At 42.5% G+C, this 72,089-nt stretch overlaps 1 protein-coding gene and 1 long non-coding RNA gene across 3 annotated transcripts in view; one reads left to right on the top strand and one right to left on the bottom strand.

Annotated features, from left to right (window-relative positions):
- Positions 1-25,534: 25,534 nt before the first annotated feature.
- Positions 25,535-30,008, bottom strand: LOC137151066 (uncharacterized). Its single transcript, XR_010919155.1, has 3 exons — positions 29,940-30,008; positions 26,887-27,017; positions 25,535-26,166 (listed from the first exon to the last, which is right to left on the bottom strand). It is a non-coding gene; the product is annotated as an uncharacterized lncRNA (long non-coding RNA).
- A 39,858-nt stretch (positions 30,009-69,866) lies between these two features.
- The window catches only part of ARX (aristaless related homeobox), a 12,493-nt gene continuing 10,270 nt past the window's right edge, over positions 69,867-72,089 (top strand). For both annotated transcript variants that reach the window (XM_067545065.1, XM_067545064.1), the window contains exons 1-2: positions 69,867-70,192; positions 71,808-72,089. The exon at positions 71,808-72,089 is cut by the window's right edge and continues 406 nt beyond it. In XM_067545065.1, the coding sequence (XP_067401166.1) occupies positions 70,000-70,192; positions 71,808-72,089 (475 nt within the window). In that variant the 5' untranslated portion in view covers positions 69,867-69,999. The remainder of the gene's footprint in view (positions 70,193-71,807) is intronic.

The following is a 72,089-nucleotide window of genomic DNA, read 5'->3' as shown; positions in this document are numbered from 1 at the left end:
ATATTCTGTCCATTCAACTTTTTATCATCTTTCTTATAGAATGACTTGTCAAACTTGTAATTGCTTTTATTCTGATCATCATCAGGCTTCTTCACATTGTTCTGCTTACTCAGTTCTCGTATAGTCAAGTTCTTTTTCTTTTGCCATCCCCTGGGAATGCTTCCCACTGGATTTCATGAACCTCTCTCACTTTTTCTTCAATTTCCTTTAAGGTGGAATTTCTGGCATTCAGTGGCCCCATTGCCACTTCAATGGGGCAAAAGTCCTTGTGTTAACACCTCTCGAAATTCTGGTATTTCATACAAGCTGGCACCAGCCATCCAATGCAATATCTTTTTCCTTTGAATGTACTTCTCCAGCCTTTCATTTGCTCATTGCCTTTCAGAATAGAACTTTCCTATTAAGTTGGTGCTAGCAAAGTAAAACTTGAATACACCTTCATATAGCTCCATATTTTCTCCCACATTAGTTACCTGTAGATTACCCGGGAAGGAACTGTAAACATCATTGGACATGCATTTGCAGATGAGTGCAATCAAGTCCTCCTTGCTTATTGCCAGCAGATTGCTCATCCTTGATATCCAGTCCAACACATTTTCTCAATTGAGGGGGCCCAGACTTTTCCTCATCACTCTAGCTTTATCCAGCGTGTAGGATTTTATCTCAAAGTGGGTTTCCGTTGGTCTGGAAGACCTGTAGTTAACCAACAGTCATTGTGATTGGCGCCATCAGTAATCCTGAGCTTCTCGCCTCCTGGATATCTCGAGAGCTTTCTGCTTCTACTTTCAAGGGAGCTGACGGTTGGACTCACTCTGTTTCCTCTTTCCATCAATCAGAGCTGCAATCTGACTCTTCTTCAGAGTCAGGGCTTGATTGATGAGTCAGGGGATCTTTCCTCATGGCAGCAGCCACCCCCTGTGCTTGTCTCAGCTTCTCTTTGAGACTGTTAACTTTGCTAACATAGGCAGCATGATTGATATGTCCCTCCTGAGACTCTCTAATCTCAGTTACTAGTTTACGAATGGCTGCCTGAGCCTCTTCATGCTTAGTAGTAAGCACATGGATCTCCTTGTCCCTTTTACTCAATACGATGGTCATTTCTTGCATTTACAAGTCTAAACCATTAATCTGCTGGTCTGACTCAATGCTTGAAGTGACAACCACTCGTTCTGTTTTTTTAATCTTTCAATTTCTTCATCCTTTTGTAAACCTAGTTCTTTTAACTGAACAACTACCCTTTCTTGTTCCCATCCATATTTATCTAATTCTTTGGCATTTATTGCCAGCCCACATAGCAATGCCCATTTTTCCAGTTTTCTACTGGGTCATGGCTTAACCATTACAAATTTCTCCTATCTACTGCATAGACCCCTATATGCAGTTTCACCTATAAACAACCCACTTGCCCATGGGTTTTTGTTTTTCCCGAAATCATCCACATAGTAGTCCAGACTATCTTTACTGAACTCCTTGGTCCATCTGGATGCTCCAAATGTCTTGGCTTCACTCATTCTTACTAGTGGATTGACTTATTACTAGTCTCTGCTTTTTCAAGCAACCAAACACCCGGCCTGTCGGCTGGCATGCGTTAAGAGCACTATGCTTTTTATTCGGCTTGCCGCTCATTCAAGATGGTGCTGATTGGCCTCCAGACACTCTGGTCCTTTCCCAATTGAGGCCATAGCAGGCCTCAGATACTTTGTTCTTCAGAAGATCTATTCCCGCTTGCCAGAACAATATCTGGTACTCTGGTTACTACCAGACTTCAGCGGTCAGTCTTTCTGGTAACCCAGTGCCCCCATGCTTTCAGGGCCTTCTCACCTTCTTTGGGAGATTCCAACCTTGGACCCACTGACAATACAGTGCCTTGGTTGCTTTTCTGAGCTCCCAGCAGCCAGCTCACCGATGTATCGGCGCTGTTGCTCCTGGATCCAATAATCCACTGTAGGAGACCTGTGTCCTTCAAGAAACCCTAGCCACATTCACTGGATTGCCCAGTATTTTTGGCTTTACTGGGTTTCAGTGGCCAGCTAAATGGTACTCCAGTGCTGCCACCCACCTTCGGTCCCGTGATCATGGCTTCCCATTACCTGTGGGTTAAACTCATTAGAGCAGCGTATCTTACCCCCTGCATGGCTTCCTTGCCTTGTCCTCAATCTCGCCAGACCTCTGACTCAGTGTGCCAGCCCCTGCTGCACCTCCACAACAGCACACATGGTTGTTCTGTTCAGCAAACAATGCTGCTTTAACTTTAGTAAAGTCACTGACCCTTTACCAGCACTTCCCATCCACACAGTCAATTGACCATACTTTAATCTTCACCAAGCAGATAATAACATAATTAATCATAAAACATAAAAGGGGAATTTTCCCGTAAGGGATCTTGCCACAGTCGACAAATCTGTTGCACTAAGACAGTTGTGAATGGGTGCTTGGGGAAGGTAATGTTTATAACGGATCCTTCCCTCCCTCAAGTCCACCCATTAATCACGTTTCTATCACTGAGGGGAATTATCCTTAATCCACACAGCAGACAATATGTATAATTGTAAATAATTAAATGATTTATTAACAAAACACCTCAGGGGTTATGTCAAAAAAATTAAAGCCAAGGCTCCAATATAAAGAATAAAACAAACCCATGGGTGAATATTAAACAATAACTGTAAGCAAATACATCACCAAACCTCTAAGTGACAATCGCAGGAACAGATCAGATAGGGATGATGACCACGGATCAGGATACAGGCTACCAACGAGAAAACAAAGGAGCAGGTATGATGGAGCAAGGAACAGGAAACAAACAGAATCCAAAAGGAACAGGTAAGTCATCTTCTATTATGTTTCTCCAGTCTTGATCTAACTATCTTGATAAAATGAACATGTCTGTCTCTCAAATGAACAGCCCCAAGTGCTGTCTATTCAGTCCTTATATAGTCACTAGTCTCTGGGAAGATTACAAGTCACATGATTTTTCCCAGCCTCTATTTGAAAAAGAGCGCCAATTGTCCATGAAGAAGATAAACAACAAAACGGAGCCCCATAAAACAAAATGGCTCATAACAAAATGTCCAGTTAACAATTCTGCCTTACACTACAGAGTCAACATTTGCCTTTTCTGGCCTTAGCTACCCACCCAGAAAAATAAATCCATGAAGCAATGCTGCTGGGCAAACACCAGCCCCTCCCTACATGGAAAGAGGGATCACCTAAGGTGCCGGTCCCTGCAAGGGCACAGAGAGGGTGCAAGTACACCCCTCATACCACTCGGGTGCAGATGAGGTAGAGTCAAGCCCATTCATTACAAAACTATGACTGTGTCCATAAGAACTGCTAATTCCTTTTTGTTTCTGGGTCATTTCTATCAGCATGGAAAACAAGATTGTGTGTCTAAGATTTAAGTACGGATGAGTATTTTTCTACTGAGCCCAGCCTCTTGTGTAGGTGCAAATTTTCGGAGGGCGACTTGGCCCTGCAGAGTTTTGTGTGAGCAAAATTAATAATAGGCACAAATCAGATTGAGCTATCTGGAGCAGAGACTGTCTTCTTTGTTACTTGTCTGTATAGTGCCTAGTATAATGGGTTATGGATTCATGGATTAGGTAGGGTTCCCAGGCACAGACATCATATAAATGATAGTAGAATCAGCTACTCAGATTTTCATCCACAATAGATATCCAGGATCAAACTTGGGGACACAAATTTTACCCATAAAAGGAAAGGCCACCTTTCTGGAAATTTAACCCTAAATAGGATTCCCTTCCCAGCCACCCACCCCATGTGATGCATCTCATCAGAGTCTCACAGCAAGTACAGTAACTTTAAATACAGCATCTTTTTTAGTGGAAGAGAAATCTGTAGGCACATTTTCATTTTACCACCAGAGGGCAGAGCATACACATGGAAATACAGCAGAGACCTCTTAAATGAACAATCTAGTGCTTCAACAGTCATGTCTAGCAAAGAAAAGAAAATTGGAGAAAGAACATCGTGTGGTTCAAGAGAGGTGGAGAAATTTGTAATTTACTTTGCATTTTAACAGGTTTCTCAGTTTAACATTTCAGTGTAAAAGGTCTGCTGTTACACGTTTCCTCCTTACCCTCACCCCGATATTAAACTATTAAATGCCACTTCCAAATCCAATGAAGGGTGTCTGAAATTTTCTCCATCCCCCCACCCCTTAACCCTTCTCAGTGTTCTATGAAAAACACTCATCTCCCAAGGTACCCAGTTTATTTATTTAAGAATATTTCACCTATGAGCATTGATCAAAGCTAATACAGAATAAATGTCTTCATTTAGTAGTCTGATTCTTCTAAATCCTTGACACTGGGAATTGGGATTTCCCAATGCTATTAGCACTTAGCAGTAGGAGCTCCAGCCCAGCCAAGAACAAGGGATTAAGAGGTATTTGTCTAAACTAATTTCACTCTGTATACTGGGTCTATAGAGACTGATGTTAATCTGCAGGAATTGTGCAACACTGCTAATTGGCTACAAATTTAACAGTGGCAGGGTTCCCACAGGGGTATGCTACGTATTCATTATACATATTCTTTCCACAACAGTATTCTTGCATTAGGCATTTGTGGCTTGGGATTCCCTGTGCAGTGTTTGAAAGGCAGTCTGGCTACCCACCATTGTATTTCCTTTCGTCTTTCTCTGAAAGATTCTGAGATGCTTTTCATTAAGAACATCAATTTAAAAAACTTCACTTCTAACAGATCAATTCAGAAGCAATATTAGAACTTCACACACTGCTGAGAAGGGTCCTTTGTGAACTTCTTGAAATAGTCAATACATTATTAATAATAATAATAGTAATAATAATAATAAATGTAATTTACATTTATAAAGCAGAGATGGTTCTCAAACTTTTTAATATTGTGAATGAATTCTTAAGATGGAAATCCTCTTGTTACTGAGGCCCCTTCCCAGTATTATGGAGAAAAGATTAAAAACTTGTGTCAACTGATGTGGATTCTGGGTTACATTGCAATTTTGCAGCTGTCCTGTGTATTGTTCTTTCTAGATATAGTGCTTTTACACTCATTAACAAAAAAACACCACTCATAGTTTGAACCCTCACTGTTCTAATCCTTCCAGATCAGTTTGCAGGATGGTTTTGTTGGGTGTTTGCTACTGCACAATTTTAGCTTTATCTACAAATATGCTCACAGTGGAATTTACACCATACAAACACCTGACAAAGAAGAGACATTAAGCAGTCATTCAGAGAGCACACATGTACATGGGTTCCTTTTTTTCTTGTGTGTGCACATGTGTGTTTTAGTTTAGTTTAGTTTAGTCAAAAAAGGCTCTGGAATCCCTGAAATAGTTCTGGACCAGGCTAAAACTGTCAAAAAACATCACTTCTTGAAGACATTATTGTTACGGAAGTGGCTCTGTTGTGTACCACCTGTGAATACTCCACAGATTACTTGTGATCCCCAGACACAGATGAGAGCAACAGATATAACATTTTTCATCTTGAAAGACTATAAAGTACTTTACCAAAGACTGATAGCAGCACCACTGAATTGCTGCCACTTCTGGGATAGAAGATAATAACTAACCAGCACACTGTACAACAGGAAGAAGGAAGTTTTTGGCCAAGGATACTGGGACAAGCTCATGCAATTAGGAAGTGATACATGAAAATTTGAATATCCAGACAGATGAGACAGAACTTCAGAGTCTAAGAAATTCCAAACAGAGCTCTCAAGTCAAAATATTGCAACCAGGATTGTGTTAGCTAGAAAGGTCACCATAGAGAAATGAAGTTAACTATGCTGCCTCCATAGCACTTGAAGTTCTTGCAAGCTAGTGTATTAAGTAATAAGTATAATTAAACCATAGTTCTCGCAGAGCCGTTCAGAGCATTAGTCACCAGGCCATTGGTCCAGTCAAAGTGAACATATTTTCATTTGTAGGCCAGTTTAATAAGATTCATACTGACTTCAATAAAGTAAAAATAATAGGAAAACAATAGTAACCATTGAAGAAACAACTAACAGAATTCTGAATGTGTTCAGGCAATATTGCTTTTGCTAGCATTTTAAGATGTTTTGATAAAGTTACTTTTTAGAAATCTGGATGGGTTTGTTTGTTCTTCACCTACCGCTGCTTTTCAGTTTCTCAAACTTCAGCACAAATCTAATAGTCTGGGATCTTTTTATTGGAAAGATGCCTCTCTCAGCATCCTCTACTGCCATGACTCCAGTCAGAGGTACCCATCTATAAAATTAGGATAAAAAATACATCCCTACTTTGCAGGGGTGCTATGAAGATAAATACCTTATGTACTGTGAGGAGCTCAGATACTCTGGTGATAGGGCCATAAAAGTAACTTAGCTAGATAGAATATCAAGCTTCAGGGCAGGCCACAAGACACATTTGTTTTCCTGAGCTGACGGGACACTGAGATGACCCTAAGGGGTGAAATCTTACTTTCAGTGGATTCAATAGCAAAATTTCCACTGACTTCAATGGGGTCAGGATTTCACTGAAGGAGATAATAAAGGCTGGATATCTGTTTACCTACAGGGTTATGATTTATGTTAACTATCCGGAGAAAGGAGAATAATCTGTTTGAATAACTGTTTTTCAAACGTGCCGTGGAGAATCTGGAGCAAAGGATATGTGCTCTTTATTATGGAATAGGTTTATACACTGAAAAAAAAAATAAGGTCATATTTTGGGGTCTTGTTGTCCCCTTCATCTCTATTGGAAGAATGGATGAATCTCAACAACCTTTTTTTTAAATGAAATGATGGCTAAATGGCTAAAGAACAAGGCCTTTATTGGTATTCACTGGTGATTTTTTTTAAATTAAATATAAATGTTCTGGCCACACAGTTACTAGCTGCCTTAACTTATGTTGCTAAATTAAGGTAAGTTATTGGAGTCTGTGGACTTGGCACATATTAGCCTATTGCTACAATCCAAAGACTTTCTAGGTAATGTCAATTAGAGGCTGGTAGCACTCCTACAATATAACTGTAACTGTAAGTCAAGAGCCTTACAAATAAGCTACAAAAGACATGTAGACACTAAAATAAAAAGGATTTTTTTTAATAACAAAGTTTTGAAGCCAATATTAGAACCTTTATTGACCCAGCTCTTTAGGAAAGAAACTAACTGGACACATACTCCTCTTTTGATGTTGGCAGAGCATTTGACAGCGTTGAATGGAGGTATAATTTTACCTTTTTCTATACAAGGGGAAAAAAAGGGTGAATTTAGTTAAATATATCCTAACTCTATATACCAGGGGAAAATCAATTGTAGCCAGAACCTACTGGAACTGAGGTTTACCAGCCAAGAAGAAAGACACCTGTACCAATAAACTATCCTACTAAACACCTTAAACATGTGCCTACCTCTGAACACAGAAATAATTCAGTTGACTTCAAAGGGACTACAGGATTTTGATGGATTAGGGCCAAAGGGAATTTAGTGACATTATTTCATTAAAGTCTAGCATGTGACACTTAACAAGCACACATAGAAAGGCAGGACATCAAACAAACTACTTAATAAGCAAACTTGGGCTAAGACCAGGTTAAGAGTGTAAAGAAGCTAAAATGACAAAGGGCCATGACAGAAGAGGAAGAAATTAAGCATGGACAACACTTACAAAAGAATGTAAGAACAATCGTTTGTAGGCCTAGCAGAAGTCATGAAGCTCATGAAGCAAATGAAATTTGTGAGACTTAATGGGAAAGAGGATTTGGGGAGTTTTGTGTTTTGGGGAGTTGCTTTGTTTTTGTAAGATGTATGTGTAGAGACGCAAACCTGACAAGTTTGGGTCAAAAAGGGTTCCAAATTTGTTTGATTTTTCCCTTACAAACTATCGCAGTGAACTAGGCTCATCCCAAACTAAACCACTGCAACTTCATAATGTTTGCAGATATCTCAATAGAACAACATTTTATGGAAAGCTTCTATGGATAGTTTGCAAACAAAACAAAAAAAATTAAGTAAACCACTGACAGATTGCAGATGCAATTCAAATGTGAACCCAGGTTAATTTAGAAGATTTTTGCACTTCATCCAGCAATATCTCTGTTGTCCCATGTGTCCTACTACAGGGATGCTCAAATACTGTGCTCAAATGCTCAAATCTTTATAAATGAATTAGACAGACAGGAGCTTGATGATACATTGGTGAGACCATCATATGGCAGTGGACAAAATAAGAGTCAGACTGATGATAACCACAAACAGAACAAGAAAAAATAAAAGAAATAGGAAGTTATTTAACAATAATTGAGAAAGTGAGACAAACAAACCACAGCACTTCACGCTCTATGGTCAAATGTAGATCCTTTTAGACTCACAGACCGTATCCTCTGCTATGTAAACTGGCATAGTGCCACTGAAATCAACAGAGCTATTCCAATTTATACCAAAAGAGGATCTGGCCCATAAACTCATCCAGCATATGTCAGCTATGGAGTAGCCCCTTATCACCTTTCCCTGTACTACAAAATCTTTATGGATCTGCACTGCTCAGAATCATTCAACTTTGTAAAAGTATAGTAAGTGGCAGGTACCTTCTCTACTGGTTGATTAAGAACTACATGGTAATCTCAGCTCTCCTGATATGTCAGGCTGTGATGAATGGTTGATGCAACTGTCAGCTTTGTAGCCGGTGACCAGTCTATTTTCTATATTTTTTTTCCTATGTTTCTGTAAGAAAATTATGGGCAAGCCAATGAAAGAGGTGTTTTAAACCATAATAAATTCCCTGTCCTCAAAGTTGCATGGAACCAACCTGACCAATGTTAGCCTTTCATTATGTATTTGTATGTATGCATTTTGCAAGGTTCTGTTCCATATTAAATTGCAACCAAAAACTGTGTAACTGAAGCACACATGTACACGTGGCTTCTCAACAGGGAAAGCTTATTATGTTCTACACAAAATTGTTGTCTAGAGTTATTAGCAAAGCAAAAGAAAAACTAATGGAAACATGCAAAAATGTGTGTGTTCAGAAGACCAGTTATGGAATAGTCTTAAAAAAGAAGATTTATTTGTTTAGCTGGGTAAAACAACCCATTCTGAAAAAGATGTGTAATCTCATAAAGGAGGAAATTATAACTTTGTACAATGACCAGGACTTCAAAATAATAGGAATCAATCCAAACACTAGGGAAATAAACATCTTTCCTAAATAATGACATCTTCGTATCAAATACCTTGATTCTAGTAAACACATACATTTAGAGTAGTCCCATTAAAGCTCACAGGACTATTTATGTGCGGAAGTGTTTGGAGGATCAGGGCCTAAGATGGGATGTTTAGGTGCACAGACACTCTCTCTCCGGTGATGTCCCATCCCTAGATATATTACAGCTCTGATAAACTCTTTGAAATCCAACAGTTTTCTGCCATGTGAAGAACAAGGAATTATTCTGTAATTTAAAGGTTAGGCTTGGTCAAAGGTTTTTTTTCATTGCATCTGTATCAGTTATGTGTTATCTAATTGACAAACAATAACTCCATTTAGTGACTGTGGAGATCGTAACAAGACACATTCCATCCCCTAAAACCCTTAAAAGCAACTTCATGTTGCCTACAATACAGTCAATAATGCACTCTAATGCTCCATAAGACTCTTACTTCCATCTCCAAAAGATACCAAAATATGCACCCCAACTTCATCAAAAGTGCACACTAATGTGCAACCTTAACGGAGACATCATATCTTTGATATTGTATTAACAGATCATTTGGGAAGTTATTTTACCTCTAGCACTGCTGAAGTCATTGGCGAGGTTTTGTATTAGAGAGCAGGGTGGTGAAATTAGATGTCTGTCTGTGACACAGTGAGGCCATTATTAGAGATTGACAGTCTTCTCTAATAAAGGTTCCACTTTGCCTCCACTCGATTTTACCAGTCAGGCGAGAAACAGATCCAGTTTGCAGCCCCAAGCTCCCCCCAGCAAGTCCACAGTGAACAAAACTGGCTGAAATTCATGCAGAGAAGACCCAGTATATGACCCTCCCAGAGCAGAGCTCTGACCCCATGGAAACAAAAAGCTTTGTCTGAAACCAAGCCATTTTAGGTACAAAGTACAACTAAAACTCACAGAAAGAAATACTTGATAGTGCTTCTGAAAGGAGTTCAGTGAAGATTTACTGTCTAGAACAGATCCACTGATCGGGATTTTGCTGATGCTGCGATGGAGGCAAGAAGTCCCTTACTTGCATCACGTACACCTATGGCATAAGGTTTTTAAACCTTTGCAGCATAACCAGCCAAACTCAGATCTGAATTTCTACTACTGTTCTTAAGCCATCTTGCCTCCTGTTTCTTTCTCAACCATCCTGTATTCCAAGCCAAGAGCAGAAAGCTGAGCGAGCGGGTATTTGGGAGCCACTATAATTATGCACATGGACAAAAACTTGTTAAGGTCTTACCACGCCATTCATGGAGGGATATGTTGGATGCACGGAAACCAATCTGGTTCTGAAGGATGACCATTAAAATTTGTCTTTCGCCTGATGTGAGAGGCATGCCCCCAACAGTAAAATGACAAAAGCTATGGTGAATGCCTGACAAAGGAATGTCCTGCACACTTCTAGTGCCAGCAAAAAAGCCCAAAAAAATAAAATCCAGAGTATCAACAGCTACGTGTATGCAGTCAGCAACCAGTTGGCAGCATCCCATGATTTTCACAGAGACCATGACATACTGAGCTAATGGTGAATAATTGTTATCTGATTGGAAAATGAATTCACTAGAACAACCAAAGTGACTCCAAGGTTAGTGCAGTGAGTCAACACTACTAGGGGCTCAGCGGTACCACAAGGTGATCTACAGACCATCCTCATTCTAACTCCTGAAACTCACACACCAGGAAAACACTATGAGCTCAAGTTTGTGCATACCTCCTGTATTCAGTATCTCTTTCATGTGTACACCATCTGTTCAGAGAGCTGATAAATGAACAACCAAGTACCTGACCAAGTGCAACTGGAATAATAGAGGTCACACACTGTCATCCAGCCGGTCTCAATTAAACATGCAAAATTAGGTGCTATTTCATGATCAGGTCCTGATGAATGATGATTATATTAGCCCCTCACTTTGCATTAAACAGCATGGATTAGGCCCATGTATTTCAGAATTAGGTGACCTTTATTCTCTGATTCACCCATTAAGCCACTTAAAAATATAATATTAAATGTTTTCTCTTTCATTTCAGGTTCTCTCACATGTCTGAAGTGAAAACATGAATACAGCTGAGGTTTGGGATATCTGACTGCCCAGCAAAGCTCTGTACTTGTGTCCTCAGTCCACCTGCCTCGCACTAATACACACACAGCCTTTTCAACAGGAACGGCACTTAGGTCCACACAAAATGCAAACACAGTAGCCTTTGTTATCACAAATCCATGTGTAAAGCCTCAGTAATAATAGCATAGGAAAGTTTCCATGCGCTATCCCTTTTGTTGATGCTCTGTCAGTCATTTTCTTGTCACGTTGCACCAGAGGTCCAGCAAAAATGAACACATCAAACACATCTGACTTGCTCATATTCACATTAGACAGGGGCTAGGCTACAGTCAATTATGTTCTTCTTGATGTAATCAAAAAACACCTAGCGCCTTGGATAGATGGTTTTTAAAATAAATCTGAAAAAACAAATAAGAAAGAAGGGTTAAGTCCCATTTTTCTCACACACTGAAAGGCATACAAACAAAATGTGGGTAGAAGATTAAAATTATTTGAAACAGGGACTACTTGCCTCCACATTCATTAGAACTGAATAATTTTCAATTATTCTGTGTTAAAAACTCACTAAAGTATGGAGAGTTCTCAGATTTGTACATTCTCAATTCCCTAATCCCAGATCCCTAAATTACAGGCATTCCCCTTTGTAAGGCATAAACTAGGATTCCACTCTCTCTTTTCTCTCCTACCTAGCAGATTCTTCCCCCAGGTCTCTGCAGTTAACATGCTTCAATAAATGTATAACTAACAGCCATTTACCACTCCTGAAAACCAATCCAAGAACCATATCCTGTAACTGTGTAGCACATTTCTAGAGTGATGCTGACAATGGCGGGGGTTGCATAACTAACTCTCTTTGCCCTTCTGTTGGTCAACATAACAAAAACAGAGCATGTGTATTTACAGTGGGAACCTGTGCGGTAAGTGACCTTTGAGCCTTCCACCTGTCACTGAACATTCCAGCCATACACCAAGTTTTCTTTGTGATTTGGTAGCGAAGACTGCACAATCTCAATGGGGCCAGCCAGCTGTCCTAATATTTCTTGACAGTTGGGAGAAAATATTTGAATATGGCATGTCCTTCCAAAAAAATATCACTGAGTCCTGAGAGCTACATATCAGAAGTCACATTTGTCATTTCAAATTGGTTTACAATTACATTTCTAAACCTGCTAGAACTGTCAGTGAAATTATTCTACCTTAGGAGCTTTTCATCCTCTTTCTACCTTGTCCCCACTCTCAAGAGAGTTTTAAAGCCAGGAGTTTTTCTTTTTAAAAAGACAGCATCAGTGGAAATTGTTGTCTGTGTCACAAGATGTATTTCTAGAGTGGGTGGCAAGCTTCTTCACTACCACATAAAAAGGAAGCTACTCGCTTTTTCGTGTGTGTGTGTATTTAACATTTTCTACCCCCTTACAAAATTATGCTAATACATACACCTGCAGTAAAGATGGTAAAAGTTTCCAGCATATAAGAAGAACAAGGAAATCTGCAAATCCTTCTATTTTCACATACATCAGAACCTAACGTGGCAATTACTGTAACCAGAAAGATGCTCAGATGTTTATTTCTCCATTAGGACTTTGCAGTAAATCCCAATAGAACCAGCTTTATGGTGATAGTGTTATTTTTACAGCAAATTCACATAAGCTATTGATTTTTAGTGGAGAGAGAAAGCCACTAAGACATGACTAGAAGGGAAAAGCTTTCTTTAAACCCTTTATTTGTGCAAGGAGATGTGCCTGTTATCAAATACCTACTCACAAAGCTATTACTGGATATGGAAGAGAAGGTGAGGAGAGAGAAATCAGCCCTAGTTAATTATTTCTAGAACAACATGTAAAAACAAATCACTACTTATAACAGTAGCTTTGACTGGATTCATAATGAAAGGATTCCAGACTGCCTCCCTCACAATCAGATTTCAGTCCTTCCTCTTGACCTCACTGTGGGGGAAATTCTGATGTTCTCAGCCAGGTTTGTATCTTTGCTTTATTATGTGCTCTAGGAGTCCAGACAGGGGGCCAGGAGACAGTTTTATCTGCAGCTCTGCTAATGACTACCTTTGGGGACTGTGGGCAAATCATTTGACCTCTCTCTGCCTTCATTTATCCCTTCATGAAATGGGTATAAATAACACCACCTCACAAGCAGAGTTTATTTAGTTAATGTTGGTGAAGAACTTTGATGGAAGATATTACTCAGTTATTGCTCCAATATTTACAGAGCTTTTGTGGGCTGTCAGCTCTGGCCATCATTTCAGTGTGTTATTACAGAAACAGAGCTGTACACATTGATAAAAAACACTTAACGGTATGTCCTGTGGGCAGGATAATGAACACCATTTGGGAAGTCATCACTGTACAATAAAAGCAGTAGAACCAAGACAAACTTGGAGGCTTAGAAAAGCCCTGAGAACTACTTAGACAAGCAAACTACCCCCCCCCCCCCCACACACACACACAATGTCCAGCTATTTCTGTAATTGAAAGAAACTACAGGGCTATCAAACCACTGCAGAGCAACACCACCTCAAACATGTTTATGCTGCAATCTTAGGTACACCGGTATACGACCACCCGACTTCAGGTAAGAAACTTATATCATAATGTGAAGTTAAGGAAGCTCTACAGCTAAGCTGTGTGTATGACAGGTTGTTGCGCCCACTGCTATTCTGTAGAGCTGAGCTGAGCTGGGAGCAGAGCCCCAGATTTAAAGGGACAAAGATGGAACTATAGACCTCTAGCATTTTCATTAAAAATAATAGGCTATCTTCATATTGAAAGAATATTACAGCACCACTCGAGTGCTACAAGAGCAGCCTTTCTTATAAGAGTTGGTCACCTGTGCTTCCAATCTTGGTGAAGCTAAGAAATGAGGCATGCAAAGTGAATGGTAGTTTGTGAAGGGCCAAAGTTACAAAATCATTTTGGAACATCAAGACACATTTAGACCGAGGGACAGATGAAGATATGGGTCTGTTCTTATTTTTTCAAACTGAACTGTCTGCCTTCAGTTTACACCAATTCCCCCTTGTCACCTCCCACTGACAGGGAACAAGAGTGAAATTCTGATCCCATTGAAATGAGGTGGGTTGACTTCAGTGGAGCGGGGGGGGAGACAGGCTTTTCACCCAAGCTGTAGCAATACTGCAATTATTGGAGAAGCTTTGGCAGACAGGAACTGGGTCTTGTAATCCCTTTTTCAATAAAGTACTTGAAAGTATTACTTTCAAATAAAATATTTCCAGGTTATAGCCAGTATTTTTTCATTATGGATCACAAAACATCAAAACAGAGTATAGTCTTAAAACTAACTGGGAATTTGGACTTCAATAACACAGCAGAAGGTTTGGTAGTTACTGTCTCGGTCTCTCTCTGATTTCCCATTAAGCACTGCAGATTGAATCCTTTAAATAATCTGAATAGTGTTAAAAATGGAGCTACTTCTGGATAAAAGGTTGTTGGGTTTGGGGGTTTTTTTGGCTTTTTTTTTTGGGAGGGGGGAAGAGGTGCTGCACATCTCAACTATGTCTGGAGACTTCCAAGTGTAACTGCAAACTTGTAATTCCAGAATGAGATGATCAGTGCTGCCATCTGCTAAATTTAAATTGATCATTTGCTGTCAGCATATCCTATGTGTAATTTTTCAGAAGTTTAGTGGAATCCCTTTGATTTTTTGGTTTCTGACTTGCCGTTCAAGCCACTTAAAATAGTTTTAAATGTTTTCTCTTTTATTTCAAGTTTTATTTCAATACCCAAGAAAGAATAGTAAATTCCTGTTACTGTAAATGGTCTAGGGTTCCTTATGTAACAATCAGCAAACAAACTTCAGGGCAAACTTAAGCAAGTTCCTCCTTTTGTTTGTTTTACTTTATTACCTGTTGTATAACTTTAAAATGATGAACTTTAAGTAATTTAATCTCAAGGACTGTGTCTAACAATATTTTGTTTCACCTCTTTCTTTTATGCTGCATTTCATCCACAGCATAATTATATAGCCCTTCTTCATCTCCAGTATATATATATTATATAGTAAAAAAAATATATATATATATATATAAATATATAAAACACACACATGCACACACACACAATTATACATTAGAGTTTGCCATCATACATTTACTACCTCGTGTCTAGTCAAGCAAATCACTCAAGTGGCTAAATAATCTTTGCCCTTTGAGTGTGACTATAGGGACTCTCGGGGAATGGAATGGTGTTCTCTATGGTAAGTCATTCTGTTTTTATCTAAGGGATATGGGAACCATTTAAGGGATTTAAGACTATTTAAGGGGTATGAAGAATATGGGGACCAATAGATTGGGTTGGTTTTTACTAATTATATTATTCACTTTTATTGCAATAAAATCAAAGAGAGAGAAAAATAACATAGTACTGGTACATAATGGGAACAAAAAAAAGCAGTCATTACTGGAATTTTCTCATTGTTATTTATACATTATGGACATATGAGAAATCCATAAGATTTTCAGATAGCAAGTGTCAAGGTACTGTATATCCACCCAATTGGTAAAATAAATCAGTTAATTTGGCAGGTAAGGATTAAGTAATCATATTGTCAAAATAAGGTGAGTGGCTAAGAGAGGAAGACCAAGGAGAAAAGAAAAATTCTAAAGGAGAGGAAAGGAAATAGGTAGGAGGAAGACTGTGATGGCCAGGGAAAATAAAGGAAAGGGTGAATAGTATGTTATGGAACCTTAGGATCTGTTCTGTTTCAGACCACATAGGAGTCATTCCTACGGCTAGTTTAACATCGCCAGGGAAAGTTTGATTTTCATTGCAACTGCTTCTTAACATATTGGACTTGTTGGACAAAACTAGAGCTGCTTGAATATTTTTCATCCAAAAAAGATTTCAACGAAAAAATAACTTTTAAAAGGAAATTAAAATGTTCATGAAACATTTGTTCCTCTTGATATTTTTTCAATTTTTGATTAAGCAAATCTAAATACACATTTCTGATTCAATTCACATTTTTTAAAAAAAATGTTTCATCTTGTTTGGAGTTCTCTCACTTCCTGACACCAAAATGAAATAGAAATTGTCTTGCAGCAAAATCTCAAAAAATTACATGAAAAGTTTCAATGTAATGAAATTTTTTTTTCCATAGAACCATTTCACAAAAAATCTCTGTTATTTTTCAACTAGTCCTCGGCAAAGCATACCTCCAATGTTACACCATAGACTTATTTATGTTCCAGTATTATACTGATATTTAAAAGACCACAGAAGGTAACCAACACAGGGAAATTAATAAAAATAAAATAATTAAAAAAAAAAAAAGGTGCTCAAAGGCTGCAGTTATTCAGAATGGTACAACATATACATCCCTGTGCTACACAGTCATCCTAAGGAAGTAGATAAATTGATAGGAAGTATGGTAATCATTTATGACATGGACTTTATAGCTACTCTGGCATTTTGTACATACATTTCTCAACTGAAGACAGTTAGGCAAGGAAAACAGCTTGGCTAAGAATGGGTTTAACAGAGGTGAAGAAGATTAACTATAATCCACTTCACCATCATTAAACCAATCCATATCTAGGTTTTCTTTGTGCTTAAAAGTCAGACAAGTAAAATGGTATCTAGTTTGACCTAGATGTACAGAAGTCCCAGACAACACTATCATCAGCTAAACCGCACCCAATCTGGATATGTTTTTAAAAATATTTCTTTGCCTCTCCCCACTCTGCCAGGCCGCACATTGGGCCTTCTTATTGGGACCCCACAACTGTTTGGCCACTGGGACGTTTTCCTAAAATTTGCCTTGTTGCAGCAGTCAAGTCCTCTGTAAACTCTGTGAAGTGAGTCCACATAGATATTAAGTAGGTCCTTCTCAGCTTCATCTTCCTCTCTTATCCTCCCTCCCCAGCTGGCCTCCTGCTATCTCTCCCTCTCTCTCTCTAGATTGCACTCATTACTGAGATTGCTGCATTTCAGCACCTCCTATCCTTCTTCACTAACCTCACAAATGAAACGCTAAAATGGCCACCACACTGCTTCTGCCCAAAATCGATCCGTTTCATCACTTCCTAAATTTTGCCTGCAAAGCCAACATTCGTTTTCCTTGAACAATAATATGAATAAAACCTTTGCTTCTATTCACATAATGTTAACACAAGTCTCAAGTCCATTTAGATCACTGGTGCAAAGACCATCTACCTGGCTTGTTATTCGGACCATGCCACTGGCTCACCCTTTTTTCACTTCACTTCATCAGACACAAGCTTTTAGTCGTCACCTTTAAGGCTCTTCAGGATTTAACCCAGCTCTATCTATCACATCTAGTATCTTATCATGCTATTAATCCTCGCCTTCATTCTGCCGACAATGCCAGTTTTGATCACCCTTGTCTGTTTCCTCCAGAAGCACCTTCGTGCTTTCTTTCATGCTGCCTCCCTTGCATGGGAAGACCGTCTCCTCAATATCTGTAAAGCCACCACCTTATCCTCCTTAAGAGCCACCTCTGCAGTGATGCTTCCCAAACACTGCCACCTGACAATGGCTCAGCAGGCACCAAGCTCAGACTGGGCCTCGTGAGGCTAAATGTGATGCTTATTTTATTGCTACATCATCTTCCCCCTGCCCCATTCTCATTGGTTTCAACACCTTTTGGATCTTAAGATACATCTTGGATTGTGACCTTTCTGGTACAGGAACTGTCTTAACTCTTTGTGTGTACAATGTGCTATATACACTACACTCTTCATGCAGTCTTTGGTTTCCCTGTGACATTTTCCTGCCGGGAGTAGAAACAAAGAATCCCAAGGCAGGGCAGTTGCCGGCTGCAGTTGCATAGAAGAGTAGAAGGTTCCGTTACCTCATTTCTATACATAGTTCATAATCAAAGGTTTATCTGGACACTGGTCTGCTCATCAGTAAGATATTACATGGCACCAAGAGTGGAAGGGACTGTGTGTGGAAGACACAGTCAGAGAGGTAACATTGCAATGGCTGCTACGAGCCTGTGAAGCTGCAAGTAACTCCCACACCCACCCTGAGGATGTGAAATGGGAAAGGTTCAAACAGCAATTTAGGCTGCATATGAAAGCCACAGTGGTAAATAAACCACATGATGAGCAAAAGTTAGCTCTGCTCTTAACAGTGGCAGGTGCGGAAGTCCCAGATGTGTACAATGCGTTCCATGAGGATGGTGGTTGGGAGAGGGAGGAAAGCTTTGCAGAAATAATGAAAGTGTTTGAGAACCAGTCTGTCCCTAGGGGAAAAAAACGTTACTTATCTCAGGATGAGACCACAGAACGATGGGGAAACAATAGAGGAGTTTGTCACAGACTTAAAACTAAAAAGTCAGTCCTGTGATTATGGAATTTTAAAAGACTCTTTCATTAAAGATCAGATTGTCTTCAGGAGTAACAGTAAAAGTCCATGAATGGTGGCTAAGGGAGATGGATCTGACATTAGAAATGGCAATGGGTATATGGCAAGCAGCAAAACAAACAGAAGCACCAATAAAACGCCTAGAATAAGTCACAGAGCACAAGACTGAGTACTATAGTTAAACCAACAAGGGAAAAGTTCACAGAAATTAAATTGGCCAAGGATTAAAACATAGAACGCAGGAAACAATGCCAGTGATGTGGCAACCATCATGTGTATAGGAAATGCCCAGCATTTAGACACTTATACAGAAAGTGTGAAAAGCCCAACCACTATATTAAAAAGTACAGATAAAACAAGAAAGAGCATGTATTAAGTGCAGAAAGGGATTCCTCATAAGAAGAGAAAGAGCTGTTCTTAAGCACAATAAATGAAAGGTTGAAAACCCAAAAGATGGACTAATTAAAATGTGGACACATGGCACTTTTGTGACATACAAGCTGGACGCTGGGCCACAATTAAATCTAGTAACAAAAACTGAAAGAGAGTTGTAAGTGTATACGTAAAAAAGTGGACAAAGACTATAATGGAGCAACAATACCAGTGCTGGGAAAGTGCACACTGACATTTAAATACAAAGAAAAAACAATAAACAAGAGTTTGTGGTGGTACGCAAAGCCAAGCAGCCAGTCTTGAGCCAATGCATGTGCGAGGTGCTCGGTCTTGTTTAGAGGATGCATGCCACAAAGAGATAGAATGACAACATAAAACCAGATACAGAAGTATTAATAGCACCGTATGAAGATGCATTCACAGGAAATGGGTGACTCACACTAACATACAAAGTCTGGTTTAGAGAAGATGCACAACTTATGGTACATGCTACACTAAGGATACATCTACACTGCAAAAACAAATGGCAGCAAGTATCAGAACCTGGGTCAACTCACGCAGGCTTGTGGTAGGGGATTAAAAATACCAGAGGAGGCATTCCTACTCATGCTAGAACCTGGGCTCTGAAACCCGGCAAGGGAGGATCTCAGAGGCAGGGCTCCAGCTGGAGCAGGGACATCTACCCTGCTATTTTTAGCCCTGTAGTATGAGCCCAAGTCAGTTGAAATTTGAGACTTGCTGCCACGGCTTTGGAATTGTTTTTACAGTGAAGACGTACCCCAGGAGTTCCACCAACCCTTAAGAAAGAAGCCATATGAGCAGCTGCAAAACACAACTGCTAATGGTTTTATTCAGCAAACAGAAGAACCAACCACTTGGGTTCACTCCTTAGCAATGGCGGGAGGACTATGTCTGTGTAAGGAGGCTAAGGAGCTGCACAAAACCATAAAAAAGAACACTTTCGTTTTCCTGCGAGACATGAACTATTATCTGAGATGGCCGGAGCCAAATTCTTCTACAAATTAGATGCATTGGCAAGATTTTGTCTCAACACACCATTTGACAGATACTTCTAAAGCTTCCTAAGATTGCCTTTTGGAATATGTTCCGCTCCAGAAGCATTCACCAACCAGTTGCTAGTGGGTCTAGCAGGCATGAAAGTGTATATTGATGACATCATAACTTGGGACTGCACTTCCATTCAACATTAGGAATGACTGGGGAGAGTACTAGATATTGCAAGAGCTAATGAATAACCTTAACCTGAATAAGGCCAAAAGTCAATGCCAAACGACGGAAATAAACATACATGACGGAGAGCCTGATCTCAAAGAGAATCTTTTCCGATGAATCAAAGATTCAGGCAATACTGAATATGCTGAGACCTGAAGAGTAAAAGGACATTCAAAGGCTGCTAGGTATGTTGAATTATGTCAGCAAGATCATAGCTAACTATACAGCTTGCATAACTCACCTGAGACGTCTCCTCTGTAAGGTCACCAAATGGGCACAGACATTGATTTTAAGCACATTCAGGCACCGGCTCCAGTGCTGCAATTTCGGACCAGATGAAAGAGATTAAAGTATCCATAGCTTCCTCAAAAGGAGGGATGGGAGCAGTACTATTACAGTCTCATGGAACTTGATTCCAGGGGTACCTGCCTCAATGTACCTAGGGCTATGACAGCCACAGAGAAGATGTAGACACAAATTGAAAAAGAGACTTTAAGATCTGGCATACGAATGTACAAGATTTCACAACTTTCTCTATGGCCATAGCTTCAAAGCAGAAACTGGTCACAAATCACTGATTGCATTGGAGAAGCACTACCCAGGACACAGTAACTACTTATGAAAATAGAGAAGAGTGATGTGACCGTGGAGTTCCAACCTGGATAACACTTCCTGATGGCAAACACACTCTCAAAAGCATAGAATCATAGGACTGGAAGGGACCTCAAGGGGTCATCCAGTCCAATTCCCTGCACTTATGGCAGGACTCAATATTATCCAGACCATCTCTGACAGGTGTGACATATGCTCCTTCTGTCAGTATACAGCCTGGTGATCTGCAATAAGGAGTCTACATACATGTAAATATGATACAAGTGTCACGTGCTGTATCCCCAGGCCTATGGGATGAATTGGAGACAGAAATAGCTAAAGATGAAACTCTGCCAGCAGTAATGGAAGAAATAAGTAAAGGAGGAAAAAAATCAACACTTCCCACCTGCCTATTCCCATTATAAAAATGAGCTTTCAGTGATCTCTGGAGTGCTCTTGAAGGGGACATAGATCATGATTCCCACAGTGATGAGAAGGGAAACACTGAAATGAATACATGAAAGACACTTGGGAATAACCAAATAAAAAAGGAGAGCTACAGAACCTGTATTCTGGCCACAGATGAATAGTGACATCAAAGATATGGTGAGCAGGTGTGGAATGTGTCAGAAGTTTGTGTTGAGATTCTCAATGGAAAGAACCAGAGATACTGCACAAACAATTTGCAATTGGCATGGGACAAAATCGGAATTGACATGATCACCTGATTATAATGGACTTCTTTACCAATTTCACAGAAGTAGTCACACTTGAATATAGCATAGCAGCAACAGCTGTTAGGCACATTAAATTTATATTTGCATGTCATGGAATTCCAAGAACAGTAATAACTGACCGCAATTCATGAATAGGAAATTCCTAGACTTTGCTAAAATGTATGACTTTCATCATGAGACATCTAGTCTCAGATATCCTCAAGCCAATACATTAGCTGAAGGTGGAGTACATACAGTGAGGAACTAACTTGCTCTAAAAAGCAATTACTCAAATATAGAGCTACCCCACTGCAAATCTCCTGGACAACAAACATATAAATGCTCCATTACCAGATATGGGACAAAAACAAAAGATGACTAAGGAGTGTGTGATAGTGAGGACAAGACTGGGAAAGTACAATCAGACAAAATATTATCATAAAGGAGCAAAAACCACTTTCACGGTTAAAAAAACAAAGACTCGGTGAGAATTCGTAAAGATGGGCACTGGTCAATTAAACTTACAATGATCAAAAAGAGTCACCTCACTCCTACTCAGTGATCACAGTGAAGGCAAACTCTTATGAAGGAATTGTAAGCTTCTGCACAAGATACCTGACAACTTGACCGAGACAAGTGAAGTCAGTGCAGCCATACAAGGTGAAAACAATTCACAAACTGAACTTGTTATGGATCATGAGACTGAACATCTGTTACAGCAAAAGATTTGCCTAAAGAGGGTTTGTAAAACAGCAGATTGGGAAGATTGCTGAAACTTGCAGTGTAAGGCCAGGCTCAGACTCAAGCCCAAACCCCACTTCCATCTACACACAATTCTGGCAGTGTTGGGGATTCAACGGATCAGTGATCAGTCCAGGGAACAAATTAAGAGGCTCAAGACCAACTACTGGAAAGCCAAGGATGAGAACCACATCTGGGAACTCACAGTCATCTTGCCCATTTTACAAAAGGTTTGACTGGGTTCTGAGTACTGCCCGAGCACTGAGTCACGAGCACTTCGTGACAGCCTGGCCCACTGGAACGGTGACCTTCTGACCCAGAATCCAGTAAAGGACTGAGGGGAGCTAGCAAGCACCAGATCAGGCAGTTGAAGTGATTCTTGTACTCAAATTGATCCCCAAGGCGGCTTTGCCACTGGAGCATTGCGAGCACATTCTGGGGCCCTACTTAGAGTAGCTTTTAGATGTCCCCCCAGAGGAGCTGTCCACTGCTGAATTGGCATCAGAAACACAAGAGGCAAAAACAGCCCCTGAGCCTGATAAGTTTCTGGCTCCATGGTTGTAATTAATATAGGGATGGGAGGCATTTCCAGCTTATGACCCCATGCAACATTTTCTGCAAGCTGTGGGCAGCAGCATCTATCCATTAATTGCATGCCCGAGCCTTGGCGTTGCCCCCACCTCCACCACCACCACCACCAAGTGCAATTCAAAATTAAGTCTGGGAAGTGCACACAACAGTGAAACAAGCATTTGAAGTTAAATTTTTACTAGAAATGTGCACCTTCTTACAGAGATGTGCCAGGGTGTTAAAAGTAAGAACTGTCCCTTTTAGTACTGCATGCCATACAAATTGGGCCAACCACAACATAATAAGCCTCCCATGAACAAAAAACTGTCCAGGGCAAGGGGGAGGGTGGATTAAATGTAGTCCATGGATGACAAAATCAATGTCTGAAGTATGGGCAGGTAGTTGTATGCAGTGCACAAATGCAGGGGGAATGGCTGTATAGTTCTTTGATAGTCTGTATTATAGTGTGAGTAGATGTGTTCAGAGCAACCTCCATCAGAAGCATTAAGGAGGCAATCATCCATGTTGACACTAACACAGCATCCTGTTGATTCCCCCATGAATTTTGACCCAATCCCAGGCACCGATAGCTGATATTGTTCCCACAGGAGGAACTCCAGATAGTCAAATTTCAGGGAAGGACATATTTTCCAGGCCTACCTCTGTAAGTCACCAGCCCACTCCACTTGTGTTGCTCTGTCACCATAACTTTGAAAACCTCCATGGCATATACAGCTGCCTTGCCACTAGCAGCTTGGAATAAAATCTCACTTTGAAATTCTGGTACCTCTAGGATTATTATGTGCTCAAGAATGTGGGATGCCTGAAAGTACAGAGAAGGCTTATGTAGGCAGCCGCGGCTCTCCGCTCCCAAAAGAGCCAAGCAGCAATGCAATTTAAAAAAAAAAAAAAAAAAAAAAAAAAAAAGACTATAAATTTTAACTTACCCTTGTCTGTGCACTCTTTTCACTGTGATTAACTGAGTTTTGGCCAAGGAATTTGTGGGAACTGAGGCATTCCTCTCAGAACATATTGAAGCTCTGATTTAGAAAGGTGCAGTACCAAAGAAAGAAGAGTTAACGGCACATGTAAAGGCACAGATAGGCTGCACAGTGGGAGGATAGCATTTCAATATGCGCGGAGAGACTTGTAGTGTAGTTTCTAGAGCAGGAACATTGGCTGAGGGAGAAAGATAGAGCCAAGTAGAAAGGCCTGTTTGAGAGTCTGCTTACGCTTATAGCCACCAGAGAACAGCTTCCTGCCGCACCCGCACCATGTCTGCTGCAGACTAGAAACAGTTTGGACAAGTCCATAGTTTTCTGGCCTAGGCAATTGGGATGTGACAACAGCTGGAGAGGTCAAATCTATCCCTATGCAATCCTAACGCCTCTGCAGACCCCCCACCCCTGTGAGCAGTTCTGCCTCTCTGCACGCTAAACACAGAAAGAAAAGAAAGGAGAACAGGAAGCCAGGGACACACAACAGTAGGGGAGATGTTGTTTGGAACAGTTTGCACTGTTCATGCGCTTTGCTTTTGTTAGACATTTTGGTGTTGGTTTACTACAGGTGTGGTAGTGTGTTAAAGGCAGGTGGGCGGCCCGGCAATGATTCAATAATGTGCCTTTCTACGATATGTTCAAACACACATTTATTTTACTAGGTCACTTTATTGCTGTCACTGCATCAAATCATATAACGTGTATTTCAGACAAAGGTAAACACATGACAGGGGACAACTGGGAAGTTGTAGACAGACACTAATTCTCAATTCGTTTCTGTACATCAAGTCATACTGAAAACCCACAATTCTACCCACTTGGCTCCCAACTCCATTTCATAAACGATCATGTCATTCATGACTACAACGCATGCCAATCCACCCCCCACACAAACATTTCATAGTGTGGTGTGATAATACCTCATTTCTTGTAAAACCATCCAAGCACATTCATAAGGGTACTATTCTCCTTCGTCCATTGGCCCATGTAAGTCCAGAAGGTGGGAGCACACAGCAGCCCTGATTCATGTTGCCCAGGTGCATCCTGTCCGAACTATGACAGGTGCACTTTCTGATTCACTGTACTGGTTCAATAACCCATTATGTTATATTCCCTTCAGGGGCAAATAGGTCACCCTTGGTTTCACAAAGATTATGAGGAGCACAGCAAGCCCCAATAATACACTCAGCATTAATAACACTGGTATCCAAATGTGTCTGTAAAGGAGCCAACAGGATTTCAGGCTGCCAAATGCGCGTTCAGTCACCATTTCTGCACTTGCTGAGCGTGTAAGTAAAGCTTCTTTCACCAGGCCCTCTGAGTCAGATCAGGATATGGTTTCAAACAGCAAGGCAAAAAGATGTACATAGGGTCCCTCAGGATAATAGTGGGACCAGTAACTCCTTTTATGATAACGTTACTTGATGATTATCTGTTCTGTTCATTCTCGCTGAAGCACCCGGCATTGGCCACTGTCAGAAGTCAGGATACTGGGCTAGATGGACCATTGGTCTGACCCAGTATGGCCGTTCTTATAGTCTTATGTCATCTGGTGGAAATAGTGTCCCAGCCTGTCCATGAATGTAGACTCCTGATCATCAGAAAACTCTGGCATCATGAACTTTTCAAGTGCAGCCCTCACTGGCATCCATAAATTAGTCTCTGTGGTCCACAAGGGCCTGCATAATAAATGGGTAGTACCTTTTGCAAGTTATGTACTCATGTGGCCCTTGAGGAGGGCAATATATGGGCACATGAGTCCTATCAATGGCACTAGTACAGTTTGGAAATGGGAATGGGAAACCCCATTCACTCAAAACCACTTACTTTAGGGATATTGTTTATTCCCATCACCTTCAGGTAAATCACACACCTGATTGCTGATACCTACTGTTCTCTTTCCAATGCTGTACCAGCTAGCAGTGTACCTCTAGCAGTCTGGGGTAGCCCAGCTTCATACCCACTTCTGGATAGGTACAGCCACCCTCATGCATGTGTCATGATGCTGGAAGGTTAGACCAAGCTACTCACAAAGCTCCAGAAATGCAGCTCTTTTCATGCAAAAGTTCTGACATGCTGCTGGTCACCCCACGTCCGCATGATGTGATCCCAGCAGTCTGTTCATGTGACCCTGATCCAAAGTGCCAGTCTACGTGGAGGTCATCAACAGCTGTACCAAGTGTCATGAGCAGCATCACCTAATTTGATTCTTCCATGTGTGTATCGTCCTCCTTCTCCTACATCAGGCATCTTCAGGAGGTCAGAAACTATCACCACTATGTCCATCAGTGTGTCAAGTATGCTCGGCCCCTTTGCTGAAACAGGAGTGAAAGGATAAGCCCGATAAGAGGTTTAAATGGTGACTCCTTCACATTGTGGCTCCAGTTACCAGGAGCGTGCAGACCCAAAAGACAGTTCAGCAGGAACTGCTGACAACTTGGTAGGTTGTGATGCTTTCCTAGAACATTCAGGGTGGACAGTCAAGTTTTCCCACACTGCACCATGAACCAGGGACTAGAGTGTACACTGGTAGGGAGGGTGCAAGGAAGCCTGGGATACGGTTGTTTGACTCAGGTCTGTGTACTGGAGTGTGGACACTGGAGCCCCAGGTTTAGGGCCCAGGTTCAGAAATTCTAAACCAAGGATCAATATGCAGCATGGATGCTCAAGCTCTGGCTCTGCAAACCAGGTGGATCCCTGTACTCCTAATCCTGGGTTTACATTGCTGTGTAGACCTATGCTAAGAGACTGATTGAGATATTAAGGTTGTGTTAAAGCAACCTGAAGGGCTGCTAAGTCGCTTATTGTGTTTGTTATAAGTTCTTAGTTTAGTTTAGTCAGGAAATATAGAAAAGGATCTAAAAATGGTAAAATATGCTATAGAGTAAGTCATCCATGAAGTGTAGTGAGGCCACACATCTTTGCAGTCTTTGGTTTCCCTGAATGAAGAACTTCCTAATGGGGCAGAAACAAAGTAGTCCAGGACAGAGTAGTCACAACCTGAGGCTACACAAAGGAGTAGGAATTTTTCCTACCTCATTTTTTTACATAGCTTATGTTCATAGTAAAATGTTTATCCTGACACCAGTCTGCTCATCGATAAGATATTACATACAGCACCTAATGCAATGCGGTCTTAATCCTTCATAGGGTCCTCAAAGTGCTACTGTAATACAAAAAACAAACAACAACAAGAGTATAAACATCATGAGGCTAAAGCCCATTTCCCTAAAATGTCCACTGATCATTCTCCCCATTACTTGTGCACCTCAGCTGATGACCTTGGTGCCTATGTATGCACAGTTGATGGGTTCATAGACGCACTGTTCTTGAAAGAAACAACAGTAGAAAAAGAAAGGAATACATACTATGCAGGTTAAAGGCCCTGCACAGAATTTATGGGAGATTTTGTTTTCTTAAATTGAGAAGAATAGCAGGTCTGTGAGTATTTGATTGAAAAGCAGTTCTGTAAAAAAGAAAAAAATTGTGTCTCTTACTTGGCATTTGGCTATGGGCTACATTCATGCTGAACACTAAATCTCAATTTGGCCAGTATTTATTTCCTGAAAAAAAAATTTTGGGAGCATTCCTAGTCAAATCCATATCCAAACTACAGCCTGAATTTACATATTCGAGAAGTGACCATGACTCTACCAGTTTATTTGGAAAGATCCATTCTTGCTGGTCAAGTGGTTCATCAAAGAAGTAGAAGAGGAAAAGCAGTTCTGGCTGTAATTTTAGAACTGTTATTCTGAATGTAGCCAAAGATTTGCTTCTTCAAGCCTATACAAAACGGGAAACTGACAACATTTTTATTTTGTGATGCTTCGTTGACAGAATCTCTTGTGTGAAGCAATTGAGAAGCCCAGCCGCTGAAGCATATCACTTTTTTATTTGCCGCCTTCCATACAGGGGAGATATTTATAACTGCTGCAGTCTGTCTTGAAATAAGTATAAAGTGCAAGGCTATTGTATGTTACCAGCTGAGCAAAGGAAGAACAAAGACAATAAAAAGCCATTAGTCAGGATGGGCAGGGATGCAAAACCATGCTAAAAGTGTCCCTAGCTTCTGTTTGCCAGAAGCTGGCAATGGGTGACAGGGGCTGGATCACTTGATAATTACCTGTTCTGTTCATTCCCTCTGAAGCACTTGGCATTGGCCATTATTGGAAGACCGAATCCTGGGCTAGATGGACCATTGGTCTGACCCAATATGACCGTTCTTATATTCTTATGTACAATAAAAGACATGGCATACTGAAGATACTGACAAGACTATCGAGCTGCTGGTTTTAAGATACTGAGAACTGAGCTTAGAATGATAGTAAACATTAGCACTGGTTCTGTTCAGACACATCTTCAGTACATTAAAATATTAACCTGTTATTTCTTTCTTTTTCTTTTTTTCCTTGTCTGGATTTTTTTTTTGTTTGTTTCTTTATATCTTTTCTATGGAATTGAATAGTGCTGAGCTGCTTTCACCCAGAGAAATCACATATCACTGGATTTTTGTTTAGTTCTAGGCATAATTTGAGACAATTTAACTTGAATAGCAATTTTGTATTCACATCTTTTATTTATTAAGATTCTTCAAAATAGAGGGAAGAGAGGGGGCAAAAACCAGTTCTGCATAACACAGAGAATGTCACAGTGGGGAAAAATAAGGACAAAGAAACTTTTTCTTTACCAAAAAAAAAAAAAAGTACTGGGCCCAATTGTCTCCAGCACAGAGATGTGCATGAAGCTGAAGAGGAGAAAGTTGACAGCAGGGACCCAGTCATGGATCCCTCATTCACTGCCCTGTGCATCTCTAGTTCTAGCCCTAGCAGAAGTTAGAGCAGCCTTGGGGTTGCTGTAGCCTACATCAATGGTTGCCAAGGGAAGGTCCACCAGCTGAGAATTGCTGGAGGGCATAGATGCCACCTACCTGCCAGGAGGGGAGAGTAGCATAGAAGACAGCTGCAGCAGCTTTATACCTACTGGAAGATTTCCCCCCACCCTTCCAGGGAATTCTCAACTATCCAGATACTATGAATAATTGTCCCCTTTGCCCCACCTGAGTGACCAAGCACCCTGGGGAGAGAATCTGGCCCTCTGGCTTAGTTTGTTTTTAACATTGGGCTCAAACATGGCTGTGTGTAAGTATCCCACTGAACACATGGCTCAGGGACATACCACCATGCGCCAAGCAGCCATTTACACCTGCCCTGAACGTTTGTTTCAATATTTTCAGCAATTTAAATTGCTGCCGCAAATTGAAATCTGCTGAATGAATAATCACATTCCCAAAAGCTCCTGCAGAATGGCAGGTATGTTTTCAAAAGATATAACACACAGTACAGCCAGAATCACTGGGAAAGTCTTGGTTATTTCATAACCATTGTATGTTCTTTGCTATCACTGAACATTTCAGGCACACAAAACAGAAGGCATATTGTTCACTTAGTCATGGTGTCTCCTTCATGCTTTCCTTGGGAAAACAATGTTAAATTAAGAAGTGAAGGCAAGCTCTGGATATTTACCAGCACTGGGAGAAAGATAATGAATGGCTGTCTAAATCCTGTCCTATGTCGGATTGAGCTCCCCCTGGTGGACATTCACTAGACTGCTGTGAGGGGATCCAAACACTGAATCCCACATGTCCTTAGTTTGCTGGAGTTGGACAGTGTTTGGGCATTATCCTCAGCTTTGGGTCACTAGGCACACACACTACAGGTGCAGACCTTGTGTCTGATCACCCTCTTGGTAGTAGGGATGCCCCGGTCCAATTGCCTCACCCTGAAGCTAGTGCTGTCTCCCTAAAGCCTTCCCAACAGCTCTTGCACATTTCCCAGAAACCTACCACAGGTGAAAGCCTTCTGGTTTACAGCTAACTCCTTCAGGGGCATGCTGTAGTGAAAGTAAACAGCCACACAGACAGACTTTGCACAGGGTTTGAAAACACCATCTCTCTTTACTTAAGAACACAAGATAGGCACAGGCCTAGACAAACATACCTATCCATATTTCCCCTTCTTCAGCTTCCTCACTATTCTGGAGAGTTCTCTGGGGATAAACAGAGTACTCTGGGATTCCTAGGATCTTTTACCTGCAGTGCATGATTTCTCTTCCAAATCTTGGAGCTTTTCCAGCCCAGGTAGCTTTCTCTTCTGCTTCCTATAGCTGCTGAAGGACCCTCTTCTTTATAACCTCCAGCCCCCTTTTTCAGGTAACACTCTGATTAGCCTAATCATGTGATCACAGACCTCTTCCAGCTGACTTAATTGCCAGGCAACCTCTCCCCTGATAAACCAGTTCTCCTGGGTAGGAGCCAGCCTTTTATCTAGCATGCTTCTATTTGAATAGAAGAGCATCCAAATGTCATGACTCTGCTGTTAGCCCTATACCACTACCCCCCTTAGAATTCTGACCCAGCATGGAGCTGAGAGGACAGCAGAGACGTCAGCAAGCTTCACTTTCAAAATAGAGTTTGCAGCTTGGTAAAGATACATACAGAAAGTTCATAATCTCCTGCAGAAATCATAAATTGGATATAGATATATTCTCCAAATTGTCACAAGTCCTAATATCAAATTTGCTGTTTGAAAATGCATTTAAGTAACTAGTTATATTAATAATAAATATGAGTGCAGTGATGCATGTAACTGGCATGACTTTGTTTTCTGTGTTCTGAATCTTTATGGCCAAGATTTTCAAAAGCAGGTGCCTACCATGAGGTTCCCCTGTCCCAATAAGTGGTCTGATTTCCAAAAGTGCTGAGCATCCCAATAAGACGACAGGGCTCTGTGCAGACACAAATATACACCCAGGTGGAACTGACTGCAGATCCAGGACTTCTGACTCAAGAGTAAAACTGCCAGTAAAGACCTCCCTCAATGGTTGTGTTTTTATTGCTGAATCAGCTCACCCACTCCATTCATTTAAAATGTTTTACAAGTAACAGTATTTCAAGTGGGTTAGTTGTGTTCAAATCCAACATTCTCAGAAGAAAAACATTTCATTCATTAAAAAAAAAAATGCCAGGAAACTTATCCAAAAGACCATGGAGGCCCATTCGCTATTTAGAGTATGGCAAATCTGGAGGGAGTTAATTATAACATTATTAATACAATTAGGATTAAAGGCTAGGAGGATTTGTTGTGTATATTTGTGGTTGATGTAACACTGCTTTGCATAGTTCTATATTGCTGGTTTGCTGTTAGTTATGCTCCACACACTTCCCCCAAATCTCTTTCTCGCCTCTGAAGAATAATTTGACTGTTTGTTTTTTTGAGAAAAGTTTAAATAATAAAATGCTTTCTGTCTCTGAGTAATGGACAAATAAATAACTAATACAAGTGCAGCTAGAAAGGTGGACAGGGTATAAAAACTCATGCTTATGACAATCTACAACATGATGCTTTTCAAAGATATGAGGAGCTCTGACATGCAATACCTTCCTGAGCAATTAGCATGTGGCTTGGGTAGAGTGATAAGGCCTGAGGATCAAAGGCTGAAGGACTAATCAGGAAAGAAGTGAAACACCCATCCTGAAATACAGATCCAATTGCTGGTATGAAGTAGAATGTATACCTAAAAGGAGATCTGTGCATTAGGTCTATTATAAAACTCCAACTGTCTCCAGTTTTCTAAAGCCACTTCATAATTGCATTTATCAGGATGAATAATGTGCAAAAGTAAGCACTTCTGTTTTTTTTAATATTTCTTTATTGAAACAAGTATGCAAGGAGTATCATGCAGATTCCTGCTTCATCTAGTAAGATTTGTACGTTATAAAGCTAGGGAACACAGTGAAAGGAATAGTCTATTTTTTACTGTGGGATCTACTCTGTGCTTGTTTCCCCTCTCACCTTTAGTGAGTCTTTTCTGCTTGAGTTATAAGTTCTACAGGTGCAGTCATTGTGTCTTATGATGTGTTTATACAGCACCTAGCACAGTGGGGCTTCAATTCCAGTAAGTGCCTCTAGAGGTTGCCATAATATAAGTAAATAATAATAATGATAATAATAGTAGACAAGGATTCCAGGATTTTTTTTAAATCTTCTCAGTCTATAAACTGTTTGGAGTTTTTTTGTGGAATTTCTGGAATCCATTCATGGCTCATAAGGACTTTTTCTGACTACCCTCAATTAGGAGTCTCCTGTAGTAGACACCTTTACAAATCCCTGATGGTCCTGAGTGGATCAGGAACTGGAACCCACATCTCTAAGTACCCTGTTCATGAGGCTATTGGATATAATGGGGTCTCTCTCTCTCCTTCTCATTTTTCACAAAAACACTTGGAAAGGTCTCAGGTTTGTCCCAACTCAGAATGGGAACATTTTTGAAATCTCAAAATGTTACCCAGGATGGGAAAACCATTTCCCAGCCAACTCTAGATTTCATCCCTGTTCTTAAACGGGGCATAACGCCGTTCCCCTTCTCTGGCCTTGCCTTGCACTGTGTGGCACCCAGTGTTCTCGACACAAGAGCAGGTCCAAAAAAGGGAAAATATTTCCCAATCTCTTTGGGGAAAATCTATCCCATCTTTTCCCCTTTGACCACATTCAAAATTTGAAAACATCTTCCCGATACCTCTCCCAAATTGAAGTAGTCTCTTCTCTTCTGAGTCTTACCTCTCAACCATTGGTGGTATCTGAGTAAGGACATGGGGTGACCGGTGACCTGTGTGACTTTCTGGCCAGTTCACCCAGATTTTTTCAAGCAACAATTATCCAGTAGAGCTGGATTGTTGCCCTTCACCACAAAGAGTGAGTGGAAATCTGACTGTTTGTCCATAGTGTTCAACCTGCACATATGTAGGCCCCCATCATGACATTGATTCAACATCTTCAGCATGTTGTTGGCCCATTGCAGAGGATGGTGGCTGGGTTTGACTGTGGCAGATACAAATTTTTATCTTGCCCAGTTTTCACACCCTTTTGATGTGTGAAACCAGGTTCAGGCAACAGATACTTCTTTATTACCACACATAAGCCAGCCATGAAGGGGGTAACACAAAACACCATAACTTCACATGGGCAGATTTCTCAGCGGGTGTAAATTGGCACAGCCCTATCACCTTTTCAAACTGCCACTAGCTGTGAAACCATTTCTCCTTCTTCTTGGTCTCTTTTATGATACCAGGCTCTCTCAGCAACCACTAGCAGCTTCTGAGCAAAATGTACCTGCAGTTCAGCTGGAAAATCATTTATAATGAATAAGATTACTCAATCGATTTTGCCTCTTTGTCCATGGACAGATCGCTCTCTTATCACATGTGCTCGTTATTCAAAATTATCAGCTGAATAAGCACTCCCACTAATTACTGGTTTGTAGCTTACTAACAAGCAGTTCATGGCAGATATCAGAGATTCAGGGTTTGAAATTCAGCCTGTTTTGACTGGATACTTAAAAGCACATGGCAAGTTTCTGTTCCCTGATTGGATCACTGTGACATATATAATTATATGTTTGTAAGTTGCAAAATAAAGTCTTGTTTGAATTGCACTTATGGATGTGGGCATTGAAAAGTAGGGATTTCTGCTGCCCACATGATGATAAAAGGGCAGATTGTGGCTTTCAGCCACTGGCAGCTTTAGAAGCCAGAAGGAAAGGACACCAGAGTCACAATTTCCCTGGGAGAGGAGCGGCTGATGCTTCACCATTCCTTCACAGAACACAGTGAATACTCCCACTCTTGAGCTGACTTGGCTATGCTAGTCCTGGCAGAGGGAGTTAGGACCAAGACCCACCCTTGTCCAGCCACCTTCTGCAACCTTTAGAGATGTTACGCTGTCTGGAGTGGCTCACAACTGTGAGTGCTTATCTCAGGGCAGACTGCCAGGAAACAGGGCAGACACCCTGGTGGTGTGTTTTATAATTAGATTTCATGAAGATCATTTCCTGGATCTTTGTACCTGTCTTACCATGGAGTCACAGACAGTCCCCTTACACTCTCCAGCCTATCCTGCCTCCCAGAAAAACCAGACTTTGTGATAAAAGGTCACTTAAACCCAAAATCACACCACATCAGGTTGCTCTCAATCCCAAGAGATCAGTCATTTACCCCAGATCAATTGATACTCTGGATCTTACATCAAAGACAACGCTGGTAGCCATTTCTATTGTAAACTAACTAAAGGTTTATTAGCTAAGAAAAGGAAATGAGAGTTATTGAGAGGTTAAAGCAAGTAAAATATATGTATAGGTGAGTCACAGTTTGTAATTCCAAACGGTGGCAGTGATGTAATAACCTGCCAGTTTCCCAAAAATCTTTTCAGGGTACCCAGATTGTCTCTAGGAATCTCCACTTTATATTTCTTATCTCCCCAGTAAGAGTCCAAAAAGTTCAGAGATGAAGGATCTTTCCTTGAATCCATTCTTATAACTTCTTCTCACAGAAAACAAGCTGACAGTGTCACTACCCACGTGGGCTTTTCCTTTGATGACGGAGAGTAAGGAATGTGTTTTGAGTCTTGACCTCCGATCATCACACGCAATGACCACTTGCTTTGAAATTAGCATTCTTCTGTTAAAGTTCTTCATTTGTATTCCACAATGCTTCTTTCTCTTTTGATGGATTATTTATTTACAGGGGTGTATACAATGTAAGTGTCTGCTACTACATTATAATGGGACCAGATGAGTAAAAATAATGCTTGTATCATCCCATTAGTTTTCAAAATTTAAACACTCATACATGTAACAATCACTTTGATCTATACTAATACATAAATGAATTGGCCTGGAGCTTCAGGATGAGCTGGCACCTGGTCTGCCAGTGTCACAAGGGACACTAACGCTAACTTCACACATTGACAGTGCTCCTGTCTCATAGTACTTGCATACACCCTCTTAGCAACTTGTCCCTTCCCAACACATGCCCTTGCAGCTACACAGGACCAGTCCCTCAAATGTCCATCCAGCAAAACTTCTGCAACTTGCTTTACTGACCTCTGTACATCTTAGATACAGGCAGAGCAGAATACAGATCCTGATTCAGGAAACATCCCTATTCTGGGTGGGTGCTTAAGCACATGTTCAAGTATTTTCCTGAATTAGAGTTTACACATCCATTCAGGACACAGAGGAGTGGCAAAATCCACCATATAAATGTGGAAATCCAGAACAGAGCCCACAGATTTATGTCACTCTTCTCACATTTCTCATTATCCCTTTTTTCCTCTGTCTTTCTTCTTTCTTCATCTCAGATTCAGATTTGAAGGCCCTTGAAAGTATTAAGTCATTGATTACATATCTCTTTCTGAATGCAACTAAATATACCACCTCACACCCTGCACACTGGTGAGTGGCTCACCCATCAGTTTTCTTTTTTACATCTATAAAACACAGCAAAACCGCATCATGGTTTTGAATAATATTTTTATTCAACATACAGAAGTCCCCTACAATTATATTTTCTCATTTCATTTAATGCCTAGCTTTCTCTTTTCCTGACAGCTACATAAATCTTCCTGGAGGCAGTTGTTCCTGGACCTGCTACGTTTTCTGTGTTAAAAAGTCATTTATGCTTAGCTCAGGGCTTTCAGGGGACAGAGTCAACAATTAAGTTCTGCAATGCACCTTGTAAGTAGGGAATGATCATTTCTTACCTGCTATATCTGAAGTCTGTAACCCAAGGTTTACTCAGTTCAATGAATAGAGGAACAAAGGGTTTTCTGGCATGAAGGCTGTTTATATCTCAAAATGGATTTTTTTTAATTGTTTTCCATTAAACTATTGAATGGCCTTCAAACTGTGATTGTTCCCTATTACTGAGATTGTACCTCTGGTCTTCCTTACAGACCTGTCCAATAACCTCCAGGCACATGTATCTGCATATCATCATACAGAATGTCTGTGTGAAATGAAGTGCTTAGACAATAGCAAGGGGCTTTTTGTGCAACTCAAAAATATATTAAAAAATACATAATGTAACTTGTCTTAATATACTTTTCTGAGTCTAAAAATATGCCAGACCAAAAGAAACATATTTACATAAAAAGCAGACAAGGTCAAATAACAAAGAAAGCCCTTAATTAGTTGTAATCAACTTTAATTTGCATACCGTATATAATTCCTAAATGATTGTTAATAATAACTTTATATAATGGACTTCCAATTTTCATGAAAATGGCACATTTTGATAAGCAGACACAAAACCCTAGTACTAATAAGGTTTAATTTGCATACATTAGACTGATTATCCAAACAAAAGGATTACAGTATTACTTCTCCATACCTTTATGTCCTTATTATGCACATTTATTAACTTCACAAAAGCTAGCTGTTAGTGACAAACAATAGCCATGGCTGAAAGAGAAATCTACAGTATGAATAAAGTGCATTTTAATGCTAAAGAGCAAAGTTTATACTGCATGAATGTTTTGTTTAACTCTTTCTTAGCGAAAAGAGGCATGTGTTCTATGAGGCATGTGTTATTAGTCGAATAAATCATCTATTCATTGTGTGCAGTTTTCTGGTTGTGCATTACTTAACACACAAAGTCCAGCGTGCTTCATCATCCCAGTTTCTTAATGAACTTCTCTGAAGCTAAAAACATGGATGGGTTTGAAAGTATTCACAAGTCATATTTACAGCAGCGGAAGAATTAAGCTTTTAATCTTATGGCTGCAAGGCACAAAGCTAACAAATATACTTCAGCAAGCTTAGTTTTCAGCAGTGCAAATAATAATATATGTGGCATTAGTATGGATTTCTGTTCTAAATGGTATCAGAGATTCATAGCTTTTAAGGCCATTAAAATGGACCATCAGCTCATCTAGCCTGGCCTCCTGTATATCACAGATCATAGAGTTTCATCCAGTTACTCCCATGCCCAATAACTTTTGTTTGGCTAACACCGATCTTTCAGAAATGCACGCAGTCTTCAGTTGAAGACATATTGGCTATGTCTACACTTGAAGCTAGGGGTCGGATTCCCAGATCACATAGACATACTTGTGCTAGCTCTCATTGAGCTAGGGCGCTAAAAAGAGCAAAGTAGTCATGGCAGCATGGCAGAAGCAAGCAGCAGCATGAGCTAGCTACCTCAACTATAAACCCATCTGTACCCCATGGGTACATACTCCGGGCAGGTAGCCCATGCCATCACAGCTACGCTATTTGGAGTGCGCTATTTGGATAAGAGAGCACAAATATGTCTATGCAAGCTGAGAATCACACCCCTAGCGCCAAGTGCAGATGGAGCCCAAGAAATGGAGAATCCACCACTTTCTCTGGTAGTTTGTTCCAATGGTTAATCGCCCTCATTGTTAACAGGAAAAAAACCTGCCTTTTTTTTCATACAAATGTATTAGGCTTCAGCTTCCAGTGAGGGTGCATGGATCAGAGTCACATCGCACTCCCCGTCAGTGCCCAGCCTGAGCCAGGGAAGCTAATGAGCCAACCAGCGGACCGAATTCAGTGATGAATCATGGTCATGTGCCACGTGAGGCACATTGTGCATACACAGAGAAGCAGCAGCTTCCAGCCACTGGTTCTTGTTATGCTTTTCTCCACTAGATCAAAGAGCCCTTTAATACCCCATATTTTCTCCCTATTAAGGTATTTATACACTAATCAAGTCACATCTCAATCTTCTTTTTGATAAGCTAAATAGGTTGAGCATTACTTAACCAAGTCCATAAAGCATAATGTGCACTACAAATAAATTATTCCTTAAATATTACCCATACATACATCCCAATGATTATGACTTTTGACACGTTACAAGTCTTCTGTAGATACCTTATATGTTATTCTTCATGGATAAATATCCTGCAAGACATGTGTTTAGTAATGAGTTTGTCAGGTCTGAGGTGAGTTGTTTGCAAAGAGCAGGGGCACTCATTACCAAAGGACCTCTGTGTCACAACGGTTGCCAGGCAAGTGGAGCTGGGCACCTCTCTCTGACCCGGATTTAGGTGCCTAACTCCCTTAGAGGGGCAGAGATAAGACCACACCCATCAGCTCATCATTTCCTATTGACTAGTTTAGGCACCTCCTTGCTCACTTTGCTGGCTTTTGTGGCTCCCTTAGATGCCCAATTTTCCCCGTGCATCAAAACTGACCTTGGGCACCTAACTCAGAGCTGTGGATTCCATTAGGCAGCAAGGTGCCTAATGTTAGGTATCGCAAAGCTGAGCATAAGCCCCCTCCGTGGAGCTAGCCCTTTAAGTCTTTGATGGTACGGCATTGTCTCCAGCCCACAAATCATTTTTGTGGCGCTTTTCTGCATCTTCTTTTTTTAAAAATATGGACATGAGTATCAGTCTCACCAATGCCATATACAGAGGTTAAATTACCTCCCTCCTCCTAATCCCCTCCATATCATATAAGGATTCCATTTGCTCTTTTTGCCACAGCATCATAGAATCATAGGACTGGAAGGGACTTCGAGAGATCTTCTAGTCCAGTCCCCTGCACTCATGGAAGGACTAAGTTATCTACAGAATCCCTGGCAGGTGTTTGTCTAACCTGCTCTTAAAAAACTCCAATGATGGAGAGTCCACAGCCTCCATAGGCAATTTATTCCAGTGCTTAACTACCCTGACAGTTAGGAAGTTTTTCCTACTGTTCAACCTACATCGCCCTTACTGCAATTTAAGTCCATTGCGTCTTGTCCTATTTCCAGAGGTTAAGGAAAACCATTTTTTTCCCACCTCCTGATAACAATCTTTTCTGTACTTGAAACGGTTATCATGTCCCCTCTCAGTCTTCTCTTCTCCAGATAAAACAAACCTAATTTTTTCAATCTTTCCTCGTAGATCATGTTTTCTAGACCTTTAATCATTTTTGTTGCTCTTTTCTAGATTTTCTAGAAGTTGTCCACATCTTTCCCAGAACTGGACACAATACTCCAGCTGAGTCTTAATCAGCACAGAGTAGATAGAGCGGAAGAATTACTTCTCATGTCTTGCTTACAACACTCCTGCTAAGACATCCCAGACTGATGTTTGCTTTTTTTGCAACAATGTTACACTGTTGACTCATATTCAGCTTGTGATCCACTATGACATCCCCCCAGATCCCTTTCTGCAGTACTAATTTCCCATTTTGTATATGTGCAACTGATTGTTCCTTCGTAAGTGGAGTACTTTGCATTTGTCCTTATTAAATTTCATCCTATTTACTTCAGACCATTTCTCCAGTTTGTCCAGATCATTTTGAATTTTAATCCTATCCCCCAAAGCACTTGCAGCCCCTCCCAGCTTGGTATTGTCCACCAACTTTATAAGTGTACTCTTTATGTCATTATCTAAATCATTGATGAATGTATTGAACAGAAGCGGACCCAGAAATGATCCCTGAAGAAGCCCACTCGATATGCCTTTCTAGCTTGACTGTGAATCACTGATAACTACTCTCTGGAAATGATTTGCAACCAGTTATACACCCAACTTATAGTAGCTCCATCTAGGTTGCATTTCCCTAGTTTGTATATGAGACAGTCATGCTACACAGTAACAAAAGCCTTATTAAAGTCAAGATATACCACATCTACCACTTCCTCCCTATCCACGAGGCTTGTTACCCTGTCAAAGAAAGATATCAGGTTGGTTTGACATGATTTACTCTTGACAAATCCATACTGGGATCACACAGGGAGTTCATGTTGAGTTGCTTTGTGCAGTATGATACCTACATTGTTTTAAGAGTCACTGCTTTCCAGGACACAGGCCCCTATTTTGTAGGTATGGCCTGCATTCCTTGTTCCTAGATGTATGACCTTGCCTTTGGTTGTATTAAAACACCTTTTGTTTGAATAGGCCTATCTTACCAAGCAATCCAGATTGCTCTTTATGACTGATCTGTCCTCCTCATTATTTACCATTCTGCCAGTCCCTATCATCTACACATTTTATCAGCAGAGATTTTATATTTATTTCCTGATCATTGAGGAAAATGTTGAATAGCATCAGGCCTAGTATCAAATCCTGTGGAACCCCACTAGAAACACCCCCATTCAAAGATCCCCTGCCATTGACAACTACTTTTGAGATCTGTCCATTAGCCAGTTTTAACCCATTTCATGTGTTCCTTATTGATATTGAAGAGTGCTAATTTTTAATCAGAATGTTGTGTTACTAATTCTTACCAAAGTCTACGTCTATTACATCTACACAGTTACCTTAATCAGACTTGTAATCTCATCAGTGAATGAAATCAATTTTGTTTGACAAGACCCATTTTCTATAAAACCAAGGTGACTGGCATTAATTATATTCCTATCCATTATTAGTTGAATCCCATATCAACTTTTCAATTCATTTACCCAAAATTAATGTCAGGCTAGCTTCCCTGTAATTACCTGGCTCATCTTACTTATCCTTCTTGAATATTGGTGCAACATTAGCAATCTTCCACTCTTCTGGAATTTCCTTAGTACTCTAAAATTGATTAAAAAAGAACACCAGTGGGCCAGAGGTCTCTTTAGCCAGCGTTTTTAGGACTTTTGTCCTAAAAAGTTAACCAGGACTGCTTATTTTAAAATGTTTATCCCTACTAAATGTTTTTTAATGCCCTCCTTGGTTACTAAATAATCATGTTCATCTGATACATCACTTTTTTCTTTCAAACAATGAAATATGTATTGATTAATTCTGCCTTTTCTGCATTATAAACAACTTTACCATTTCCATCAAAAAATGGACCTATACTATTGCTAGGATTTTTTTTTATTTATTTATTTTTTTTGTTCTGAAGGTATTTAAAAAACCTCTTCCTTATTGTCCTTATCACTGCTAACCAAGGATTTTTCTATGATGTGTTTAGGTTCCCTTATCAATTGTCTACATTTCATACCTTCTTATATATGATGGTTGTCTATTTTCCATTATTTTCATTTGTTATATATATTTTTTATTTCTATTTTCTGCCTTCACTTTGCCTCTGAACCCAGATGGACTTTTAGCCAAATTTATTCTCTTCCTTGTTTTGTGGCTTTTTGGCCACATAATATTCTTAAAGAATTCCCAATTTTCACTCACATTTTTCTGTCTAAATTTCATTCAGTTTTCTTCAGCTTTGTGAAATTAGCCCTTTTGAAGCACCAGGAATTTATGTTCCTGTTAGGATTCTCCTCCGCAAACCTGATTACATTCAATATGGGTCATGATCATTGGATCCTAGGCAACACAAATTTCAAGTCAAGTGATTGATTCATCTTTTTCTGTCACAGAAGTCTGTGGAAGCACAAAAGCAAGGCCTGGTAGGCCTTACATTTCCATCACTCATTTCAGTGTAAGTTAGCATGACTATGGGTGGAAAAACCCACTGAAAACTGTTGATTGCGATTTAAGCTGTTTTCAAAACTAGCTGCTTTTGTAATCGCTCCTAGCTATTCTTGTAACAGATAAGGAGGTAGCCTTGGGCTTGTGTAATAGATAAGGAAGTAGCCATTAGACTTGTTTTGCAATGGAAAACTCCACTATGCGATCAGTATGTGAAGAGTTATCCTATATAAGCCACAGGCATCCAAACCTGTACGGAGACTCCTGACAGCAGCACAGAAACCCTGTGCTGTCCAGGGCTCCCCTATGGCCATAGCTCTGTGTGTGTCTGTCAGAATAAAACTCTGCTCGATCTAACCCTAAAGAGAAGCTGTGTGATCTTTTCCACGACAATTTGGTGCCATGACTCGGATCTCCAAGCTCTGGTATCGTCCAGGAAACCCCAGGCACCACTCAGAAGGTAAGAGAACTTTTAAATCTCTATTCGGGGTTTCAGAGGAGGGCTGCCCGTAGGCTTCCTATGCGAGAAACAGCTAAGCGAGATCCAAACTTTGTTAAGGGTCGAGGTGAGCTTTAAAAAACTGTCTGTCTATCCTGTCTGTCTGTCTGTCTCTGAAAAACACACAGGGAGAATCTAGGGGTTCATACTGCGGGCTGAAGACACTATCAGGTCCTCACTCAGCAGTTTTGAAGCATTACACCTAGCAGCACATTAAGGGGTGCTAAGACAAATGAGTGAGTCCCGAATGATTGTGTTTGACTAAATGAGCCATTGACCAGGTCTTGGACTAAGGCAAATTCCAGCCGCCCTGATTCCACTGCGAGCCTTGTTGGCGATGACCGGTGTGAGTCAACTGCAAGGGGGGCTTGCCTGAACCCAGTGACCCAACAGACAGGTGGAGTGTTTGCAGCCGCAAGGCTACCCCCTCCCCTTCTCTGGATTATGGGCCTCCGTAGATCCGTTGTCCAAGACACCTTAGCCTCGGTCAGTGGACGGGCCCTAGAGTTTGGACTCCTGTAACTTTGGAGGACCCCTTTTGTGTCTCGTCTCCTCTCCAACCCCCTCCCGCTAAATAAGCGTCCCGATATCGGGTTCATTCACCTCGGCAGTATTGCGGGCTGAATTGAAGCGGTGCGGATTCCCCTATGGCCATAGCTCTGTGTGTGTCTGTCAGAATAAAGCTCTGCTCGATCTAACCCTAAAAGAGAAGCTGTGTGATCTTTTCCACAACAAGTCCAAAATACAATTACTTCATCTTGGGTGAACATCTTTTATGTTCAGAAAACAACTATACTTTAAAATTTCATTGGAGTTTTTACTCCTAGCTGCATAAAATCTCCAATATATGTCTCCCAACCTGAAGTCCATACCACCACAATTTTTCTTTCCCCACATTACAGACAGGTGCTCAAGGAGTAACTCATCCTATTCTCTGATTTGATTTTGTGTTCTGTAACAGATGCCCACAGGTACCCCCTCTCTGGTATTTAGCACATTGATCCTTATGCATTCACTACCCTGAGGTTTTGAAATTTGAATAAGTCTAAAAGAGCGATGTAGCAACAGTGTAGACGCTGCCCTTGTTTATGTTGCCCTAACTGGTCTCCAGAAGGTGTCCCACAATGCCCATCCTAACTGTTCTGGTCAGCAGTTCGACCTCCAATGCCCTGAAGGTACATATGTGCCCCACCCCTGTCTAAAGGTCCATGAATTTTTGAAATTCCTCTTCCTGTTTGCTCGGCATGCACAGTTCACACAGCATCTTCCCAGTCGACCACACCGGCTTTTTGCAGCAGATGCCTTCCCACGTGCAGCACACTGGAGCTCTTGGATCTGCTGAGTCTATGGGGAGAGGAGGCTGTGCAGTCGCAGCTTCGCTCTAGCCGTAGGAACTTTGATACCTATGGACTGATTGCTAGTGGCATGCAGGAGAAGGGACACGAGAGGGACACAGCAGTGCCATGCTAAGATCAAGGAGCTGAGGCGGGCATACCAGAAGGCAAGGGAGGCCAACCGTTGCTCTGGTGCAGCGCCAAAGACATGCCGCTTCTGTAAGGAGCTGCACACCATCCTCTGCAATGACCCCACTTCCAGCGCCAAGAGCACCGGGGATCCTTTGGGGAGACTGGAGGAAGTGGCAAGTGGATTCAGCCCTGAGGACAAAGTAGTAACAAGGAAGTGGAGCTGAAGGATGATGTGGAGCACATGACGGGGTCGTCCGATGGCACGGGGAGTCAAGACTTCTTTTTGACTCTGGAGGGGTCTAACCAGTCCCAGAACTCTGGCTCTGGCGTGCAGGAGAGGGGGAGCTCCAGTAAATGCTCATTTTGCTTTGATACTGCACGGAGAGAGGAGATTGAGCTCTCATGTACTTTGTTATATGATACAGGAGGGATAAGGAACAGAAACTAACAACAGAGCCTGTTCATCTACGCAATGGGGCCACAGCAGAAAAGTTTGTTAATGTACATGGGGATGTCCCAGGAATCCTCCATAGAGATCTCTAGGAAACTTTTCTGTAGGTATTCTGCAATCCTCTACCAAAGGTTTTTTGGCAGAGCTGCCTTGTTTCTCCCGCACCGTAGGAAACTTTGCCGTGCCACATGGCAACTATTTCTGCAGGGACCAGAGTGGCACACAGGCAAGCAACATACTGACCCAGTCTGAAGCCACATGCATGCAGGAGATGCATCCTTGCATCCTGGGTTACCCTTAGGAGTGAGATATTGGGTTTTATTACACTAGCCTGTGAAAAAAGGTATCAATATTCAGAATAGTCTCCCTAGCCATTTGTAAAACCACACATTGTCTTCCTTCCTTGGAAAACCACTCTTTGTCCCTTCTTAACAATTCTCCCATGCCACTCCTGCCCTGGCAAACTCACCCTATTTGGTACTCGTACCGAGCTGTGTGCTAGCCAAGGGACAGTGAGAAAGGTGTGTTTAACTTTTGTGATACACAGCTGTGAGCACACTAACAATACTGTCTCTGTTCTTTGTCTTCTACAGATGTGCCCTGGAGGACCCAATCCTCCACACTGGCGGAGTGCCTCCATCAGATAAGGCGGCGAACAAGGTGAAGTACGGAGGATATATTTTGTGAAGTGTTGCAGGCAACAGATACAGCACATACAGCAAGAGCATGGAGGGAGAAAATTAATGAAAAACATAGGCTCATAGACTCAGACTTCTAGACTCTAATGTCAGAAGGGACCAATATGATCATCTAGTTTGACCTCCTGCACAATGCAAGCTTTGAAAGGACACAGGGGCAGGAGAGAACAATAAAGCTCCTGGAAGGTCAGACAGAGATGCTGAAATCCCTCATTATACTTCAGTCTGAGCACATTCATGCACCCCTGCAGCCAATACACAACTCCGTTCCATGCCCTCCCCAAATTCCCCCATTGTGTTCCTTGTGTGTTCCCGGTCCCTCACAGAATCCCATGCACTCCACATCGAGGGACTGGTTTCACAATGAAAGCTGGAGTTTCACGGTTAGGGCTCTCACAGCTGGGTGTGTTTCTCATTGCCATGTTCCCTGCTTGACCAAAAATTTGTGTTTTGTCCTGTTATTAAACTTGAGTCTTTGAAATAAAATGAGTCTTTATTTGTGTCATATGTCGGTCAGTGCTAACATTCAAACACAGTGGCTATAGGTAGGAATATTTGCTTAGTACAATTAACACACAGGAAGCAAGCACTACAAGAGTTATTCAAGGTGGCAAGTAAACATTGCCTGTCTGAATGCATCACATAAAGACACATTACTGGGAATCATTGTCAAAATGCTCCTTCAAAGCCTCCCTGATCCAAATAACCTCCTGCTACGCCCCTCTAATTACCTGTATCTGGCTGCTCAAAATCAGCAGCCAGTCAATCAGCCTCAGCAGGCCATCCCTGGGGAAACTTTTCCCCCTTTGTTGCAAATATTATGCAGAGTACAGCAGGCCACAATGACCATTGGAATATTTTCCTGATTGAGATCTAACCGGCCAAAAAGACAGAAACAGTGACCTTTTAATTGGTCAAAGGCACATTCAATGCTCATTTGGCACCTGCTGAGCCTGTGGTGGAAGTGCTCCTTACTGCTGTCTTGGTTCCCAGTTTAAGACTTCATGAGTCACGGAAGCAAGGGATAGGTGGGGTCTCCAAGTATCATTATGGGCATTTCCACATCCCCTAATGGAATCTTCTGGTCTGGAAAGAAAGTCCCAGAGTGCAGCTTTCTATATAGTCCAGGGTTCCAAAAGATGCGTGCATCATGCACCTTCCCTGACCACCCCACATTGACGTCAGCGAAATGGCTCTGGTGATCTACCGGTGCCTGCAAGACGATGGAGAAGAAGTCCTTTCGGTTGATGTACTCCATCATAAGATGGACTGGGGCCAAAATTGGGATATGCATTCCATCTATTGCCCCACTGCAGTTAGGGAATCCCATTGCCCCAAAGCCATTAATTATTTCCTGCGCATTACCGAGAGTCACAGTCCTTCATGGCAGGAGGCATTAATGGCCCTGCACACTTGCAACACCGCAACCCTCGTGATGGACTTCCCAACTCCAAACTGATTTGCGGTTGACTGGTAGCAGTCTGGAGTTGCCTGCTGCCATACAGTGATTGCCACTCTCTTTTCCACAGTGAACATAGCTCTCATTCTGCTGTTCTTGCGCCGCTGTGCTGGGGCAAGCTCCATGCACAGTTCCAGGAAGGTGGATTTGCGCAACCAAAAGTTCTGCAGCCACTGCTTATCATCCCATACATGCATCATGATGTGATACCACCACTCAGTGCTTGTTTCTCTAACCCAGTACCGGTGGTCCACCATATGCAGCTGTTCCATGAGTGCCAGCAGCAATCTTGAATTATTTGTTTCCATGGCAGACAGCAAGGAGGCACGACCAATTCACTCTCTGTTTCACAGCTCATGAAATACAACAGGAACAGCTGCATTATGTTTATAATGATCATCACCAGACTGGCCAGCAGTTCAAGATCCATGTTGTCAGGCAGAGATGGTGGGCGCACAGTTTACAAGAACGGTTGAAAACCAGCATGGAATGAAGTCAGAAGCTCCTGGAATGAGCGGACAGAAAAAACTGCACGCCCCCACGATGCCTCGCATTCCGTTCTCAGAGCTTCCAGCAGCAGAGGTGGTGAGTTGCACTGTGGGATATCTACCCATGATGCAATGCTCTATCTGTTGATGCAAGAACAACAACTGTGAATGCGCTCCACCAACACAAAGACTGTTGTGTGGATGTGCACAACTGATGTAATTAAAGCAGCTTATGATTGTCAACGTAATTTAAATTGACTTAACTCTAATATAGAAATGGCCCAAGTCACTTTACCTACAAGCACAGGATCTGCAGGTACGTCCTCTGAAACTCCCATTTGCTGTTCCTCTTTAATTGTCAGGTGTACATGAGTACTCTTGAGTGGGCAAAGTGTAAGAAAGAAAAAAAAAGAATTAATAGTGGATCTGTGTTAGTGCACATCTGAAGCAAGTGAGATTCACAAAGGCCTGTAAAAGAGCCAAACTAGAAACAAACTGAATGCTATTTCAGAGCCCCCTTTGAGTTACATTATATGGCACAAGGCTGTGATGGCATGCAGTGGTGTTCATGATGTGAAAAGAGAGAAATCAGAAAATGAAGGGTCTTTTTCACATCAGCTGTAGATACTTTTAATGCCCCTCTGGTGAGACATCACATCCAGACAGAAATAAGAAGATAGAATAAGTATCTAGAGATGTTCTTCAGAGATGTCCGGCAGTTTTTCCTTACTGCTGCTAACAAATACATCACCTATTCCACCCAACCCCGTTAAAAAGGTTTCTACCCTCTTCTATCTCAGTGAAGAAGGTTACTACTTGAACGCTGTTCAAAAGCAGCTAGCATCTATTAGAGGGCTCATTACATAGCTTCCACTCTCTATGAAAAAATTGATCTCACTTTTGTAACTATAAGTAGCTGGATTTCCGTTTCAACATTCCTTTTTAATACCAAAAGGACAAATCCCTAGGTCCTTACAGAGGCAAAACTCCCATGGACTTGAATAGGAGTTTTGAATGAATGAGGACTGCAGAATTCAGCCCAGATTACATAAATAGAGAGCAGCCTGAACACAGACCTAGATTAAATTATGTTCTGGAATGACATCCTAGGGCTCACAAAGTCTTCCTGCCCCACTGAGACTGTCAATTATTATGTGGCTACCCTGAAAAGATCAACATTTGCCAAACAACCTTGTTCTCCCATTGGCGTAGGTAATCTACCTCTGTGAGGGTGGCATAAGAAACTATATAGAATAGAACCAAACTATTACGTCTCATCCACTTTCAAAAAGGGGAAAGATCCATTATATATATCTGGCTGAAATCATTAGGCTACAGAGATTGAGGTTTTCAAAGCAAACTAGAGCACACAACTCCCACTGAAAGACATAAATTGTGTGGCTAACCCCTGTATTTTTCTTTGAAAAGCTCAACCAAGGAGCTTTAAATATTCATGGTGTTGTAATTTGGACCCAATCCTGCCAGCTTTTGTTCACACAGATAAGCTCCCATTCATCTGAGAAACCTCAGTGACTTGTGGATAAGAAGTATTCAAGGTTACAGGATCATAGTAATAATTGTTAAGTCAAATCAAACTTTTTCAAGTTAGTTTTCCTACCATTTTACAAAATCACTTTTATTTTCCAACAGTAACAATAATATCTTACCTCCGTTGATGTTAAACTGCTAACTGTTTGCTAAGAAGCATAAAGAAAAGAAGAGACCTTGGTTCAAAATAATAAACTATGCCCTATGCTTTTGAGAATTCTACACTCTGTAGATGTGACCAAAGCTATCTACATGCCCAGGTTTTTACCATGCTCATCACAATTGTTTCTAAGAATCATGAAAAGTGTCTGAGTCTTAAAACTCAGACTATGCTATTTGTTAAAAAGAATAAAAACTTCAAATCAAAATTCCAATAAACTTCAACTGTCTGAATTGTCATAGAACCCTACAAATGTAGGTTTGGAAGAGATCTCAAGAGGCCATTTAATCCATCCCCTTATGCTGAGGCAGGACCAAATATACCTAGACCATCCCTGACAGGTGTTTGTCTAACCTGTTCTTTAAAACCTCCAGTGATGAGGATTCCACAAACTACCTAAGTAATCTATTCCACTACTTAGCTAGCCTTAGAATTAGAATGTTTTTTTCCTTCACATCTAACCTATATTTTCCTAGCTGCAAACTAAGCCAATGACTCTTGTCCTACCCTCAGTGGATATGGAAAACGTTATGTGTATGACAACTTTCTATGTATTTGAAGACTCATGTCCCCTTCCCCCCTACTCCGTCCCCCCTCAGCTTTTAACTGTAAAGTTTTTCACTTGAGAAAAACCTTCTGAATTTTGGAGGAACTCCTAGACCTAACTAGAGCCCCAATCCTGCAAACACTTACACACGTGTTATTTATGCACGCAAATAGTCCTGAGTGCAAGTGTTTTTGCAGAATAGGACCTAACTTTTTCAACACCTAATTTGCCTGTATCTTAATTAGTTCAGAATGATGGATTTTCCTTATATATCCATTTTTTCTCAATTTCAGCCTCTCTCATATACTTTCTCAGCCCTCAGTTTAAAACGTAATTACATTTGGTACTTTAAAAGAAACTCCTCTGAGAACTGGTTTCTGTTTATTTTATCACTATTAATAATGCTGTCTGTCCCTTCAAAGCATTTTAGAAAGCTTTCCACTTCATAACTCTCTCAACTGTGTCATGTCACACTTGTCAGATTTCAAGATCATTCATACTTCAATACTATACAAGTTATTTTTATATAACATCCTTCTAGAGCACCACAGAATGCTCTACAGAGAGATTCAATCATAAGTTACAGAGAAACAGAATGTTAAACAATGAGATTTAGAAAGAAAAATGTAGGTTGTCATAACAGAGTAGATCAGTGGTCAATCTGATCTTTAGCCAGCAGTGGTTTGTACCAGATATGCTCCAGAAGGCAAACAACCAGATACATACACTCACAAATCGCACCACACATCCACATAACATGCCTAGTAAACTGTATACTATTTTTAACATACACCTATTGAAGATTTTTCTCGAACCACCATTGACTATCAGTTTATGCCATAAAAAATGCAAACTCCTCTAATTTTGCATAAGACTCCTCTAATCATGAAAGTGTCTAATACTTTTTAAAACTCTTCCAATATTATGGTATTACTCAGATGATACCCAGTGACAATGACTTTCACAGGAATAATAAATAATAATAAATATTTTTGGAGAATGATCTGATAGCTCTTCACTATACCATACATTAGTTTATATATCTTCCTCCTATTACGATAGTTCCTTTTAGTCCTGCTTCTAAATTAAGGGCTTGTCTACACAGAGACACTCTGGAAAATTAATCCAAATTAACTAAAGGACTGAATTTAAAGTGGATTAATTAAACGGCATTAAACCCCTGTGTGAACACCTTACTCAGAATTAAATTGTCCTTAAATTGGTTTATCTTAATTGACTTCCAAAGTGAATGAAAATAAACTGAATAAAAGCCATTTTAATTCTAACAAAAGCGTTCACAGAGAGGTTTGATGCAATTTAACTAATTCACATTAAATTCCAACATTTATTGAATTTGGATTAATTTTCCTGAGGCCTGATCTACACTAAAAGATTAGATTGACCCAGCTACATCGCTCAGGAGAATGAAAAAGCCATACTGTAGTTAATGTACACACAATGTAGTTAAGCTGACCTAACTCCCAGCAGAGCCAGATTTACACCTTACATGCCTCTAGGCACAGCATCTTCAGCATCCCAGCTGCCTACAGCTGACCTGCACGTTTTCCACATGGTGGGGGCGGGGGCGACAGGGGAGAAAGGAGCTGGTCACGCCAGCTCCTCACAGGGGGTGGGTAGGAAGAGGGAATGGAGCGACCAGCTTGGCCAGCTCCGGGTAGGGGGCATTTGCTCACCCCTGGGCTCCAGCTTCCAACCTAGCCAGGGGTAGAGCCTTAGGAGGAGAAGGAGGAGCAAGATGACAGGGCCCGAGGAGAGAAGAGGAGGAGCAAGGGGTGGGGCCAGAGTTCCAGCGCTCATGTATAGCCCCCAACTGGCTGGGTCCCCTGTGCACAGACCCTGTTGGCCATGCAGTAATCTGCCACTGTTTAGACACCCCTAGTACACTGGCACCCCTAGGCATGTGTCTACTGTGCCTAACTGGTAATCCGGCACTGACCCCCGGTGCAGACAGTGCTAAGTCAATGGAAGACTTCTTCCCTCACCCTAGCTACCACTTCTCACAGAGGTAGATTACCTACGCCAATGGGAGAACCCCTCACGTTGACATAGCTAGTGTCTACACTGAAGCACTCCAGCAGCACACTGTAGCGTTTCAAGTGTGGACAGGCCCCAAGTGTCCCTGTGTAGAGAAGCCCTAAATAAACCTAATTTTTCAATAGCTACTGAGCAAGGAACTGCCATGTCAGCTCCATGCCTCCAGTCATGCCCTTCTTTGGATCGTTTTTATTTCTGCTCTGGCCCTTTGAGAATGCATTTACTGAAATAGAATGTTGTACCAGACGAAGGTCAGCACTAGATTTAATCAAATAGTGTGAAAAAGTCCTTGAATACTCATTTGAATTTTAATAGATTTGCTCTAGATATGTTCACACCCCTTGAGTGATCAAGTTTCAGTGACACAAACGCTTTCAGAAAACACAGTTGAAAGTTGCACGTTTTAGCAGAAAACATATTTCACATTCATGCACACAATTATTTGCACCAGAAGTGCTTGCACACTTACCCAGTCAAGCCACAGAAACAATACCATGTGCCTGATCTCACCAGTTGCAGCTACATAACACTGTTTGAATAGCAAATAGAGAATACCCACAGAGGACTGTTTGCAATCAATCCATACTGTTACAAATTCAAACAAATTGCTGTATAATTTCACACAACAAATACATTTGAGAAAATCATGTTCTGCTCATGGAGATTCCATGAGCAAAGAAAGAAGATAAATTTGACAAATAAATTATTTGTTATGAAGCTTTTGCTCAGTTCTAGTCAGCACATACAAATAGAAAATAGCACACGAAAATGTAACGTGAGATAAGACTATCTTTTTGATCATCACACTAATTTTTGGACCATTGCTTCCAAATGAGCAGATATCATCAATGAGTTGCCAATGAGTGTACCTAGAATTTTTCCTGAGAGTTTATGGGCAGAAGGAACTATGAGATCAGCTGGTCTAATCCTCCTGTATATCACATACCATAGAATTTAATTTGGTTATGCCAGTACTGAGCCCAATAACTTGTGCTTGGCTAAAACACATCTTCCAGAAAGGCATTTAGTCTTCATCTGAAGAGAGCAAGAGAGACAGGATCCATCCCTGTCCTTAAAGTAATGCAGAACCAATCAATTTGTTAAGAAGCAGCTTAAAGGAACTGGCTCAGGAGAGAAACACCCCCAAAGGGGGGAGGGTCACAGCAGAAAGAAAGAGACCATGCCAGAGCAGAAGTTCAGACAGATAGGATGGAAATAGTCTATGGAGCATTTTAAAGACTCAGGCTGGCAATTCTGAATATGAGGTAGATACAAAGGCAGTGAATGTAACAGAAGATGTGGCGGATATGGTCCCACTCCTGGAGTGAGGAAGACGACTGCCAGCTGCATTCTGGACTTCATGAAGTTTAGAGCATAGAAGTTCAGAAAGCTCATAAAAGAACTCAATAAAGAAGTAATGGAATCACTAATAAGGACCGCGGAAGCCAATGACATGGAACAAAATGGAACACTTCAGTAAAAGGACTACAACCAGGGAATAAATGCAAGGTCTAAAGTATCGATAAAGGGACACAGTTAAGACAGACCAGTAAATGGGATGCAGAGCGACAAAAGAGTGAATCGTGGGAAGTAAAAAGGTGGATGCAATCTGTGTATTCTGATTATATTGATTAGTTCTGCAGTGGCACCCATAGGCCTCATCTTACCAGGAACTATATTCTTTAGCCCCCTAACCCAAAGAGCTATCTAAATTAAGACAAGATGAACCAAATAAAAGTAACATACAGTGGGACTGCTGGGTGAAGATGGATTACGTAGCTTCATTACGTGCACAACTTGATGCTTCTCAATCATTTTAAAGTATTTTTGTTTGGGGAGAAGGCTCCGCCACTAAATATCAGTGAACATGGCTGCCCTTCAGTCTAGTTATCATTAGTGGACTGATTTGTTGGAAGTATTACAGCAGGACTGGGTCTTAAAGGATTTGAAAGTGCAGCAGGCTAGCGCAGGGAGTGCATTCCATGTGTAATGGGTGACATGGAGGAAAGCGTAAAGATGAATGGAGACAAAGTAGGTATTGCAGTGACTGACGGGAGGAGGTTACTACAATCATGAAATGAGATGGACCAGAGTGTTAGTGATGTGGACAAAGAGAAAGGTCAGATTATTCAAATATTGTAGAGGGAAAAGCAGCAGGACTGGAACATGTGTGAGGCAAGGGAGAGAGAGGATTCAAAAATGACCTTCAGACCCATAACCTGGGCTAAGCTGTTGTACAAAGTCACTGAGCTAATAAGCATTGAACTTTTAAAGCTTGTCTTTTTCTCTCTATCTTTAAATCCCACATTAAACACAGCACACCAGATTCTGCTCTCAGACTCACAGGAGTGACTCTCACTAAAGTTAATTGGAGCTATGCATCCAAGAGCAGAAGTGGCCCATGTCAATAACTGGAAATTCAAAACAGATTTATTCCACCCCACTCAGCACTGAAAAGAAATACCCATTCCCTGGACAAGTCAAGAAGACTTCTACATAGCTTTTCTGCATGCTTTTAATATAGGTCAAAGTTTTTCCTTGCCTATAATTCAGAGGCTGGAAGATGAAATCTGGCCAAAATTGACTTCCAAGCTTTGAAAAACACAACTACCGATAATTAAATGTTTGCTCGCCATTCAGCAAAGTGTCTAATCTTGAATTTGCAATCTAGTACACGTTTCTTGTAAAACTTAGTAGAAAAGCATAGTTACCATGTTATTTCCCCAGAAACTGTTTTACGGACTCAAGTTAATAATAATCATGAAAGAAGGATTGTGTAAATGCTGCTGCTTTAACCAGACTGAAAACTTTTTACCACAGTTTTTAGACCCAAGGTCGCATCTATTTTCTGGGTGTAGTTTTTTATGTTCTTTTTGTTAGTTTTTTATTACGAGGTATCAATTACATAGCGATGATTTTTAGAATAAAGGCGCTCAATACCCACCTCCTGAATTAAAGCTTTTTAAATGAAGAGGCTTGAAGAAATGGGTAGTGAATGATGCTTTTGGCCCAAAGGAGTCCAGAGGATTTAAGCAGACATGATGAGGCCTGTCCAATAACCATTAACGTCAATAAAAAAAACTCCCATTCACCTCCGTAAGCGCTGCTTCGGGCCCTGCTTGCAAAAAAAGATCAACCCATGATCCCACATGGCACATGAGAGCTCAGTATTCCTTCCCAGGCACGGATGGTACCTTAGGAAGATAAATGAGACTTCTGAGGACATGTCTACACCACAAACTTTTGCTGACACAAGTTACATCAGCATACAGCCACTGCAGTTAGTACATCGCTTGTGCTTGCGCGTCCTTGGCTTCTTGCATCGGCACTGCACACACTCACCAGGTGTGCTCTTATCGATGCACAGTGAGATGCACCATGGATAGGTATCCCACTGTGCAATGTATGTTTAGACAGAAGCAACTTGCACGGGGGTGACTGAGAGCAAGGGCTCAAGTTCCCATTATGCAACGTCCTTCACCGCATAATGCCATCTCTATCACAAAATTTTTGCACCTACTTTGAAAATCCCATGAACCCATGTGAGATTTGTCACTGTCTGACATCTCTGACAGCAGCATGGAGCCTTCATAGCTCTGAACTACTGTCATGAGCATTACAAGCACAAGACGCCTGATCCTCCAGTATTTTCAGAGCCACAAGAAGAACCATGGGGACCAGGACAATTTCCTGGAGGGCAGTTTGCTGCAAGACATAGAGTTAGACAATCCGAGATTGTTGGTGGCGCTCACACTTCTAGCCCTGAGAAATGAGCACTGAATACTAGGACCGCATCATAAGGCAGGTTTGGGAGAACAATAAGTGGCCTCAGAATTTTTGGATAAGCCAGGCCACATTCCCAGATCTGTGCACTGAGCTAGCCCCAGTCCTCCAGCACAGGGCCACCAGAACAAGAGCTGCAGTGGCAGTGGAGAAGCAAGCGGGGATCACACTGTGGAAACTTGCAATGCTGGGTTGCTATCAGCCAGTGGGAAATCATTTTGAAGTTGGAAAAATCCACTGTGGAGGCCGTTGTCATCTAGGTGTTCAGGGCCATTAATTGTCTCCTACTACACAAGTCTGAGAGTCTCAGCAATGTGCAGGACATAGGGGATGGATCTGCAACAATGGGTTTCCCGAACTGTGGTGGAGCTATAGATGACACGCATATCCCTATTTTGGCACTAGACCACCTTGCGACTGAATGCATCAACAGAAAGTGCTATATTCTATGGTTATACAAGCATTGATGGATCACTGGGGATGCTTCATCAGTGTGGGCTAGTCAGGAAATGTTCATGACACTCGCATCTTTAAGAACACAGGCTTATTTAGAAAGCTACAAGCAGGGACTGTCTTTCCCAACTAGTGGATTACCATAGGTGATGTTGAAATGCCAAGAGTTATCCTGAGAGATCCTGAATACTCCTTAGGCCCCTGGCCCATGAAGTCGTGCACCAACCACCGTGACAGCACCAAGGAAAGATTCAACTACCAGCTCAGCAGGTGCAGAATTACAGTTGAATGTGCTTTTGGTAGACTGTAGGGGTGCTGGCATTGTTTACTCAGATGGCTGGATCTCCGTGAGAAAAATAGCCCCTGGGGTATAGCTGCCTGCTGTGTCCTGTATAATATCTGTGAGGCAAAGGTTGCCACCAAGGTGTCTGCTGAGTTTGAACAGCCAGATTCAAGGGCTATCAGAAGATCTCAACACAGAACTCACGGAGGCTTTGAAAGAGCTCTACTTGGCCCTGCAGTTTGGGGCCTGTCAGGAATTAAATGGTGCTTGAGGTACAGCTATGAATATAGCACTGACACTGTATCTACTACTTCTGGGGTGCTTGCTGTACATTTATGATTATTACACTGTTTGTCACTGAGCCTATGAGTTGTGTCACAATTTACAACTACAAGTCCGTAAGTGCTTCTAGTATCACCAGCCATTCTGCAGCATATGTTGAGAACCCCTAAAGCTGAATTATTTTCCAAAATATAGAGTTTTATTGAATAACAAAAATACATAAAAAAATTCTGTGCAAATTAAAAGCAAATACATTAAACCCTTAATAAGTGTAAGGAACAGAGCTTAAAGAAAGGGAAGGAACGTTCATGTCTATGTTAGCTACACATACATCAACTGTGGCTCTCACAGGTCAGCATATGGGAACCAGGGTTGTTCGTACTGTCCCCCAGTATGGAGTGGTAGGAGTAGGGTTGTGGCCTCTGATGCCACATGGCATGTTGAGGGGGATGTGGGGAGCTGCTATACTGGAGCTTTGACAGCAAAGGGAGGCAAGCCCAGGATTATTGAACCTATAGGCCCACAAGAGTCTGCAGCATCTGGGTTGCTGCTGGAGAAGCCCCATTATGTCCTGGAGCATCTCTCTCTCCAACTCCTGGGCCTTTGCCCTATCCATTCTTTCCTTCAGGCCCCTTTCTCACTGCCTGATGCAGCACTAGTTTGCAGGATCTCATCGAACTTGTCATCATGAGTCCTCTTCTTTCTCTTCCTTAACTGGCTCAGGTGTTCCACAGTGTGGAGGGGGAGACTCCTCAAGGCCACATTGGCAGCAGCTGAAGCTAAAACACACACTGGTACCATTGCCAGGATAGTCACAGCAGAAAGTGTAAGTTAAGATTCAGAACTTCCTTCCCTTGCTCCCCTAAAGTTTTAAACGAGATATGCTTAATGACACTTCTGCCTCAGACTACTTGTGCACAGCACCACTCACAGCACCAGCCATGGTGAGTATGGCCAACCAGAGCTGAGGGAAATGAGGAGGGAATTGCTTGGTTGCATGAAACTGTGAAGATAGGGCAATGGCACAAAATACTGGCACCATTTTCCATAGGCAGTGGTGAATTGAGCTGATCTCACTCCTGAGGGCAACAAAGTCACAGAAAGCACAGCTGCTGTTGGTGTCCTGAAGCCAGACAGACCCATATGCTACTAGCCTGTGTGCTGCTATGGTGCTTGCTGAAGTTATCAGTGAGTGGTATGGGAAAGTGTCTGATTACAGAAGAAGAAATAAGGCTGCCCTCCCTAGAAACCTTCAGCAAAAGATTGCAGAGCATCTCCATGAAAGTTTAAAAGAGTTTAAAGGGTGTGGGGAGCTTCTGTTCTCTGGACTGTGGAGTTCACAAATGTGACCAGAGTGGTTAGTGTCAGGCATTGTAGGACAACTGCTGGAAGACTGTTAGGGTAAATTTGCCTCGATACATTGACCATGGTTCAACACTGCTTAGGGAGGTAGGGTAATTATATTGGCATAATGGAAAGCTTACATCAGGGGGAGACAAATTTAACTGTGGACACATGCACAACCAGGTTGATGCAAGGTTGCTTATATCAACTGAGCTTTGCAGTGTAGACCAAGCCTTAGTTTGAAATCCAGCTTATGTAGATGTGTTTTTTGAAATGTTGATTTTTCACTTCTGCATGCTTCACTCCGGGTGTGTATCAAGGGAAACATTCATTTTTAGTTGTGTTTCTGGTAGATCTGGATTCTTTTTCATCTTCCCTAGCTATTGGAATTAGAATAAAACCATAGAGAAGCAGAAGTGGAAGAGGAAATGCCAAGAGAAGGAGCTGAATTTGCTGCAGGTTTTGGTTTTCAAATCTAAACAGCAGGAAGAATAGGGGACCCTCCTCCATGCTGTAATTCCCCCCCTTTTCATGCTTCCAGGAGAAGGAGATTAAATTAAGACAAAAACAATTGTAATATTGACTATATTAAAAATCCATTCATCACAAATGTTTAAAAGTCTGGACAAATAGGAAGTAATGGAGACCTGACACTATAGCCATTGAGAAAGAGCAGGTGTAGGAATACCAGGAACCTATGAACATCGGTACTGACTAATTCATAACAACACATATGATACAGTAATGAGGGCTGAGATTCTAATCCTGAACTTTCTTGTACATGGGTAGACTGCTGCACTTGTGCTAATTAAGGTTCTGATACTACAAAACACTAATACATATGCTTACATTCATGCATGTGAGAAGACCCATTACAGTTGGAGTTTGCTGAATTGGAGCTTATTTTACTATCCCACTGGCATTTTTGTTTCCAGTTATGAAGAACCAAGCAAGTAAAAGAAGCTTGCAGAGAAGTAAATGTGGTACTAATCTTCAGATAAGGAAAGAAAAATGATCCTGGCAATTACCAGCAACTAACTTCTATCCCTAGTAAAACAATATGAAGGGGAAAAAAATATTGAGCAACTGAAAGATAATGGCTATTAAGTGATATGGGTTTATAAAGCATTGATTTCTCCCAGACAAACTTGATTGATTTTTGGATAAAATTAGGCCCATATTGTCCAACCACTTAAGCATGAGCTTAGCATCTAGCAGGTGAGTAATCTTCACCTGTAACACACGTAGCCTTCTATGGGGCTTTTAAAAAGTAACCAAGAACAAGTGAAAAATATTTGATACTGGCTGTGACAAAATCTCACTTACAAAATTAATTATTTTCTTGAATATGAAATTGTCCTTCCACCACTTTTAAATTCATATAACTGGACCATAGCAACAGCAGTGTGAGGAGGTGTCTGGTGTGATGTTGCAGTGACCATCGATCGGCTTAGCTTTTTTAGTATCTTCAGTAATGATTCGGAAGAAGAGAGGAAAGCACACATTAATTAAATTCATAGATGATACTGAATGGGGGAGTTGCAGCCTCACAGATGACTAATTGCACCTTAACTTATAACCAATTAATTGATCTAGAAAGTTTGGAAATATAGCAGAAAATATCAAAACGAGGCAAAATGGGAAGATGCAAGCCAATACATCTATGCATGTCCTGTCCCTCCATCTGCCATCTTTCTCCCTCACCTGTTTGTTCTTTCCTTTCCAATTCCCTTTGCTTAATCTTACCTATTGCCAGCTGCTTTGCTGCACCAAAAGTTCTGTTTGTGTTGGAGAAGAGAATACAAAAAGGGAGGACAGGCCTTTTATAGAACAAGTCCTTCCCATGAGAGGATTTATACCAAATAAGAGAAGAGCTGGAACCCTACATAAACAATTCTGGAGCTGAGAATTGTCAACTCATAGTTGGCTCCGGTAGAAGAGGTGCTATGACTGACACTGTATCAAATTATTTTCTTCATGAACATATATTTTGTTCCAAGTTATTGCAAACTCCTTAAATCAAAGCACTGAGGCCTAATAATGAAGCTCATAACCAGAATGCTTTATTGGTCACACTATCGTTATATGGGCATTCACATAGTACTAACTAAGTTCTCGACATCCTGTCACCGTATGTACTGGACTCCTAATACAGGGGACGGATTCTCCAGGAGGTAGGCTCTTCCCTGGTCATTTTAAAGTATCAGGTAGGAATGTGGAGGGGATGTTCCCACTCACAGTGAAAAGTTAAAAAAATAAACATCTCACTTGTACTCAGTAACCACATTTGTACTGAAACTACAAAGCCAAACAAGCATTGTGTGTGTTACACTGCAAACATCTGGAAGCAGATTGTTAGTGTCTAGCCTCCACTGCTTTTGTAGTAGTGAATCTCCCAATTCTCATTGCTTGTTATGCTTAAAGATATAATAGATTGATAAATAAAACATTTGTAAATGTAGTATGAAGAAAAAAAAATCTTGCATTACCAAGGGATGGACTGTTATGTAATAGGTCTTCTCCATTTCTAGTTTTCATGAGTCAATCTTTTTGTCATTTCCTTCCTTGAGTTCAATCTTTGGTGTATCTTCTTGTAGGCTGGCGACACAGCCCAGCAGGGGCCTCACGACCCTTCCTCAGGACGAGGCTCCAAGGAAGGCCACAGCACCTTGCTATATGGGAAAAAGCTAGTGGTTTATGAGTCTGTAGCCCCCAGCCAGGGCAGGGCAGGCAGTAGTCTATAGCCCCCAGCCCTCAGGCAGGGCAGGGCAGGCAAAGCTCAGGATCCTCTGCAGGCAGGTTCAGAGGAACCAAGCACTTCCAGGATAGCTAGGGAAGGGGAGAGGAGGACACAGGCCCACCCAACTCCACTGCAGGGCCCTATCAGTGGAAAAGGCACTCTGCCACTGGGTCAGTGGGGTTCCAGCCATAACACAGACTCCAGTGCAGCCACAGACTCAGCCAAACTATATTCAGCTGCCCCTGGGCTACTTCCTCTCACCCTGAGCTCAGATACCTAGAGCCAAGGATCTTCCTCCAAGCTGCTGGGGTAGACAGAGTCCCAATGGTCCCTCATCATCAACCAGCAGCAGATCCGATAACTCCTCAGGACCATCAGCCAATGGCAGTTCCTGCAGGTCACAGGATCCTGGTGGGTCCTCCAGCACATTAGGCTCAGGCAGCTCCAGTGGGTCACCAGCAATGGGCAGCTCCTCTAGGTCAGGGCCAGCCTTGGGGGAGTGTTCTCCCAGTCAGCAGTCTCTGATAGCTCTTCCCAGTTACTAGGGCCTGGCAGGCCTTGGACACTCTGATCAATGGGGTGTTCACTCTGCCCAAGCCACAGCCTTCTCCAGCAACAGCTTCCCAATGACTGAGCTGTTAGCCCGGCCTTTTGTACTTCCCCTTCCTGTCCTGGCTCCGCCCCTCTGCTCCCAGGGTGTTTGGCCTGCAGGGCCCAAATCTGCCCAGCAGGGGCATCGCGACCCTTCCTCAGGTCCAGGCTCCAAGGAAGGCCACAGCGCCTTGCTACACTTCTTAATACTTCAATCAGTTTGCAAGACATTTTCATTCCCTTTTGTGAATAACATCACTATGCAGCAGGATACCTTTGGGCCTCCTTTTTCTTTTCTTGGTGTCTCCCTTTCTCTCTGTTTTCTTCCAGCTTTTGAGTCTCTGCCCATGCTATTTATCTGGCCTCCAGTAACATACCATCTTAGCACCTCACAACCATTAAATTATTTATCCTCACAACAACCCTGAGAGGTAGGGAAGTGCTATTATCCCCTTTGTACAAATGGGGAACCACTGCCTATTTCATGCCTAAGTCTGGGCAGCATTCCCAAACTAGGCACTCCCTCACCTATCTCACCTGCCTCACTTCTCAAAGTGACTTAGGAACCTAAGGTCAGGCAGGACAAAGGTGCCTCCCTTTCCTTGGAATCCACAGCTGTGAACCCTTTCCTGGAGTTAGGTGTCTAAGTCCTTTCTTACACATAGCACAGCTGTAGGAAGAAGCCATAGCACCAGGGTAACTGCGAGGCCAGTAGCTTATGTATTCCCCCAGGCTGTTTGAGTCCCTTCTTCAATTCCCCCTGTTGTGAAGTAGGGATATGAACGGAGGTCTCCCTCCCGCCCAGGGGAGAGCACTAACTGATATAAGTCTCTCCCAAGTGCTCCTGTTGAAGCTGTTCTACTTTGTATAAACAAACAGGGACTGGAACTTGGTATCTCAGCTCCATGGGGACTGCTCCAACCTCTCTGCTAAAAGTCAGTCTCGTTCTTTTTCTGGCCCGATGACTCTTTCATACAAAGTGGTACGGTTTCAACAGGAGAGTTTTGAGTGAGTCCTGCTCCCAGAATACTCCATAGCCCAGTGGGTAGGGCACACTGCTGGGAAGTGGAAAACCTAGATTCAAATCTCAGAGCTCGATATCACGCATGGAGGGAAATGAACTTGGGTCACCTATATCCCAAGTGAGTGCTCTAAGCACTGGGCTACCAGTTAGAATGGCACCACTGTTGTTTTGTACAAGGCCAGATCTGGTAGGTGTGCTCAGTATATATCGACCATTTCGGACCCCACAGGCAAGGTAGGTGAGGCAACGATTAGTTTGAGAATCCCACTGGGTCTTAGGTGCTTGAGTATCTAGAATTAGGCAGCTGTGTGCATGGCCAGCAGCAGAAATGTAGGTGCCTAAGGGACTTTACCGGCAGAAATGCAGGTGCTTATAGACTTTAGGCATCTACAGGGTTAGATGGTTCGTGGGGGGGGGAGAGAGGAGTGCTGAGGCTCTAAATTTTGGAGGTAGATGCCTAAAGTAGCATTAGGCACCTAAATCCTTTGCTGGGCCTAGCCCTCAGTGACTCCACAGTAGTTTCCAGCCCTATGGCAGCATGGCTGCAGGAGACAAACACAGCCATGGCCTGGCCCCTTGCAGCTGTTGCTCAATCTTTCTTCCCTAAGAGACATTTCTGACAGTGAAGAGTCTGCCGTGTAAAAGAGTGCTGACCGTTCTGTAGATAGTCTCCGGGGTTTCCAAAGGGATGATGCCATGAAGAACACTGCTCCTGCCAGATCAACAAGGCCCTGCCAGTGTAATTCTTAGACAGGGGCTTCCACAGTCTAGGGTCAAGAAGAGTGTGCCTTGGATGCACTGCTGCTCGTTTTCATATGCTTAAGTGCCTTGTGTCTTGCTCCATGTAGCAAAGGGGAGTGTGTGACCCAACAGCTGTGTTCCACCTCAACCTACTGTGATGTGCCAAAGGCAGAATTATGACTCAGGTGCATGAGGAAAGGAGGTGCAGTACAGTTTAAAACAAGGACACTGTGTTCTTTAAATTAAGAACAGGGTAAATGAAATGTGGGAAATGCATGCCACATGGGGATAAAATATCCTCCCCAGGAAAGAGGTGAACTGCACGGATTTGGGCTTCACAAGATGATGTTAGTTGATGGTAGCCTCCTACGGCGTGACCCAGACACCACATGGGTCCTTACCTGCTCCTTCTAATAGACATGGCTGGGGCTTTTCTGTCAGATGCTATACTGACAGGGAGTTCAAAGGAATCATAATCAAACAGTTTGAAAAATAACAATCAGTATTTAAGAAATACCCATGGAAGTGTCAACATCTCTATGACAGCGAATGATCTAGAGCTTAGTCCATGGCAGCTGTCATTGCCAGGAAATAAGCATAGTTATGATGGGAGGGAAACTCAGTCTGCATAGAAAAAAGGAGGAAAAGCAGGCAGGAAAATTTCAAGGTGTATTTCAGAACTAGAGAAGTGGAAAGATACCAGTGTTCTGCTTAAAATTAACTTCCATTTTCTTACATTATAAGGCCCAATAGTTGCAAATGAAGAGAGAGAATCTGCATCTCTCTCTCTCACACACATACACACACACTTCCCCTCACACCCAGGCCTTCTCTGGTCCCTTTCTGCTTACCTCAAATACATTAATGATTTAATGTGTTCCATTCCTTACAGAACCAGAACTGAGCTGAGGCATGTAGAGAATGTCAGGCCTAAAGAAAGTCAGGGATGAGAGAAGAGGACCACAGAAACCCTGGTTCTCAGGCACAAACCTAAGGCAGCAGCACAGTTTCTACCTTTCGCTACAACTGCTGGACTCCTTCCTCCTACAAAATAAATATAAATCAAACCCAGGGTTTTTTTATCTTTGAAAAATAGCTACTATTAATTATATTAACTATTATCATTATCACTTTTCCAACAGAGCAAAAAACTATGTTAAAACCCAGGGACAGCCTGTCATTTGTGCCACAGACCGGCTCCTGAGCAGGGTTGAAAGATAGTTCACCCACAGAGTTAGGAACCCATCAGAGATATCACTAACATCAATAGAAGCACTACTGACTCCAAAACACAAACTATGTGTAGAGTTAACCATGTTCTAAGCCTGGTACACAAAGTAACAATCTGTAATGTAGGTAGGCCTTAGCAGTTATGGTTATCTTGAGCTCACCAACAATTTACAAACAGTGCGTTGGTTAGCCAGTTACAACTCCCTTGTCTCTAACATAGTTAAAGCAGTCATGCATGAAGTAAACTATGCTTAGAGCTAAATGTACAAATTTTGTCATACCAAAGCGGTACATGGCTTGGGGACACTGTTCAAACATGTTTCATGTCTCCATGGCAAGACTAAACCCTATTTTAACAGTGGCAGGGGACCACCGTGTTGTAATTGGGTTTCCCGGCATAGCTGTTTCATCTAGACCATACATTCTCAATCACCTAGAAGGCAAAATCCAGAACAATTTTTAAGGAATCACAACCACCATCCCTTTCCTTTTGACTAGATAACAAAGTGGTCCCCAAACTATTTGCTGACCTTGTAACACAGGTAAGGAAAAGGTTGCGAACCACTGACAAACCCAAAGAAAACTTTGATTCTGTGTGTAATTAGTACATTAGGACCTAATGTGCTTCATTGCCTTTAGTGTTGAGAAGAAGCTATCAGATACCCATGAAAAACAAACATTTTTCAGTATTTTTTTACTCAAGTGTCCTTACCTCTTGTTGTTACTTGGTTAGGGCAGTGTTTATCTATTTCTCTTTACTGTGATGGGCTCTCAGTTACTACCATGATGCCCTATGTGGTATAAGAAGTACAGCAAAAATGGAATTGGAAAAGGTCACTTCAAAGCTTCCACAGATCTTATACAGGAAGTTGTTTCACTTTCACCCTCTGTCCTTGCTGTTGAGTTTGTCATAAAATCAATAGAATGCTATGGAGATTTTGGATCTGCCCTTTCTTATCCAAAATAAAGTGGATCATTTAATTAAACGTGTATCCCTTGCTGTCTGTTAATTTTAATATAACGTGTGTGTATGTCTAAGAGATCCTGGAGATGCTTTAAACCATTTCTTTGCTAGACTTGACATTAAAATCCTTTACTGATTAAAGGATAAAAGAGAGAGAGGTAAAATATACACAATTACTTCATTTCACTACGTGGGGTATGCATATGCTGAAGCTCAGGCTATTCAAATTGGAAGCTACACACCTTCACTAGCCCAAATGTTCAGAGAGGTCTCCCTCCAGGAACCCTCTAATTTTTCTGAAAAAGAAAAGTGCGGCACTGGGAAACTCTCCTTTTCACGTGTGATTGAGACAGAGAAGATAAACGATTAACTGGTTGCATGAGCATTACAAGTCAAGGAAATGTGGTTCTTACCGCAAATATTTTCACTTAAATCCCCCACCCCCTCCAAGTGCAGAGGGGTTCAGGTTACACTGACCTTGTTAAAGAATTGGGCTGAAGTCAGCGGGGCAGCTGCTTAGCGAATGTGAGCTGGGCAATTTTATACCACAAACCCTAAATCAGAAAAATGTGTCTCGCGGAGAGGAGCACAGTAGTGACTAAAGTGGGCGCTCCACTTTTCCCGTGGGTTTCTGTAGAGGTCTGGGTCTTTTGGGAGCTGCGGTGAGAACATCAGTGTCCCTCAAAACCGATAGACCATCGCAAAGGGAAAAACTGACCAGACCGTCACCGCTCGCTCCTGGTAACCAGCACGCTTCTTGCTCAAGAGAGCAAAAAACTCTGGCTGAGGAAAGATGCCCTAATCTGGGCACTAGGGGCCAGATCCAAAGCCCCTTGAAGTCAATGGGAGTCCTATGAACTTCAGGGGCGTGTGGCCCAGCAGGCTAGCCTTGAAATATACAGACCGCCTTAAAAAACCAAACCCGATTGCTAGAAATTCGGGGTTGAGCTTCCGGCCCGCGTGAACTGATGGCTTCTGTGTTCTCTCCAGGGCTGCTCCCAAATAAAGCCCCGGGTTCTCTGCGTGGAGAACCAGAATGACACCCGGTCCTTGCCGCTCTGCTTTAGAGGGCTGATGACCGTGAACGCCTGGGGACCGGCGGTACAGGTGGGCCTGTCTTTGCGGAGGCTAATTCCCCCACCGCCAGTCCTCCTTGCGATGCGCAGCCTGCAGCCCGGGGCGCGGTGAAAGGGGAGGCAGAGCCCCAGCGCTCTGAGCCCCACTGGCGGGAGAGCCGCAATGCAGCCCGCAGCAGAGCCGCAGGGAGGGGAGGGGAGGGGAGCACCGGAGCGTGATCCACTGGGTACCCGGGCGAGGGTTGGCTTAGTTATTCCGAGCAGCTCATTAAAACAGCTTCAGCCACAGCTGCCCAAGTGCCTATGGGAAGAGGAGGCCACTGGGGCCGAGGCGCCGCTTCTCATGGGTGTAATACTTTACTGACACGTGCTTGGTTTCTGGCTGCCATCTGGGGCTGAAAGAGAGGGGGGGCTCGCAGGGATGAGGACACCCGGATAGTACCATCAGGCTCTGGGCATCTAGAGGGGATCGATCCGGAGCAACGCTCCAGCCCAGCGGCCACACGCGCTGTCTCTTGGAGTCAGCGACCGGGGAGTGGCAGAGTTTGCAGCTGGAGAAAGTGACTTGATGAGCAGCGCCCTAATCAGTCATTACCTCGGCCGGGTTGGGTTGCTGGAGATTACAAAGCCAAGAGCCAAAGCGATGATGTTAACGAGTGTAGCTTGTCCAGAGTAGCTGACAGCCGGCCAAACCAGCCCAAATTGTCTTGGCAATCCAATTATCAACCCCTTTTTAGGCGTTTCCACGAGCCTTTTCTTTTAAACCCTGCAAAAGGAAACTTGGTGGGGGGAAGGGATGGCTCAGGCTAACCAAGGGGGATTTCATGTCATTGTCTCCTATCACCTGGCACAGAACTGTAGTTGTCACTGAAATATAGACCGTGTCCTGGGTGCACCGAGCAGAAGAGGAGATTGTTATGAAAGCCACAGTCGAGGAGGTTAATCTTGGCTGGTTGGAGTTAAAAAAAAAAAAGGCAAATATTTCCGTTTGTGCCCTCCTGCCTTTCTCAGCACTGGTTGTCAATCCAGAAGCTTGTTATCCTTACAAGGCATCAGTTTGTTTGGCTGATCTCAGCAAGGTTTTCTTCTCCGAGTAGAACTATAATTGCTATAATTCTACTGTATCATTTGGATCATTGCAGTATTGTTGTTTTCTCTCTCTCTTTCTCTCCCCCTAACACTGCAATAACGCGCTCCAGTGTTAAATTAGCAGGTTGCAGAAAAAAGACCATATATGAATGAAAGTTTGTTTAAAAAAAAAAATAAAACAACAAAGTGACTTGGCAGAGGCAAGACCGCATCGCAGAGGATCCTCGCGCGTAATCAGGGCTCATTGTCTCCCGCCATTGGCTCCTCCATGGGTCGGCAGGCTCCAAATGAAGTTTATTTCCGTTGTTGAAATACAGGTTTGGAAGAGGTTGAGCGTAATGTGGGGGGGACCCGGGCAGAGCGGGGCTGCTTGAGACCCATTAGAGCATTTTACACCCGAAATGAAAGCATCTCAAATGAAGGTGTCTCGGGTTAATTTTATTCCACATACTCCAAATCGCTCCAGTTTGGAGATTTACTATCAACGCCTTAACACACATTTCTTGCAAGTATCAGCAAAAACAACCCCAAAAATGTACCATAAGCGTAGCATGTTGCAAAACATTTCACCGTGTAAGGAAACCGGTTTCTTATACTCTCCCGTAAACATCAAGTCCAACTGGTGTAGAGTATAGACAGCCCCCCTTTGTACCATAAACAACAGATTTTAAAGCTTTATAATCCCGTGCAGGTTGCAGTATTACATTTTCAGTTTAGTTATTGATTGTGAAAACGGATAATGCCGATTTTTTTGCCAGATAACAGGGTATCAATCAGACAAGCAATCAGAGAGAACAAGCCAGAAGTGTTCTATACCCATGCACTTAACATGTCATTTATTTGCTTAATAGTAGAGAGGGAGGATAAATTAACACGTTAACAAAAATTAGAAAAATAAAAGCAGGAATTCTCTTTTGCTCGTTTATGCAGCCCACTAATTCTTCCTTTATTGTGACAGTTCAACACCTTCTTTTTTCACAATTCAAGAAACTTGCAAAGCTAGTCTTCAGAAAAAATCTAACCAGTAAAATCCGGTCAGTCAGTAACTTAAGTTGCTTGCAGGCGCTGTATCTGTTATATGTACATTTGATACTTGATGGCTAGGTTTGGGGTTTTTTTTTAAATTATAATTATTATTGACATGCCGGTCAATAATAGCAATAACTAAGAAGGGGGTAAATAGAGTAAAGTGTAGCTTTTTGAAGTTGGAGCATTGAATCAGGAGAATGATCATTTCAGGGTGTATGTGAAAATGCGTCTGTGCCAAGGTCTTTTCTCTCCCGAGTTAAAAAGACTTTCCTTCCAAATCGCGTTCACAAGCATTTCGGAACGACGATCAGAGAAATAAAAACTGGGAAAGCAAACGGGAATAGTCCTTCAATGCAACACCAGGAGGAAATCTAGCTTCTCCGACATTTCATAAAGGGCTTCAGAAATTGGTTGACTGTATTTTAGTCACCGGCATTTATGATTAAAATGTAGCTTAGTGGGGAAATGATGTGATCGGCATGTTCATTGATCTTCCACGTGTGGAAACGAACACCCAGGCCCGCCTATGTATTTTTAAAAGGAATAAAATAAGAGGAAATAAATGCTATGTAGAGCCTTTATGTGTCCGACAGCTCTTGGAAATAATGTCTGAATTTATGCTTACTTTATATATATATATATATATACACATATAAATATATATGTATATAATATATATATGTATAAAGTCAGACATTTCCAAGAACTGTTATTATATATTATATAGAGATATAATATTCTATATTATATAATTAAATCTAATATTGCATAGATACACACACGTTATTACAATTCGCTCTATTCAAAGAATCTCAAGTTAAAGATCCCACGTGAAAACTGTGTCTTGAGGATTGTCGATGTGTACGATTAATAGGAAAAACAGAGCTGTCTCCCACCCAGCTCTCGAATAAGTGAATCATCTCAGTGTGCGAATGAATTATTTTAGGGTGACAAAAGGAAAAAAAGAGAGAGAGATTCCTCCAATGTGTCTCATGGTTTAGCAGGATGGGAACTGCAAATGCACATTTTACCAGGAGACGCGCAGATAATTAAAACGTGCCAATTAAAATCGAACCTCAACTGTATAAACAGTGAACTTCAAATTCTGCTTGGGATGTGAATGCGATCGCTCGGTCAATGAGGAGGCAAAGAAAATCCCAGACGTCTTTCAGCAGCAAAGATGTATTTAAAGTGTCTGAGAAAATGTGTGCTTAAGCCCAAAGGAGGGAAGGGAAAGGGAAGTGAGAAGCGAACGAAACCTTCTGGGTTTGAAAGTCCTGCCGCTTCCCCGGAGATTTGGTGGTTCAGTTACCAACACTTCATGCAGCTTAAATTGTGTATTAAATACTTCTGCCAAGGCAGCCCCGGAATGTCTATCACACATTAGCATTTGAAAGAGTTATCCAGATGTTTATTACAGTAAAAATCCCAATTATGAAGCCTTGTATTTTTAAATACTGACTGTAAGCGATTCAAGTGTATGCCTTTGTAAAACGCTTTTTCTTTGACACATTCAATGAGTGAGGCTGAGACGGAAGAAAACCAGACATGGATTTCTTTCTTCTGCCCCCGCCTTGGCTTTTCCTCTTTGCTTTTCGTTTGGCCTTAGACCGCGCTGCAGACATCAGCAAGAGAACAGTGAATGTGCTGGATGCAGCATTATCTCACCGGTGGTCGGGATTACCATTGTAGGTATCATCTCAATAGTCCAGACCATCTGCTAGATTTAAACCGTCCTCCCTTTCACAATGGTCTCTATTTCGTGGCTTTCCAATTTAGAGGGAGATAAGGGACACTTCAGACCTTCTGTTTCCGAGCTAAAGATCCACATAGCAAGTCAGACGCAAACACGCTGATCCAGATCTCTGTTTTTATTCTCACATTTCCTTCCAATGAAATGGTTTATCTCAGGCCAGCCTTGTCAAATGAAGGATCCGTCCAGAGCACCGGTTTCTCTCCCCAGAAAACAACTTTTTCTAAGCCGTTTTAAATCTAGCAATGAAAGAGAAATTGGCTGCTCAGATGAATGTCTTGGGACCTGTTCTGCTCGTGTGTTCCTGACACTTGCTTTCTGTATCTGTCTTTTTCCATCACCCTGCCCGTGTTGCAGTCTGCGTGCATCCTTTTCTACTGTGAAACAAATAACTAGGACTAGATATGTAACAGCTAGGCAAGAAGTGCATTGGCTGTGTTAGCCCACCTTAGTAGCATTATTGATTTTCAAAACTACTACTCAAAACTCGTATTGATAGTTGAAACCAGTTCATTCCCCCTCTCCTCCCCCCGGAAAGGTGAACATGTCAACCGAACATGTTCTAACCCGTTTTCAAAGCAATAACCCAGCCTGGCATCCCAGTGCTTTGCTCACTCGGACCGTCCCTCTCCGCCAGTTATTTGGCAGAGTGGGGCCCAGCGTGCTGGAGAGACACTCCCTGTCCCCAAGGTGAGAGGTGTGTGGGGAGGGCCCAGGGTGGGCGGGGCTGAGCGGTGGCAAGATGACGGAGGCACGGGAGAGCCGGGAGCGAGGGGCTCGGAGGAGTTTTCTCGGTGACAAAGCGAGGTGGCAGTGAACGCTGCCGCTCCGAGGGACGGGGCCGCTGAACTTCTCCGCGCGATCCGCCGCCGAGCGATCCAAACCGGGCTTTGCTCCTCGCTGGCAGCCTGAAGCGGCCCTGCCTCTGGCGAGAGCCAATCAGAGCGCGGTTCCCAGCACGTGGAGGAGAGGGGCTCAAGAGCAAAGCAATTGCAGCTCACTACACTTGTTACTAGTGTCCTGAGCAGGAAGAGGGGCGAGTGGAGCCGCTGGTGGGGGGATTAAAAAACACTCCCTCCCAAGTCACAAACCCAGCCCCACACACACGCCCAGCCAGCCAGCCAGCCAGCCAGCCAGCCGAGCAAGGCAGCTCCTTACCGAAGGGGGGAAGCCAAAGCCATGAGCAATCAGTACCAAGAAGAGAGCTGCTCTGAGAGGCCTGAATGTAAAAGTAAATCTCCAACTTTACTCTCCTCCTACTGCATAGACAGCATCCTGGGCAGGAGGAGCCCCTGTAAAATGAGATTGCTAGGAGCCGCTCAGAGCTTGCCTTCTCTGTCTAACAGGACAGAACAGGACAAGGCCGTGCAAGGTAAGCAACAAACGGCGGGGTGCAAACTGAGTCAGCCGGGGGTGGGGGGGTGGGGAGGAAGGGGAATTAAAAGTGCAGCTGGAGGGAGAGGGGGCCGTGGGGAGACCCGAGGAAGAAGCTCGCCTCCAGGCCTGTGAACTCCAAAGCCGGCCCCAGAGCGCCAAGCCTCGCTGGATCGCTCCCAATCGCGCTGGCATTTCTTCGATCTCCCTGTCTCGCACAGTTTGGTCATAAAAGTCATATATTTAGAGCGATCGGTGTAGGTAAGCCAGAGGTCAGTTGCTGTTGGACTTGGCTCACCCCCCCCCCCCGGGCCGTGTGTGGACAGGGGGCTCTGGCAGCTGCAGAGAGCCGGTAATAGTGGGACTCGAGGGGCGCAGTGGGGGAGAATCGCCGTTGACTTTGGCGGATTTGTTTTAACGCGATCGTACCTTGAGCTCCGCTTCTTCTAATGTGTTATTACTAACTTTAGCTGACGAGCGCCTGGCCCCGGGTAGACGCCTCACACTGCACGGGTCTGGGGTGGAACTGCTCGGGAACCTGCGGCTTCCTTCTGCGCCGTTCTTAGCCTGATAGTTAGCATCCTTCTCGTTGGGGGCTCGCCGTGTGTGTCAGGAGCCAGTGCTATTCTATTTGTAACCTAGCTAAGCCGCGTGGAACATTTCCCTGCATTTTATAGATACAGAAAAGCTGGCGGGGGGAGAGGAGGGAATCCGGCATGTCAGTGTAAACCATTTCGCTGATCTTCTTTCTCAAGTTCATGATTGCTTCAGAGCAAGCAGGGGAAATCATTCCCAAAGAAATCCCAGTTCCCGTCTTTTGGAGGGCAGGGCAGTCGCTGCACGATGTTGGGCTGTTTAAGCTCGGGGGCGATAATTCGCAACAACGATTTTTCTTTCTCCTTGCGAAATAAAGTTGCGATTTAGAATAATACGGCTGGTGGGAAGGCGAAGAGCCACGAAACAGCGTCAGGGCAAACGAAAAGGGACGAGCGTTCTCCAGCTGGAGCATCTCGGCCATTGAGGCTTGGGCTTTTTTTTTTGTTTTTTTGTTTTGTTTTCGCAGATTTCGCGAGGCGGAAGGGCTATTTCACTCTCTGGTCATAACACACAGTCCTTGGGTTAAACAGGAAACGTGTTGTGCAGAAAGGGGAGAATCACTGGGGCGGGAAAGGGAGCCGGTGCCACAGCCTGTGCCTGTATCCGCCTGGGCAGGGATGAGCTAGGATCGCTTTATGGCATCAGCTAGGGCCTCTTGATGGCTACCCGCTCCAGGAGGGAAGGAGGCGACTAGACGGGGATGGTCCAGTGGCAACTTGCTAGCTGGCCTGCGGAAGGGTGGGGAGCCAAAGGGGCCAGTGTCTTCTCAACGAGAGGCTCCCTGACGGCAGCTGAACACGGTGGGGGTCTCCCACCGGCTGGGGCTGGGAACAGCCAGGGGCAGCGACGTGTCCCTGAAAACTTTCCCGGGAGCCCTTCGTCTGGTGTCTTGCCCTGTGTTGCTGCCCCTGCTGCCCTGACCCGATCTCTCTCTCTCTCTCTCTCTCTCTCTCTCTCTCTCTCTCTTCCTCTGTGTGTGTGTCCGGGGGGCGGTCTGTGTGTCTGTCTCCCGGCAGGATCCCCCAAAGGCAGCCCCCCATTCGAGCCTGCCGAGCTGCATCTGCCCCCCAAGCTGCGCCGCCTGTACGGGCCCGGCGGGGGCCGGCTCCTGCCGGGGGCGGCCGGGCCGCGGGGGGATCGGGCCGAGGGAGCCGCCGCCGCCGCCGCCCCCTCTTGGGACACGCTGAAGATCAGCCAGGCGCCCCAGGTCAGCATCAGCCGCAGCAAGTCGTACCGGGAGAACGCGCCCTTCGCGCCCCCGCCGCCGGCCCTGGACGAGCTGGGTGGCCCCGCGGGGC

Source organism: Emydura macquarii, unplaced genomic scaffold, assembly GCF_026122565.2.
Source record: "Emydura macquarii macquarii isolate MOO-44397 ecotype Brisbane River unplaced genomic scaffold, CSIRO-AGI_Emac_v2 contig_1043, whole genome shotgun sequence".
Lineage (NCBI taxonomy): Eukaryota > Metazoa > Chordata > Testudines > Chelidae > Emydura > Emydura macquarii.
This window is presented reverse-complemented; position numbering and strand designations above follow the sequence as displayed.